At 40.0% G+C, this 59,479-nt stretch overlaps 1 protein-coding gene across 6 annotated transcripts; it reads right to left on the bottom strand.

The window, feature by feature from the left end:
- Positions 1-965: 965 nt before the first annotated feature.
- CPT1A (carnitine palmitoyltransferase 1A) lies at positions 966-55,640 on the bottom strand. 6 transcript variants are annotated; one of them, XM_063117043.1, is made up of 20 exons: positions 55,439-55,640; positions 51,192-51,391; positions 44,516-44,669; positions 43,063-43,202; positions 41,999-42,170; positions 39,570-39,671; positions 33,613-33,750; positions 31,710-31,787; positions 30,288-30,395; positions 28,423-28,510; positions 24,887-25,082; positions 21,245-21,433; positions 19,691-19,796; positions 18,045-18,161; positions 15,972-16,136; positions 14,302-14,436; positions 11,534-11,686; positions 9,861-9,965; positions 4,757-4,849; positions 966-3,048 (listed from the first exon to the last, which is right to left on the bottom strand). In XM_063117043.1, the coding sequence occupies exons 3-20, from the start codon at positions 44,654-44,656 to the stop codon at positions 2,962-2,964; spliced, it is 2,313 nt and encodes a 770-aa protein (XP_062973113.1). In that variant the 5' UTR covers positions 44,657-44,669; positions 51,192-51,391; positions 55,439-55,640; the 3' UTR covers positions 966-2,961. The 6 variants fall into 6 exon arrangements, with proteins under 6 accessions (XP_062973113.1, XP_062973112.1, XP_062973111.1 ...); XM_063117042.1 differs by lacking the exon at positions 55,439-55,640 and adding an exon at positions 52,115-52,280; XM_063117041.1 differs by lacking the exon at positions 51,192-51,391.
- Between the last annotated feature and the right edge of the window lie 3,839 nt (positions 55,641-59,479).

Genomic DNA, 59,479 nt, shown 5'->3' with positions numbered 1-59,479 from the left:
ACAAAAAGCCTGGGGAATTGAACTCTGAATAATGACACTTATCAGCTCACTGTACAAAATTTTGATATCTCCCAAAGGCAAAATATAAGGAGAAAACAGCCAATCCCATAGAATGAATACAATGTCTACTAAGGGTTTAATTTTCTAACTCACGTTTTCAGAAAGCAAACGTAACTTTCTCCACCTTTTCCACCTCCCTTATTAACAAAATGCTTGGGATTGGAGGTGTGCACCAGACAGACCGTCACACATTTTCAGTTATCTGTCAAACTGCAGTGCTGTTCTGAAGTGCTCTGTTTTATATGAGTGAATAGCAGGTAGGCACTGACATACTTAATGGAAGTGAAGCAGCATTAGGAAGCACTTTGGTGTTCTTGAGAGCCCTACTTTCAGGAAGGGATAGTTAACACACACCCTAATTCTGTGCTAGACATTAATAGGAATTGTTGACAAATTGGCAAGTATAATATTGAAAGAATCTAGCATAAACTGGTTTTTTTAGATTGAAAGTAACAGAGAGAATGAATTAGGTTCCAAATATTTGAAGCTTCAGAGGCCTTAAACTTATTCAATATGCTACTTGTAAATGCAGTTATGGAACAGAAAGCCCAAGAGAGTAAATTTTAAATAATGATGTGCTTATCAGTTTTACATTCAAATTATATTTTAAAAATGGAAAATGGGAAACATGATTTAAAATCACATAGGAAAACTGCCTCAATATCACAGAGCATCGTTTTGCATAAATACTGAAAATTAATTTCTCATTACTATTCATACATATTAGCTTTTCGTTGTTGCATGCACTCTCAACATCAATATAATATCAACACATTTCAAAAATGTGTTGAACTGCCCTGTTCTGCTATATAATCTATAATTCTTTTGAAATTAATTTTCCTTAGAATTTCTATAAAAATATGAAAAATGAAATTATGTCTATAAGCAAGTTGCACACATTAGAATAATATTAATTTCTTTATTAAGGATACTCTACATTTACTGTGCGTTTAAAGATTTACAACCAAAGAAACATTATTTACATGCAGTTGACATTCTAAGAGGATACAAACCAAATTTAGAAATTGTGTCAAATAAAAAACATGACACAGAACTCTTCAGCCTTCACATTCCCTTAAAGAATGAAACGTTGCATTGATAATGTGCCAATTAACTATGATTACATTTGAAACATCTAAAACCTGAGTCAAAGCTAAGTACTTAATAAAAAAGATTATCTAAAAATTAATAGAGATTGTTCAGTGGTCAATATAGTGTATGCACAAAGCTCCAAAAACACTGACTCTTAATTTCCTGGAGTACTTTGTCAGAATGCAGCATGACATCTAATGTTTCATTCCCCCCCATAATTTTCTTGCCCATTTACTGTAGCTGATCACATAAAACATGTTTCACCCACTCCTATAGGGGGTCTTGAACTCCAATATTCATTTACAGAACAATGCATATGATCTTTAATACCTCAAGCCAAGATGTTGAATAACAAAGAAATTGTTCACATGCTACATCCTTAGGCCAGAAAGATACTTCCCTAATTTGTTTAATAACTAATGTTCTAGTTATTAAAAACTCTGAAGTATCAGGATTATTTCGATTAAAATGTCTGAATATGCTGCATGATCTCTCTCATTGTAGCCATCTAATTTGGAGAAGTAGTTGTAATTGCTGAACTGCCTAGAATACCTTGCTGTTAAATGTTTGTAATGTTAATATTTTCAGGCTTTTTGGTGAATTTTCTGATGGTCATTAGCTCCCAGTATCCTTTTTGTTGTAATTACTGTTACACATTATCTAGTAATGTAATTCATGATTTGTCATGCCTTCTAGTTTTTGTTTTTAAAGTATCTGACTATGGTAATCCAGATAGCTCCCTGGACTTATCCAAGTGTCAGATATTATATTAAAGACCTTTGCCATTTTCTATGATTGCACATGAGATGGGAGTTAAGGCATGAGGGTGGTCAAACTGCATTGTATCAATTAGGTTGAACGTTCCTTGTATTGTGGATTGTCTAAAAGGTGTGACAGCTAACATCTTGAAGTGCAGGAAGAGGTTATGAACGGGACAATTTTCACTGACCACTTGAGGCAAAAATGACAGTTCTCTTGAATTTTTTTTTTTTTTTTTTTTGAAATACTGTAGGAATTATTCTGTCTTACAGGAAATTTCTTATGGGACCTCTTATATACCACACCATGTAGAAATGTGCATATTTTTACCTGGTTATATTATACTTAGAGAAATGATTGTGAATTCAGTAACTCTGTTTCTCAAGCTCAGCAATTCTGCTTTCCAAATTTAGCAGACAATTACGAGCTAATCTAAATGAAAAGTCTTAATTGCCATTGTTTTAGATATAGCAAATATGTTACCACTGACCTATGGCAGCACATGCTTAGTTCCAAGCAGCATTTCCCTCTTAGCGCATTTCATTATATACGCCAGATTTTTTATTTGATATTCAGCTTATTGAAATATTTTTCTTTAAAGTGAATGCCCCATGTTGTGACTTACTTTATCACTTACTGATGAAAGAAGCAACAAATAGATAAGCTGATGGTCTGCTACTGGTACATTTCAAGTCAGATTTTTCTGATGACATGAGATTGGAATAGACACATTACATCCCTTAATTTACAGAATACAAGTAGACATATTTTAAAGAAAGAGATGATCAAGTGTACATCAGATTAAGACAAGCCTAGAATAAACGTTGTCAACTTGCAGCTCTCCTACTAATACAGAGAATATCAAGTGTCATTTCTTGGGGGAGGGGGGAACCTCTCTGAACAATTGCAGTGATGGATCCAAACAGCTCACAAGAAAGCTTGTGTATACCCTTGAATGGATTGCTGCTTAGCATGCCTTGTTTTCAGTCACTGATCAGAAGAGTTCTCATGCTCCAAGACAGGGTGACTGGTCAACCTGCTGTTAGGGAATCACTTGGTAGAGTTTTTGCCAAGACCAAACAAGTTACGGATGTCACACAATGCTTGTTCAATGTTTCTCCCAAAGCGATGGGAATTCTAAACAATAAAACAAAGAGTTAGAAGTTCAAATTAAAAATTTATATGGAGCTCTCATATTGTACATAAAGGGCATTTACACTGACACAATTCCTTTTTACCCCACTGATTCCCTTCTGCAAGCCATGGGTCCCACCCCATTGCACAAGTGAAACCCACTGCTTACTCAAGGGAGATTTAGTGCTTCCCAAGGGAAGCCTCATTTCTGAAAGGAGGCAGGTCAGCACAGCTCCCTTTTGCGAGCTCCACAGACCTGCTTCATTCCAAAAATAAGTATTATCCCAATATATTCCCATATTATTTTCAATCCATCTGATGTATTTGTGTTTATTTCAATAAGATGCAAATAGATTAGAGAGTAATCCTTTTGTATTGACCATATGTTCCAAGAATATACCTTCAAACTTTCTCATACTTGTAGTCATACTTTAACTTAGTTGAAGATTTGTAATAAGATAATATATTTGATAAAGGAGATTTGCATACCCTGAAGCTTTTCTTTTAATTTGGCTACAGTGAGAGGGGTTTTGTATTCGTAAAACTCTCTTTCTATAAAACCCTTTTTGTTTCTACTTTGAATATTGCTCTTGTGAAATAGAAGCAATGGGGATATTTATGAAATTAATTTATTTTTCCATTTCTTCAAAATTTATAATGTATATAAGATGGGGTTATATACCTATTCAAATCTCCTATTTTTCTTCTTCCAAATAAAATTTGTTCACTTAATAGTGAATCTTTACTCATTGCTTCCATACCTACTCACAGCATCTCTGATGCTCCCTCTAGATACAATACCAGTTCTCAATTGATTTGCTTAGTAATATGTATGGATGCTTGGCTCTTCTCATCCCCCTTGATCTAACTGCCAGCACTACATCCTTAAATGTACCTGAGACCATCTTTTATTTCTCTATCATTACATTTATATCCCACCTTTTTGAGAGGAACCTAAGGCAGCTTACATGGTTTTCCTCCTCTGTTTTATCCTCACAAACGGTCCCAAAGTCACCCAGTGACCTTAATAGCCAAGTGGGACTAGGACCTTTCATAAAATAATTATCCTATACTTAATTTTTTTATGAGTCCAAATATAAAGCCCCATTCCAAATTGTCAAATGCTTTCTGCACATCAAGTGACAAGATTGCTCTCAGCGGCTTTCAAAGTTTGTTTTTTAACTTACTTTTGGCGCAGGATAATGCCCGTGCCATTGCGCAAATGTCCCCATGTTGTTGTTTTTTAAAAAGAACACCGAGCCAGACAATTCGCTTCCCGTTCAGACCCTGGGGGAAGATCCCAGAAGTGGAAAAGCCTGTGATCGTCCCTCCCCACCTCGGAAGGCCTGCAGGTGTAGCCATGCCCCTAGAAACTCAGTTACGGGAGAACAGTTCTGAAGTGGGGTTTTTTTTGGGGGGGGGGGAATGGACTGCAACTTGTGCAATACTCATTGTCTGCGATAAGCCTGTCTGATTTCAAATAGTGACTGCACACAGTCAGAATGTACACACATTTATTAGGATCAAAAAACCACAGTATCCATAAATGCTAGACACTTTTAAAAAGAAGCTTATACTCTATACAATCTTGCCAATTCAACTTTCTGGTATGCAGAAATAGAAAACTGTGTTCCAGGCACAACAGTGTCCCTAACAGGCTAATAGTAATTACACAGAACAAGATTGACTTTAAATTTAATAGAACACTTACAGTTTCAAGGCAAGAAAATTTGCTGGATACATGGAAACTGATGAGATCATCACCCACAATTATGTAAGACACTCCATAACCATCATCAGCAACCTGTGGAAGACACATTTAGAATGCCTCAGTTCTAGTACACATTCATATAAAACCCAAGCTGTTTATCTTTTAAAATCTACTAAGGAATGCTCCATATATTTTAAATAGTTTCCAATGAAACAGTTGTGTTCAGTCATAACATAGACTGGTTTATAATTATTGGAATGAGTCTAGGGGGGCTTCAGACTCATCCCCACTCCCTCAACCTCTGGCACAACTATGAGGCAATTGGAAGCTTTTCTTTCCATTTCCAATTAATTACAGCTTAACTTTCAAACTATAAACTGGTTAATCCTAACTATGATTTAATTTTTTAAAAAACAAGGTTTGAAGTTGGCTTGTTTTGGTAAACCATAGTTAAGAGTAACCACAGTTTGTCTGGGTTTCAGTATAACCCAACATCAGTAAAATTGATAGAAAGTATGTTTGCAGAAGCCTCTAGGTGGGGGTTTATTTTAATACTGTGCTGTATTCACTTTAATTAGAAAAGTGTTTCATATATAATGGATCAAAACTAACATTTCTTGAGTGGAAGTCCTCTTGCACCTTTCTCTTCCCCCCACTTCCACAAATCTGCTCTGAAGAGTCCCTGAACTCACAGAGCAGATTTTGAAGATATGTTGCGGCAGGAGGGGAGAATTACTCCTTTCCTTATTCTGCTGTCAGAAGCTGTTCCATTGGTGGGAAGGGTTTATAGAATACTCAGAAATTATAACCACCCACCTGTTGGATAAAGTCAGGTTGCTTACCTGTAACTGAGGTTCTTCGAGTGGTCATCTATGCAGTTACACATATGGGCTTTGCGCCTGCGCAGAGCTTGTATCAGTACTTCCAAAGCTAAAAGCAATGTCTCGGCGGGAACTATCCCCCCAGCGCCACTGCGCATGTGCCGTGGTTCCCGCCCAATTCCCCAGTTCAAATAAGAGACCAACATTGTGGCCCTCTAAGATCTGGGTAATCACCCCCAGCAAAAAAGATATCCACAGAGTGGGAATGGAGGGTGGGTTGTGTGACTGCATAGATGACCACTCGAAGAACCTCAGTTACAGGTAAGCAACCTGACTTTCTTCTTCGTGGTCTCTATGCATCACACATATGGGCGAGTAGCAAGCTTACCTACCTGGTGGTGGGTCGGTGCCTTAACGCCTCTTCCAAAGGAGCAGTCACGTCTTGGTCTTACATCAAGGTTGTAGTGCTGAACGAACGTGGACGGTGTAGACCACGTTGCTGCCTTACAAATCTCCTGTATAGGAACTCCTCTGCCAAATGCTACAGAAGTCGCTGTTCCTCTTGTCGAACGAGCCTTCACTGATTGTGAGAGTTTCAGGCCTGCTAAGGAGTAGGCTAATTCGATTGTCTGCGTTATCCAGTGCACAAGCCTCTGGGAGGAAACAGGCTGTCCTTTCCTGGGCTGCCCATAGCATACAAAGAGTTGTTGAGAGTTTCTGAACTGCTCTGTTCTGGTTTTATAGAAAGACAGAGCTCTCCTCACATCAAGCGTATGCAGAGAGGACTTGATAGGAGTCTTTGGATTTTGGAAAAATGCTGGTAGTACAATATCCTGGTTTGCATGAAATTCTGATATAACCTTAGGGCGGAAGGTGATATCAGTTCTTAGGACTACTTTGTCCTTGGCAGGATCTACACTACTGCTTTAAAGCGCTTTATAACAGTTATAAAGCGCTTTAACTGCTTTAAAGCGCTATAAAACTATTATAAAGCGCTTTAAAGCAGTAGTGTAGATCCGGCCCTTATGAAATACCAGGTACAGCGAGTCTACTCGAAGAGCTACAAGCTTGCTAGACCGTCGAGCGGATGTAATCACTATAAGGAATGCTACCTTCATAGATAGAAGCCTCAAATCCACAGTTGCAAGTGGTTCGAAAGGATGTTTTGTCAATGTGTGGAGTACCACTGAGAGGCTCCAAGCGGGGATTAAAGTTCTCCTAGGTGGTGCCATATTCCTCAGTCCTCGAAGAAATTTCCTCAGGAGAGGGTGAGAAGAAGAAGGACATCCCGTGTAAGAAGAGCGGTAAGCTGAGAGACCCGCCACATGGACCTTTATCGAGGAGAGCTAAAGTCCTTTGTTATGGAGATGAAGGAAATATTCTAATAAAGTTATAATTGAACTATTTACAGGGTCAAAGTTGTTTTCTTTTGCAAAGAGCATAAAGCGATCCCACTTATATTTGTATGACCATCTGGTGGACGGTTTTCTAGCTTCCATTAGGACGACCTGTAAGTGTTGAAAAGGCCCTCCCCGTCAAAAGGGAGATCTTCGATCTTGGTCCTAGTCTCTTGAGTGAGCCCAGCTGACTGCAACCACGCATGCCTTCTCAAGGCTACAGCTCCCATCATGGCTTTTGAATGGCAATCTGCCTGGTGTCTTGCAGAGTTCAGCTCTTGTCTAGCGATAGACATAGCTTCCACCTGAAACACCCTCGCTAACTCTCTCCTATCGTCCGGGAGATAATCACACAGTGACCCAATTTTCTCCCACAGAAATAATTGGTACCGAGCCATAGTGGCCTGGTAATTAGTGACTCGTAGCCCCAGGGAAGTGGAAGAATATATCCGGCGACCTATCAGGTCTAGCCTCCTTCCTTCCTTGTCAACTGGGGCTGAGTGTGGTCTTTGAGATTTCCCCTGCGATGACTCGACGACTATGGAGTTCAGCTTGGGGTGTTGAAATAGGAACTGAGCTCCAGTGTCCTGAGTGCGATACATGGATTCTAGTCGCCTTGAGGTCGGGGCTGTAGACAATGGTGTTTTCTATGACTGCTGAGCAGTTTGGAGGATTGTCGGGAGAAAAAGGATGGCTACCGGTGCATTGGATTCTGTGTGTAAAACATCATACACGGGGTCCTTAGGTTTTTCCACTGTCTGCTGGGTTTCTAACCCTAGTGACTGTGCCATCCTCAAAACGTGTTCAGAAAAACGCCCCATATCATTGGATGGCGATGGGGGTTCTACTGAACCGACGATACCATCTGGCGACGGTGTGGAAGGAGCTACCGAAGATTCGGATGGTGAACCCGACTGATAGTCTTCTTCTGGTGAGTTTGACATTGCTCTGCGCTCTGGTATGACAGAATGTTGCGGGGAATGTGCTTGCTCTACTGAGAAGCGAGATTCCCCCATTGGGAACTATCGGGTGCACCATCAGGTCCCTTGAATCCGAGCATGCCGGTGATGGTACCGATGGTGCTAGCATCGATGGTGGAAAACCTCTCGATACCGGCAGAGGCAGCGGTGGTAGAGGGAAGTCCTGAGGCTGCCTACGGTAACCATATTGGTATGTACCCTGAGGGTAAGGTTCATACTGCCTGAAGTATTCCCAGTCCCCTCTATCATATGCTCTCCGTGGGTCAGTATGCCAGGTAAGGTCTCTATCCCAGCCTGTATGTGGTGAATATGACCTATTGAAATGGCTGACCGAGGCCGTGCATCCGGAACGAGCAGGAGAGGCATGTGGGGGCATTAAGCACTGTGTTTGGTGTTGTGCTACATCATGCTGCCCAACCTGGTTGGTAATCTTTCCGCTCCGGACGAGGTCGAGTCTAGTATCTCTTCTTCTGAGATCGACTCTAATGGCCTCGGTACCGAAGTTGTGATCGCCTTGGTGTCTATACCGAGGGTGATCTTCTCGGTACCGGTGAGTCTAGAATCGGCGATTTTGATGCCGGCGTGCGAAAAGGAGGTGACTGGGAACGCTTACTCTTTTTCTTTTTCTTTTGCACGTCCTTAACGCTCCGTGCCTTCTTAGATATCTTTTTAGCAATAGAGATATTTACAGAACGACCCGATGTTCTCGGAGGAGCGAACTGATCAGGCTGGGAAGGAATAGCCTGAGTGGGCGGTGAGTCCCCAATGCATACTTCTTGAATAGACAGTTCGGTGTCGTCTTGAGCTGGCTCATTTGGGGAAAGAGGCTCCCTTCGTGCACGGGAAGCCGAGGGGGGCCGCCATTACTTTTTGCTTACTTTCATCCGAGCGTCTGGGGGCATCCGCCGCCTGAAGGGCTTTTTCCCAGAGGATTGCCCTTAGCCTGTCCGCTCTGTGCTTTCGCATCTGTCTTGTAAAAGACATGCAATGATGGCAGGTTTCAGTTTTATGCCCCTTGCTGAGGCAGCCGAGGCAGAGCAAGTGTCCGTCGGTGGGGGGAAGCTTTCCCCCGCAACTGACACACTTTCTAAATGGCGCTTTCACAGCCATACACCCCAGAAGCGAAGCACTTTTAGACGATCTGCTGAAAAATGAAGACGAAGATCAAAGAACGTTGCTAAATCTCTTTTAATTTAAGAAAAAAGGAGGAAGTCCCTTCATACGATGCTGCCACAATAACGGTCGATGAAGAACTGGGGAATTGGGTGGGAACCACGGCACATGCACAGTGGTGCTGGGGGGGATGGTTCCCGCCGAGACGTTGCTTTTAGCTTTGGAAGTACCGATACGAGCTCTGCGCAGGCGCAAAGCCCATATGTGTGATGCATAGAGACCACGAAGAAGAATCAGGTATTACAATCTCCATATTATAAATTGGGTAGGCAATGAGGCAAAGAGAATAGAGAGTTTCCTAAGACCTTACACTAAGTCCGTGGCTAAGGTTAGATTTAAATTGGGACTTCCCAGCTAACATCTCATTTGTATAACCACTACAGAAGTGCTTTTCCTCATAGAGATTAAAGCTTAAGGCTTACAAACACATCATGATTCTGTGACTTGCTGTGTCAGCACATGATGTCAGGGACACTGTGTGCCATGTCAGTCACAGAACATGTGGCTGCAACTGTAATGCTATTACTACACCAGACAGATATACTGTTGTTACAAGTAGATCCATGGTGCTGGGACAAATCTACACTAAGCAAGATATAGTATTTTGAAAACATTTTGAAGACTATAGGGAGTGTGTTCTGGGCCTCAACAGTTGTCACTACTGTTATAAACCATTTTAAAGCAGTAGTGTAGATCCTGCCCTGGTCTCTCTTAAAAATACCATTCAACTTACAGGTCCAAAGCCTCCACCACTGGACTCCATTCCAGGATTCTTATTCAAATCAATATGCTGTTGGGGTGTTTGACTGGTTGAAAGTCTCCAGGGTTCTGCCAAAACCTGAGAGGGTAAAAAGGTATAAGGAACAGCACACTTAGCAGTTTAAGAGCAGTGGTAAAACAGCTGCTTTGAAGCCAGAGATCACCATTTGCAATTCTAGCAAATAATCCATCTCTTCTTCTGTAAACACTTCTCATTCTCTTTGAACTATTGGGACTGCAATTTCCCAGCAAGGGAATGGAAATGTTGCTGGTGGAGCAAGTCAGCAAGCAATGCTGCTACCACTACACTTAGATGTACGCTGGGATGAATGGAGGTTGCACATCAATTTTGACTGGTAGACTGATGGCCATGTTGACGCTCAATGGTCTTTCCCAGCAGCAAAGCTGTCTGCTTTAGAATTTCACAAGTCCAACAAGAGAGAAAGCTGTTCATTACAGTTATGTTTTCATGAGATGAAGCCTGTGTACTCCAGGTAACTGCTTCAGAGAGAATGTAACTATTACTTAGCAAGCACAAAAGCTGGGAGCCAGATGGCAGGAGAAAGCTGACTCATAACAGCATACCTGGCTTGGAATTTCATCTAAAGTAGAGACTTCTTATTCAGAGAAGTTAGAAAAAAACCATTCAAATGCTACCTAGAAGAAGCCTGAAATTGCCACTTCGTAGAAGATGTTCCATGCAGCAAGGTGTGCATGTGCATGTATGTGCTTAGCCATGCAGATTAGCACCCAATACGCGATTTACATACATAGCACCAGACATTCCAGTTAGCAGCTTGCAGTTAGAGACACCGCATAGAGGGGAATGGTCCGCATAGCACACATGAATGATTTGCAACATGGAACTGCAGCTACATGGTAGCAGTTTCTGGAAGCTTCTATGTAGTGGAAGAAGGCCACTACTCAATGAACTTATGGATCTTTCTAATACTTATTCTGGGTAGAGAAATAAATGTGGGTTATGGTATTATTTTCAAGGAGACACTGTTTCATGGAAAAAAGCAACATATAACTAAAATGAATAATTATGGGTTCAGTATTGCTAATTTTGTCTATTGTTAATATAGCAATGCCACCAATTCCTTTTATATTTCCCTCTGTTCCAAAAGCGGTTTGCCATGAGGCAAGAGTGTTGCTGTTTGTGAAACAAACGTTCCAAGTCTCCTAGGGTATGCAGAATGAGTTGCATGGTACATTGGATCCAGGTTAAACTTTCTAAACACAGGTCATAACATATTCCTTCAGTTTCTACATTCATCATTTTAGTCCTATTTTTACAGTTAGAAAATCTAAGATATAACTAGGGAACAGTAGCTTCCAGATACCACTCAACACTGGATATATTTGTAATTCTTCTCTGAACAAAATTAAAATGTTTAGGAAGCTGCTTTACACCAGGTGAGACTATCTGTCCAATTGGCCCAACATTATCGGTACATTTGTATTTATATTTAATAAATTTCACCAATATACTCTGTTTTAAAGCACTGCATACTACAATTATTTTTTTAAACCCCTAGAAATATTTTCATGCTTCAAAAATTTCCAGAAATCTGCCTTTTCTATGTATCCACACCCATATAGTTTTCACATTATTTGATCAGTAAATATTATATGATTACTTACTTCCTTAAGGAAAGGAGAATCAACAGCAAGGTATTTGGACACCACATAAAGGCAGAAAAGATGACGATCAATGCCAGCGCCAGTCATGGCAAGACGATACAAATGCTGATGATTATTAGCAGCTGCTTTGAAAAGGGCACGCTTCTTTTCAAGCTGATTAAGGGGAGAAACGAGAGATTTCCATTTTTAAAACACCATTAAAGCCTAGAAAAAGACAGAGCCTGGCCCCAACCCCAAAAGCACCCCACCCCAACTTCCTCCACCTGCAGCATCCCACCATTGCAATTCTACTGTGAATACTCATTAAACACCTGAGGATGTTTGAGTAATTCTCCTGAGATGCACATGGTGGGTAGTAGGAGCTACGGGGTGGGATATCAGAGAAGGGCACTGTTATTATACATACACATATATTGGAGTAGCAGCATCCTGGTGGTAGAACTTCCTTCTAAGGTTCACGCCCTTGTTATTGGCCTTTACACAGCTGGTAGAAACTATTCTATTTCACCAAGCTTTTGCTGATTAACAGTGCTCTTCGATTTTAGAAGATTGCTCTGTTTTATTGTAACGTTATGTATTTTATCAGTTTTGTTTTTGTTTGAAATAGTGTTTTACTGTTTTCATAGCCTTATAATATATTGCCTCAAGCACTCACTGAGTAGAGGAACAACTCAGGAATATATTAAGTAAGAAAAAAATCGTTGTTCATCATTGGAAGTAGCAGTAGGCACAATACAAATGAAAACTACATTAACGTAATAAATTAATGGATCACTTCGTACAAAAGTCTTTGCATATTGGCTGCTTCACATCATGGCTACACATAAGTCGTAAAAGCGAACTTCTGCATTATAAACTTTAGATTTTGGCTGATCGAAACATGGAGAACATATACTTTTTATATAAAAAACACACAATTTATGCAAGACATTGATCCACACAAAATAGTTGAGTTATTAGAATTTTATCCTGGTGACTGCAGTAATTATGGTAAGAAAATTATAGTGAGAAAAATGTAGCAATGCATCTTTCTGTAAACACAGCTACCATGCCATTTTACTTCTTAATACTTTAAAGAGATTCACATGTGATGAGGGATGTATGAATTTTGTTAAATCTGTTCCGTCTGTGTTTGCACATTCTTTCATTTTGTTTATTCAATTACTGAATTAGAGTTTTTGTATGATGATTGTGTTCGTTTGCAAATGTGTGCACATTTGCACAACTCCCCCTTCTAAAAGTTTTTAAAAAGTCTGCAATTCTCTAGAAACCAGGCAACTCAGAAAAAGCCAGCCCACTGTTGAATTTTGCCAGTCAGATTCACAGAAATCCAATCTTCTTTGAATCCATTGTGGATTTCTCCAACATCCCTACATGTGATGTGACCTCTCTCTATGATGTCATAATCCTTATTTCATGAACTTGCAATGGTTGGCAGAATTCTAGTGCTCACACATTGGGGAAAAAGTTGCAGTAGGGAAAATGTATGGAAACAGTTTATATTTTGCACTCCTATGGCATATTGAGTAGTATATATTTTTCTCTATCTATTGTTTAGAATTACACTCTCATCAACAGAAAGCCATGACTTAACATTTCCTATGGTTATCACATGATTTAATGGACTGTACACTGCTTTAGAATTCCAAACAAAATAAAATAAAATAATTTAAATAAATAAATGCAAGATTTAAAAACTTCTTTAGTAATGAACCTGTTCAGTCAGCACGCTAAGCCATGGTGGATAAGCATTTTGAGCTAAAAATAATGGCTCAGCGTGTCGTGTGAACCATAACTTAGCATGGATAAATAACCATGGTTTAAAGACGCTCACTAACCATTTGCTGCAAAAGAGTTAGCGGCCTAACCATGGCTTAGCGTGTTTTCTAAACAAGCCCAATGAGAAGAATTTTCATAACTTATTTAATAATAGGAAACAAAAGAAGCTTACACCTTGAAAGAGCCAGTACTCAAGTACTGAGATCTTTAACATGATCTCAGTAAACAGCTGTATGTTTTTCCAATTTTTTTTCATCTAGTCTTTCATTGGTGATCACCAGATTGCGCCAAAGAGAAATCTCTTTACTCATATGCTTGGCCATATTATTATAGAAGCTTACAAATGTTTGTTTCAAAATGTTTTTCAGAATTTATTTATTTATTACATTTATATACCGCCCCGTAGCCGAAGCTCTCTGGACGGTTTACAAAAGTTAAAAACAGTAAACATTGAAAAAGTATACAAAATTTAAAACCAACAAAAACATAAATACACATGGTATCTCACAACATCCTTATCATATTTACTATGATCCATCTAGAATGGAGAAGGCATACCATTTATCTAAAAGTTAGATAAAATTGGATTTTGTGGTCTGATCCAGCATGACAGACTCTTGGTCTGTCATGCTGGATCAGACCAAGAGTCCATCTAGTCCAGCACTCTGTTCACACAGTGGCCAACCGGCCATTGGGCAGGGATGAACAAGCAGGACATGGTGCAACCCTCCGACCCATGTTCCCCAGCAACTGGTGAACACAGGCTTATTTCAGTGTTTGCAGTTGCTCTGCTTTTATGTATTTTAATTCTTCTATGGAAAAACAGTTGAAACCTTTTCTCAACATCTTATTTGAGTGTTTATCTTAACATCAGTGTAGTTATTGCTATACTGGACAGGAAAGAAGCAATATTTTTCCTAAGAAGCTGCATCCAATGATAAACACATACAATAAAAGTTAAAGCTACAATTTATTGTCACAGTACTCACACTTTCAGCTGAGTCATCCATAGCTTGCACAAATTTGCATGATTGGATAGTACATGAACGAACTGTTTCTGTTCTACCTTCTCTGAATAGGCGGGTCATAGATGCTTCATATGTTAAGCAAAATTTTCCCATGTCCTTAAACAAAAATGCAGAGGGGGATTTAGTTGCAAGCAGCAGGTTCATAGTCAAAAAAATACTGTGTGCATCTCACACATGTATTGCATTAACATAAACCAGCCTTCCCCAACCTGGTACCCTTCAGATATTTAGGACTACAATTCCCAGGTTTCTTGACCAATCGCTATATTGCCTGGGACCGCTGAATGCCCAAACATCTGAAAGGCACCAGGGAAAGACTGAGAAACATTATAATCACCACTCCCAAATGTCATAGGCCAAATTAATGACTAAGGATATATGTGTGTCCCACATATATTCCAACCAAGCTGTATAGGTGTCTGCAAGGTTGTGGGAAGGATGCATATGTAGTGTGAGAAAAAAATCATATTGCAACAATGTGGTGGGACAGATTATGTGAGTCTCTTGGACACATCCGTGTGTTGCTGTTTGGGTGCAAAGATTCAATCAGTTCCAATCTACCCTACCCATATAATGGTGATACCTTCTCTCACACACAGCTACATGAAAGCAGCTCCCATGAAGCTTAGTATGCATGTGAAGGAAGACTTGGCACCCTACACATGTTATTCAGCAGTTAAGTTCCAATTACTTCAACAGGGCTTAATTCCAAGGAAGTGTGTTTAAAAGGGCTTAATTCCAAGGAAGAGTTAGTGGTGGCTATGGATTTTGAAGAAATCTGTTTGGGAGAGGAGTTTGATGAGTTTTCCTGGGCTCAGCCACCTAGAATTCATTTCATTTCCCGCAGCAGCAACCAACTCAATCTGCAGTGAATCAGACCAGTTTGCAGATTTTCCAGGAATTTTGCACATTTTGGAAGATTCTGCAATTTGCGCAAATTGCTCAGAATTTTGTGCAAATTGCAAAATCTTTTAAAAATGCTCCAAAAATTTCCTGAAGTTCGGAGAACAGCCTGCGGGTCAGCTCATAGTTGCAAAGCAAGTTGTACACAGTGCGAACTCCATCAAGTCAAAGAAGAACCAGATTTCCCAGTGACGGACATCCCTAGTGGTGGCAGTACTTTAATGAATTCTTTCATAATTTATAATGGAATGGCACTATTTTGTTATGAAGAAAAAAATCACAGGAAATCAGTAGTTAAAGCACACACCATGGGAGAAAAGGGGCATACTAATTAATAGACAATTCATCCCCCCGCCAAACCTAACAGAAAATGTTAAGAAGAACTAAAAGGGGAGGGGGAACCTAACACTGCAGCGGACTAACAAGACTTAGTTGTGATAGACTTTTTAAAAGACCTTCGCAATGGGGAAAGGTATGGCTTGATAAAATAATGGTATATAATGTCCCTTCTGGAATCTCCTTTCCAATTCCAGATAAATGTGGAACTGCAATCCCATAGCACTGTTAAGGGCTCTAGCATGGAAGCCATCTAAGTCTGATAAAAATCACACCAAAACAGGACAGGTTAGACCAAAGAGCTCTCAGAAGTTTATTGGATTTTTAAAATTTTCTATTATCTTTTTAAAAACAAGGTATCCAAAACAGATTAAAATATTGATGGTACTTACCCGGTAGTGAGCAAGCTGCAGCGCAAGTTGCACGAATGCATCAGGACTAGTTTTTGTTTTCTTCATTAATCCTTTCCCAAATGTGTTGAAAGGAAATGAATGAAAATCCACATCCTCTGCTAGAGGCCTTGCAATGGCCAAGGATGCCTCGATCACTTCTTGGCACTAAAACAGTAGTGGTATAAGTATTAGATTACACAAGTCATAGCCAAAAATTAAAATGATGAAAATTAAGTATTTGGGCTCAGCAACGCTATCTTGCCGTAGAAGTTTATTTTTAAAAAGAAAGACACAATTACCTGAAGTTCACATAAATGGAACTTTGGTGTGTAGCTAGTAAAAATGTTAGCTCAACTCTCTTATTTATACATTCTGGGTTGTTCTGCATCACAGAACAACTGCTTCTAGTCCCTTGCCTCTCACCTTAGTCAAATTTTATCAATCATTGCTGGGTAATTATTTCAGTCAGTTTTATGAAAGATAACCCAAAATAAAAAGTTAAATGTCTTACGAAATTGTACCCCTTGGTGAATTCTGGGGTGGGGTGGGGGTAGTTATTGAGCATGTGATCAAATGTTGTCAGGCACAGTTTAATTAAGTGATATAATGACAGTAATAAGAAGTAGAGAGCCCTAGTAAATCACTGAGGGATGTTCCATGTTATGATTTTGGGACTGACAAATAGTGCAACACCAAGGTAGAGATGTGTATCCAGAATTGCTTATTCAAGTTAGACAAATTTATATACATATTCCAGTTAAGGAATTTTTAGTAGACAAGAGTAGCAAAGCAAAGCCAAGAAGAGAAGAAGAGAAGAGAAGCCAACTTAACAACATTGGAAAAGGGATTTAGGCCTACGGCAAGTTATATTATTATTATTATTATTATTATTATTATTATTATTATTATTATTATTATTATTATATTATTATTATTATTATTATTATTATTATTATTATTATTATTATTATTATAACAACCATTTATATACCACCTTATTTGCTCAGAAAGCATCAAGGTGGTACACAAAAACAAGAATATTAAAACATTAACTACATAATTTAAAAGTCTAAATTAAAGACATGCTTCTTCACACTCTAGGCTAAAACCTAGCTGACTAAACTAGGCAATTGCCCTTTCAACAAAAGGGCAAGGGTTTCCCTGAGCCACTTCTGCTTCAGGGAGGATTCTTTTGAAGAAGTCTTTGGCGAGAAGCTAGCCAAGCTGATTGCTTTTCCCCTGCTTTCAGCTCTGCCCACTTGAACCTGCAGCGGACTCTGTAATCGGTCCACTCTTAAGTCCCTTCCCCCTCTGAGGAAAGCTGAGTTCACACTGACTCTGGGTTGTTAGCATTCTCTTTGATAAAGTCTGGTGAAGATTCATTCCTGGCCCCTGAAGAGCCTGGGAGAATCTCCTCCCCGCTTCCTTTGCTGGCTGGTAAATTTCTAGTCCTGTTTCTTCTGGTTCAGAATCTGATTCCAATTGATAGCCTGGAACCACTTCCCTCACACTAGGGAGAACAGATCTGGTACTGACACCTATATCCTGACAACTGTGGGAAGATCTGTACCTCTTTAATGAGGTACAAGCTTTTACACAACCAAGTGCTATGCACTCACAGATCATGTTTTTCAAGTGCCTCATCACAGTGTGCTTTTTCTGTAGCAGAGTCATGAAAATGTACTGATCTCAGCACACCCTAGTTTAAGTACTAGCTAGACAATAAGTATTTTATTGAAAAATGAACAGATGTGCACTACAGTCAGTAGAATAAAAGTTACTGGGCTGTATCCAGCAGGTGTTCCTCTGCTGACAGAAGGCTGTTTGATCCAGTGGAGGCTTTGTTCAATGGAATGTGGAGGGTGGGGATTCCCCTCTCCTCTGCAGCCCACTTTGCCATCCCACCCCATAAATCTGCTCCAGAGAATTTGAGGGGAGGGGGTCAGAACAGCTCAAGAAGTGGCACTGGGAGGACTAATGGAAACCTCTACTACCTCCAAGAGCCTTCCTTCAGCAGAATATACCAACTAGATGCAATCCATAGTACTGATCTGGAGTTAGCTATGCACTTACTTCTTCAGAGATTTCCCACTGCAGTCTGGTAGGCATAAGAATGCCTGAAGTGGCTTCTCCTCTGCAATGTCCATCTTCTGTATAGCCCAGTTCAAGACAGTCAGATAACATGACATTCTGGTGTGGAATGGAGGAAAAAAGCTAATCACATAATTGTTACATGCACTATAAATACGCTATTGTACAACAGAAAAGAAGCAGTTTTAAACACCTGAGACTTAGAATCAGATCTAGAAGGGAAAACTGTTTCTGCAATCACTTGTTAAAATTTGTTATTTCACTGAATTTGTATTTTGATTTTTAAAATACTAATCTTGTTCCTCCAACATTTCATGTGACTAAGAGTTGGGTCAGATGCAATGGTATGCCACTCACAGAGGACATGCCCTTGGAGGTTTTGATGTATGGTTTGGGGTGGCGCAAAGATTATTGTGTGGTGCAACTTCCAGTTCCATACTCATCTTTGCCTACCTTGGGTATTATTTTTTATTTATTTAAAAGATTTATATACTTCTTACCATATTTTAAAACATCTCTACATAGTTAAAATATCTCTAAGCAGTTATTACTGGCATGACAGTGTTTTGTATCCCACTGAAGTACTGAGCCAAAAGTGAGGCTGCGGCATTTCATAGAGGTTTGGGCATACAATTTGGGTTGAGCCAAAGTGTAGTCTGGGTGCATACACGCACCCCTAGTTAATGATTTCTTATACTTAATTGGCCATTAATTGCATAGTGACAATATGCTCAACAGTACCTGATGCTGTGTCAAATCACAAAGGACATTGCACTGGGGATGTGGATAACCACGCAAAGCACTCTGATTCTTGTATCTCACCACCAGCTGGTTCTGCCTTAAGCAGGCCACTTGTTTGCATGACTGGACCAGCCTTGGGTAAGATTATATAAACTGTGATCACAAACAAATCCAAATGATTCTTGCAAGTCTTTTGCCTACTTTGCATTTCTTGGGATGTAGACCTTGTAAAAAACCCACACATACCATATTTGTTACTTATGGTAAGAATTTTTGTTCTGACACATGCGCTAAAGGGCAGAACATATTTGTCAGCCTCCTATCCGCCAGGGGCATTGCTTTCTGGAATCCGTATCAAAAATGTTAAACATGGATAAATATATGTGTTTTATACTTTTAACTCAAGTGCATATTGTTCATCTTGGTGATCTTTTAGATAAAAAGTGGATGTATAAATTTATAAAGATAAAAAATGAAGTCTAGACTTCCTGTTGTGCATTCTTAAATGTTCACTTAATTGGAAGTTATGTGCCAACAGATTCAGAAGTATTTAACCTTAATATACAAAGATGTTCTGTATAATAAATAGGAAACTCCAACTTTACTGCACTTGTTGCCAACCTTATTCACTTACATAACTGGTAATATATTATAATGGGGGTGAGGAAGCAAGTGTCAAAGGCTTAGCATTGACACTTCCAGAATTTTGCTTATTAACTGTGACTGTTTTGGAATGGACAAGTTAAAAGAGAAAAGCTACCATTTCTATTAGATGGTTTGGAGAAAAAAATAAAATAGGAAAACAATTGGATTCACCTATCCAATTCTCCCAAAAAACAAAACAAAAAACCTTCCAGTTCATATGCTAGACATACATACATACTCACCTCCCAAAGATGTCCAACAATAGGAGCATCTGCCCAAGAATGCTCAGTATTCAGGCCCATTTTACCATTCTTGAACACTATAAGAGTGAACGATTTGTCAAACCACCTATGAAAGACAAATGTTTCCATAGATATAAACAGCTTCTTATCATATATAGTAACAATGATCTCAATTCTCTTGTGTCAGTCTTTTTATGTAGCATAACCAACACCAGCATCACACAAAAGGGAGGTATCAACACACCTGAGGGATCCTTGAGGTTTGCAGAAGTTCAAAAAACCCTTGAGAAACAGAAGACTTCAGGTGGACCCCTCCACACCTCTCAAACCAGCCTACTGAGGACTCATCATGCTCAGCAGACATGGCGTGCTAAATGAACTGCCTGCTAGGCGTGGGAGTGGGCTGGGAATGGAGTGGCTGGAACCTGACCAAGGAGCACCCCGCACTGAAACATTTTTTGCAGTTCTCACTTGTTCAGCAGAAAACAGCTGAGCATTTTAAGGTTATGCTTTTGAGAATAAAAGCTTGAGGATAATACCTTATACATAAAGGCCAGGACAACCAGCTATAAATTTATAGCAGCAAATGCAAAATGAAGAGAGTAATTAAAGCATACAAGGTGGATCCTCTTATGAAATCAAATTTGTAAAACCCAACATGCACAATATTAAAGCTATCCATGGCCATGCACAACTGAAGCATGCAGCTGTATAACATGCCACAAAAATAAAAAGTGAACAAGGTTTAGTCACATAGCAAAAACTCTATTTTATCCACAGAATTAATTAGTAATTCTCTCTCCCCAGGAACAGTTTTATGAGGGGAAAGGGGCTAGCTGCTATAGAAGTCTCAACACCCTCACCAAAAACTATGATTCCTAGTAATGTCTGAGGGAAGCAATGACAGTTAAAGATGAGAAACATATTTGTAGATATATCCAGGAGCATTTTACTGAAGGTTAGAAACAGCATTCTATCAAATATTATCTATCATAACAAACAGAAGTAAGACAAATACTTGTATCCCGCCTTAACTCAGACTTACTAAAAACAAGGGATGAATTAAGTGTTTGAATGCTCCTTTGGCAACGTTTGTAACAAAATATATTAAAGGAAGTCATGTTATCCATAAACATAACACTGAGGAAAAAAGCTGTTCTGTTTGTGCCATTTTGATTCTCAGTGTAAGAGATATAAAAGTTTCCAGATACAAATTGCCATTGGGTCTGTTCAGAAGACACTTTAAACCCTGCTGGTTAAGGCTTTTGGTTAAGCAGCAGGGTTTAAGGTGTCTTGGGAGATGCATTTTGCTAAACCCTGCTCACTCACTAACCATAGTCGGACTGTCTGCAGCAGGGTTAGTGGCTCTAACCATGGTTTAAAGTATTGTATGTGACAGCATGGCTTGTGGTTAGTGCTAACCCCAGAGGACCACAGTTTTGCTAACCACAGAGCCTGAAGTGTCATCTGAACAGGCACTTTAACTACTAAAAAGGGAAGCTGGATACACATGCAAAAAGGTGAAAGAACTTTTGTTTCCCATACACAATGTACCTGTCATAGCATTTGCCATGTAGAAGTGCCTTGGAATAGGCATCCATCGATGTCACTGGATCTTCTTCCCTGTAACCCTGAGCAGTGTCATCCAAAGTCACAAAGAAAGCTGCCTTTTCAATAGCATCCAAAGACTGCTTGTTCTTTCCACGTGCAAAATACGTCTGGCGAGCTTTAGCCCAAGGAACTCTGCCATAACAACAAATAGAGGCATTATGCAAAGTCAGTGAACGCAGCTAGCCTTGCAGTCATTCCCTTAAAAGGGGGAATAATTTTAATTCGGATTTAGAGTGGTACTTAACAAAGCAAAAGTCACTACAGATCCTACATATGTTGAATCTGAAAAACGCAACTTTCGAGAGGGAACTCTCAAACTGGAAGTTTACATAAAGCCTCTCTCAAGTTCATACAGATAGACAGTGCATTGGCTTAAGCACATTTGGGCAGCCCACCAATGCCTTAGCTCTCCACCCACCCCGTTCCCCCACTGATTTCCCCCCTGGTTTACTATGATCTCTCTAACCGAAATCAATGCCCCAACACACACACATATAGGATGGGCTGATGGATGGAGAGGGGATATGGAAAATTAATGGGGGGGCAGGGAGAGACACCCCCCGTGCCCATTCAGTTTGGCATCTGGCATCACGATTATACAATGGGCGTGTCCTCTGATATGTTTCATGGCACTTTCCACCAGAGCAGGGAGATTCTGACTGAGTGAGGTATGGTGACCTGAAGTGGCACTTGTGAATGATTTGGGTTTGAAATGGGAGTTGGAGCCTCTGAAGATGTCTGGGATGCAATCTGGCCCAGGGCAGGATCTGTAGGCAGGAAATCAATAGAACGAAGGCTTGTGCTAGAGACATATGGTCTGCTGAGCAGGTTTGAAGCAGGGATGCCATAGCTTTGGAGAAAATAGGTAGAAAGAAATCATTAAATAACCTTCCACTGGGCCTGAATCAGGCCATTCCCCTTCTAACTGCTGCTGCAGCTAACAAAACAGGGGAATCTAAAAGATACTCATGCAAAATCTTTTGAGTCTTATGATGCTTCTATTTAATGGTTGAGCTGTGGGTCTGAGGAATCAGAAGCTGAATCAGCAGAAGAATGAGACCCAGCCATGGGCAAACCACTCTTCTTGGTTGTTTCAGAGTGTTTGACAGTAACTATTTTGTTTTTTCTTAGTTTGGGAGGAGGAAGTATCAGAATCAGAGGAAGAGGCTTTTTATGCCCCCTTCTATGTTCAGAAAGTTGATCCAGTTCTAGTCTAATTGCAGGTTGGATAGTTTGAAAAAAAGGCTTGATCTTGGGGAATGGGGGTGGGAGGACTTGCTTAGCAATTTGCCTTGAGGAAGAGGAGTGGACATCCGAGGGGCCTGCTGTATCCCTATTTCCTCCCCCAGAGAATGAATGTGTTGCAGGTCTGGGAAAAGAAAGTATTTCTTTGTGGGAAACGGAAGGGCAAGCTACCGTAACTTCCCAGTCTAAGGGTTCCCAGAAATACTTGTGCACCCTTGTGAAGTCTCCTGGGCTGATGTCGGGATCAGCCTCAGCTGATGCAGGAACCAAGGAGAGGACATGCAATCCTATGCCTTCCAGTTCCAGAGGAGGATCTGCTACGACCAGCCTCTGTTCGCTGCACTGCACAAGGATCAGTTATTGCAATGGCAGTGGAGTTGGTGAGGATGGGCATCGGCTATGCCTGGACACCACAGGCCCTCTGCTAGACTCCTTAGCAGTGGTGTGGTTCCAGACAACTCTGATGTGAGTTGCTGATGGTTCTTTTCCTTTTTTCAGATCTGGAGCCTGCCTTGTTTGCTGGAGCCATCTTGTGGCAGAAGAAAAGAAGAGCCAAAAGGAGGAAAAGAAAAAAGGCCCTCTTTTCTTATTTATTTCTTTTTTTAATATGAAGAGTAGAAGATAAAACAGAAAAGACAAAGACGGAAAAAAACCCTCTAAAGTTCGCTAAGGGAAAAAAACAGGAAGATATTAAAAGAATAATGAGGCCTATGTAGAGAGTTGTTGTACAGAAATTACAACAAGCTCTGTCCTAGGCAGAGGCAAGTAAAGAACTGGCAGGGAGGAGCCACAGAGGCAAGGACCTAGGCAAAAAGCATGGTCACATGTTCCTTGCCTATCCTGGGCAGTGGGAGGAGTTAACCCCTGGTGGACGTCTCCTTGCACCAAATGAGAATGATAGGGCATGTGTAGGAATGTGTGTAAGTGTGTGCATGCTGCACACATGCCCAAAGGGATGGATGAGTATGTGGATTATAAAGTGAGTGACAGGGCTCTGAATGTGCTCCCTGCCAGCATACAGCCTCAAGAGCTTACTCCCCACAAAAGGAATGCAGCCCTCGAAAAGGGGGCTAACTATACGTTTTCAGAGCCCCATGGTAGCTGCGCAGTGGCTCTGTGTCAGTTATACAAGACAGCAGCCACCTCGTAGCCACCGTGGGGTTTTCTGCAAAGCTGCGTATTCAAAAAGTTGGGCACTTCTGCCATCTGATCTTGCTTTGGTGTTGAGGAAGAGGTGTCCCCTGATTGGTTGCTGGAAGTCTGGGCAGGGGGCAGGCATTCCGAGTCAAAGGGCCGCCAGGAAGCCCGTGTTGCCTCTTGCATCAGGATTACCTGCCGCCACCCCACAGCAGCAAAAGCACTGGTTTTCCTAAAAGCAGCAGCAACCCAGCGCCATCAAGGCAGCCTCTAGAAAAGACTGCATGAGAGGTGGCACTGGGGGAAAGGCAGAATCAGCAGAAATCATTGCCCATCCCCTTTCTCCAGTGGGAAGATCTGTTGGATCCCAGTTCCCTCTGTAAATGGAAGGATCCCTGCAGTTCAGAGAGGGGCATGTCTAGACTCAATCCATTGTGTGTAGTGCACACTCTCAAGAGCTGTTCCCAAAAGGAACATAAGAAGATCCATTCCGGATCAGACCAAGGGTCTATCTAGTACATCACTCTGTTCACACAGTGGCCAACCAGCTGTCGACCAGGGACCAACAAAGCAGCACATGGTGCAACAGCACTCGCCCACCTATGTTCCCCAGCAACTGGTGCACACAGGCTTACTGACTCGGATAATGGAGGAAGCACATAACCTTCAGGGCTAGTAGCCATTGATACCCTTCGCCTCCAGGAATTTATCCAACCCCCTTTTAAATCCATCCAAATTGCTGGCCATCACTACATCATGTGGTAGTGAATTCCATAATTTAACTATGCGCTGTGTGAAGAAGAAGCACTTCCTTTTAGTTGTTCTGAATCTCCCACCAATCAGCTTAATGGGATGACCCCGGGTTCTAGTATTTTGAGAGAGGGAGAAAAATGTCTCCCTATTCACATTCTCCGCACCATGCATAATTATGTACAATGTTGCAACAACCTCAATGGTGATATCTCACAATGCTATATATAGCTAAAGAGAGGAATAATCATAGAGATGTCAGTCCATCTTACAATCAACCTAGAAGAGTATAAGTACCAAAGTACTTGAAGACTATATGTAACAAACTATACAGAATATTTCTATTAGCATTAACAGGGTCAGCAAGAGATTAGGCAAATGTAGAAACAAAAAGAGTTTGGAAACTGAAAGTATGCTCATACGTTTTGCAGTGGTTTTAAAAAAATTATATACCTGTCTCCTGCCGTAAGAGCAGCTAACTTCTCTTCACCGGGTTGGGGCTCTGATTTGGCATCTAGAATCCACTGCATCTGCTGTTCGATCTCCCGGGGTTTCAGCTGTCTGCCATCATAGTACAGCCATACTTTGTAATAGCATCCCTTATGGAACACAACAATGTGTTTGCTGTCTTTTAAATGCTGGATAGTGTCTAGAATTGCAATCCAAAGTTTGGAAATGAGCAATAATTTCTGTAATGTCAAAATTTAAATCTATGGAGTGCTCAGCTCCAAACTGCATCTACTATTCAATCATGCCAAATCCATTTGCCTAAACTTAATTGGTTTATGTAGACTTATAACTATAACGTATTCATTCATACATATTGTTCTTCATGCAGAAGCAGCTCAATGTTTAAAAAAAACCCTGTGCTGAACGAAGTTGCCCCTTTAGTAGCCCACGGATAATCTCAGTTCTGTAATCTATCATTATAAGCAACTTCATTTTACAAACCATATGCTATCCAGCCAGATCTAAATTTGGAGTCTCAGTAGTTCAAAGGGATAGGGGGAAATGTTGCAGTTCAGCCAAACACATGAGACTGAGCTGAGCAGAAGTTGTGAAAGTTTTCATGTGAACTCAGTACATGCATATACTTCTATTTTAAATCTCATGCTTTCCCCTGTTAACTGTAATGAGAAACATTAAAATATTCACTGGCTGAGAGGTGTAATAGTCCTCTCTTGGGACTGTATCACTCTTTTTTAAACGGGAAGTAATTTATTTAGAAGTTACCCCATGTATGCCTTACACAAAAACATAAACACCTCAGTAAGAATGTGGTTTTCAAGTTTTCTCTGAGACAGCAAGTTTTGACATAAGGCATCATTTATGTTCAAACATAAATGTTTGAGGTAAAATAACTCATATAGTAGCTTAATAATTTAAGTACAATCACATTCAAGCTATAGAAACAAGGCAGATAGCAAATCTTTCACCAAGATGCAGAACACTAACCTATGCGCTACCTATCACACAGAAAAAGCAGTGCTTTCATAAATGCATTGATTTTGAAATAAAGCCAGCAATTTGCAATTTAAGTGTCAAAGTTTGATCATTATTTCTCATTACCAAAAGAGTAACATGCTAAACAAAACTTGAGACATGAAAAAGGGAATTTTATTGAGGACATTAGTAGTGATTTTTAGCTAATTGAGATATTTTAAAAAATTAATTCACTGATTAAAATTAGGGGAAAAAAGTTGGGCAAACTGTTGAAGATTTAATCCAATTAATATTTATATTATATTGTGAAGTATTACATGACATTTTTGCAGTGTCCTGTTCAAGGAAGTATTATGAACCATTTGAGTTTGTTTCTAAATGCATGAGGTCCCAGGCTGCATTTCCTCACTAAATTCTATTTATCTATTATTATATTTATATCCCACTTTTCCTCCCTCTTGCAAGGAATCCAAGGCGGCTTACATTTCCTCTTCATTTTATCCTCACAACAAACATTCGGTTAGGCTAAGAGTCAATGACTGGCTCAAAGTCAACCAGTGAGCTTCATGGCCAAGAAGGGGCTAGAATCCACATTTCCTGACTCCCAAATCCAATACTCTAACCACTACACCACACTAGTGTCAAATTATTTGATACCAGGCACACAATAAAAGTTTCATTTTCTTTCCCAAAAGGGAAAGAACATTAGGAAATTAATTAGACAGAACCTACCCTGATTCCATGATGTTACTTTTTTCTACCTCGGTTCACTTTAAAATATATAAGATGTGCAGATATTTAAAAAGATCTCTGCAGGAAGTAAAGCTGAGCCCTCCTGTGTGTATGTATGTGTGTGTGTGTGTGTGTGTGTGTGTGTGTGTGTGTGTGTGTATATATATGCAAACTGAGGGGTGGAAAAAGAGAGACTGGGTTCATCTTCTTCCCACTGCACTATGGCTCAGCTACAAGTTCTGGCCATATGCAAGGCAAAAGAAAAAGGAAAGGATTAGCTGACATAAAAGCAGAATATTCAAATGGTTCTGAGCCAATTCCATCAACATTTTACTGTTCCAAGTTTATCCATTTACTCTACCAGTAAATTCAAAACACTAGGGAGCAGAACTAGCCTCTCTGCATAAAGTATTATTTTCAAATTCTTTATTACTGGATTAATACAGTTTTATCAACAGAAAAATCTGTTCACACAACTACCCCTCACCTCACCAGACAACTGCATCCTAAACATGTTTCTTCCAGCTTCCCTAAGACTAGATGGGCTGGTACTGGATCGTTTTCACCACCTTTCACAAACTGCGACATGCATCCAAAAGGCCTTATCTATGAGAACAACTACACTTTAAAATGAGCTTCCATCAGAAGCTCTAGGCACTTCTCTCATTGTTTTGGTACCTAGCTAAAATCTGTCTCTTTAGGAAGGTTTTCAATTATGCTTGAGGGTTGTTTTGATTGGCCTACTATTTTTGGACCAGTTCCCCCCCCCCAAAAAATGTGGGTTTTACTATCTTTAGATTTTTAATGTTTTCATTTTTATTGTATTGTATGATGTATACTACTTTGAATGCAGCTTTGGCAGCAGAGAAGTGGTATAGGACTGTGACAAAACCAAACCAAATAAATGCATAATTATTTAACACCTGCCCTGGAACACACACACACACTCACACACACTCTCTCTCTCTCACACACACAGAGTTTCTGGGAAGCAGCAGCAAGTAGGAACAGATGCTTAGTCCCAACACTCACCATTCTTTACAACTTGCACCAATCCACTTAGTGAATTGCCAAAAACTAAAATGGTTCATAATCTTTAAGAACTGGATTTTATAGTACAATATAATAAAATGACAGTGATTTCTCTGCTAGAAAAATCACACAGCCTTACCAAATATGCAAATGTTATAGGCTGAAGCAATCTGTTACATACACAGAAGATTAGAATGCAAATAGGGGGCCAAATACATTGACAGGACTAAAACTGTACCTGTCTCTATGCCCGGAATACGACTAGTGTTGAACATACGTTCATACTGAGAAGAGCACATTGGGATGGCATTGTAAATCATAAGCTGAAAGGAAAAGAGGAAAGTCAAAAAACCCCACGCACAAAGATTTCAAAACAATGAGGTTGTATGGAATGTGAGAACTTCCATGAAGATCAAAGAGGTAATGGAAACCAAGAGGACCCAAAGGAATGGAAACAAAAATCGTATGATCACCAGAAAAGGAAAAATCTATACTGGGTAGAAAACCGTTTCCCAAGATCAGGTGTTTTTTTAAAAAAGAAAAGGAAGAGGCAAAATGTGTCAAAATACAAGTTGAAGTGTTTCATTTTTAAACAGCAAGATATTTTAAATATGTTTGGGGATTTTCTGTGGCTACCATATTTTTAAAGTGTACAATTCACTCCATTTTCCTACACACACTGTGAATATGATCATTTGCTATATATTCAAGAGGAAATTGTGGCAGTATTTCACACTCTCTGGATTCTTTGAGGATCCTTGTCTTTAGCTGGTTCTTCTTACCTGTTTCCTCTCCTGGAATACGGGAGGTATTAAACATCCTCTCCCATTGAGCTGAGCAGAGTGGAACAGTGGATCCCATCAGAAGAATCTATGAGCGTTACAATTGTGTTTTACAGATATAGTTAGCACATGAAGAGAAAAACACACGTGGGGATTAGAGAGATTGTCAGAAAATTTGGAGATTCCTAGGGCCACTTCACACTAGCAGAAATTTCCTATGCAGAAGTCCCTTCCATGAGAGGAAATTCAACAAAACTTGTATATGGGTCACCACCTGTCATTATTGCTTCTGTGCAATAATGCTGCACGTACAGTATGTACATATATACAATGTAACTTCTTTACAGGGGATTTTGTCTCATGTGAAGCAGCTTTCAGAATGCTAACTTCTAATCCCCCCCCTCCTTATTCCCCCCTCACCACTCCTGGACCTCTTTCTGGTCTATCTATTGCAAAGTCTACAGCAATTACCTCCTGCACTGTTTAAAAGAACTGGGTTTTTTAGGAGGCACATGGCTGCATGGAATGGGGGAATTGAAGAAAATCACTTCTCCATTTTCCCCTAGCGGGAAGCCTCCACTACATCCCGGTTCCTTCCGTAAATAAAGCCCTTCCATTCATGTAATCACAAGTTGGGATGCTACCCTTTGCCTATGCATTATATCATTCCAGAGAATGAAATACATACATGGACACAGGTCTTCCTCACATGAAACATTTCACATACAGGTCAAAGACCTGCTTAGCCTTCATTATACTCTCTTAACATATTTCTGGTATGTAGTAGTACTATCTCTTTTGGGTGTACGGAATATGACTAGAGAAAAGAAGAGTATCAAGACAAGAAATCTAATCAAATTCAGATCATCCCCAAGTATGCATCCTGAAGTTTAAAAGAATGGCATAACTGGGCTTCCTTTCATTTGAGAGGAAGAGAAACCAGGGCCAAGAAGCAAGTGTAAAAATGAGTTTTTATCCAAGTTGTCAAGGAGTAATAAGCATTTGGAGGAAACAGTCAGTTTATGTGGAAAGGTTGATTTGGATCTGACACCACATGAGAACTATTTCATGAAAATTGCACTCAGTTCAGGTAGCGAATGGAAATTGAATTGTACACTTATTTCTGTAAAGCAGCTAACGATGATACTTACGTAAGTCTACATTCTCTGATTTGTTTGTATTAAGGGTGATGTGTTTTGTCTTTATTCCACATCTATATATCTAGTAGTTATTCCAAGTACCAGGCTTTCCCACTACCCGTTTGAGAGGAAGTCAGGATACCTGCCTAAAGCAGTAAGCATAGCACAACCTTCATGTACAATTCCACCTCTAAAGCTTCATAGAAATATGTCTAATAAGCTTCCAATGTTCAGTATCCTTGAAAACTGGTGTATGCACATGGCAAAGGTTCAACACAGGTTACATAAAGGTGCAGCATGGTTTGCAGAAAACATCAGCACCGAATGAACTAACCACAGTCCTTTCCAAACATGCTCACCCACAAAGTATTCAAGGTGTTCAATAAGGATAGGAACTATACTGGCATCATCTGGGCAGGATTAGCAGCCATATCGAGTCTGAGGTAGAAAACAGCAGGGTCCTGTACAAGTGGGCTTGAGGAGTGGCCCTGCTGGCTTGCCTTGAAGACAGTTTTCATTTGTATCAATTTGGTCCCCAGCAATTAACAACCGTATGTTTTGTTTTATGAAAAGCACTTTTGTATCTTGCACACATTTACATTTGACATAGGCAGCCTTATTCCTACCCTCAGTTACTATTTAAAAGGTAAGAAGTCTTGCTGTATAGAGCAAGACTTGTTACATACAAGATCCAAATGCGTAATTATTTCAGGAAAATTGACGTACTGGCTGGATTTGCTGTCTGTCCAGTTTTCTTCTATACAGCAGGATGGCATGGATAGCATTGCCAGCTCTAGCTGCCTGCACAGTGGTGGGAGTAAAATACAAAAAGTCCTAAAGGAAGAAAAGAAAAGACAGGTATGGATGTTAGTCTTGATCATGAGGACAATAGGATTTTTCTACCATGAATGCACAGGATCCCAGTTCTGGCTGTTGAAAAGTCGGGATGTGTGAGAAATTCTCTCTGTTGATGTTTTCTTTCTTTGGGGTCTGTTTTGTTGTTGTTTTTTACAGATTTATCCAATTCGCAAGTGCCATATCAATACACAATTTGCAATAAAAACAAGTTTATGTTTCTAAGCTTGAAAATAAAATGTGTTTGACAACATGCACATTTGAAAAAAGAGCAAAGGAAAATACGCTCATTTCCAAAATATGTAGATTTTAGTCCTTGGGCTCATACATCCAAAAATGCACATGTTTAAAAATATGCACAAAACATGTATGTTACGGAAAATGTATATGAATTTCTGCATGGATTTTTTTATAAAATTGGAAGCTTGTGCAGAAATAGGATGGAACAAGCTAAACAAATAGGACAGAACAAGTTTAAAAAACCATCAATCTCAGTGGGACTGAGACTGACAGATCCATTTATCCTTCAGTGAAAGGAAAGTTTCCCATGTGCATTGTTTTACTTTATATAGTGCACAATGCAAAAGCACCAGCTATACTCATGGTTCAACTTTGTGAGATCATGTCCAGAAGCTACTATCACATGCCTTTTACATGTACTTAAACCTACCGATGTCTGTTGAACTAAGCATGCTCAGCTGAGTGTGGGCTGCAGTCCAGTATGGCTTTCACAGAAATCCCTTCAGCAAACAACCATTCTCCTCATTCATCAAAATAATTTATTCTCTCCAATAGCAAACTTTGGGACTCTATGCACACAGGGGATAGTGAAACTGGGCCACCCATAGACAATGTGGATGTTTCTGAACCCTTGGGGGACTCCTCAGCTATACAGAAAAGTGTTACGTTATGGGGAAAAGGAAACAAAAGAACATCCAAAGTACTTCTGACGAAGCTTTACGTGCACAAAGTACTCACATGGGGGTGGGGGGAACCATTACATATGGTTAAAAAACCAACAGTGATGAAAATATGAAAGAAGGGAGCATTTTTCATTTTTATCATTACACTCAGAACCAAATGAGATGTGACACAGGAAATCCATGACCGGGATCTCCTAAATTCTTACATGTCAATTAGCAGCCCCATACAGCTGTCCTGAAGACTGGGGAAACGGTGCTGGGAAGGGGTGTGTTTCTTTCCCACCCCACCTCCCTGGCTTTTTTTTTGGCAGATTCTGAGAGGCTCTATGGGAACTATGCCAACTCTCATAAAATTTCACCATTTACTCACCATTGCAAAGTAATTACTGTTAACCATGATAGGTCCACGCCCTCGAAGGTAAATGTATTCTTCCCACCAATCACTAACCTACAAAAACAAACAGGATCAAATTAATTAATCTGTGAAATTCATCAGGACCAACAGAAATGCACACCTGGATACACTACATACTTTGTTTTTAAAAATGAAAGCAAAATAAAACCTCAATGTTTTATTCAGAGGTTTACATATTTTCTTTGGCCTTGCCAGGCAAGCCAAAAATTATAGTAATCTCGTTCTTCCCTGTTCCCCCCCTGGCTTGGGAGAGACAAGCAACTTCACACAACAGCACCTGAGGCACACACACACACCGGCCTGTTTCTCTTTCTTATGGAAAGACAGGCAGGAAGTGTGCTGTGTTGGCTGATTCTTGGCAGTTGTCAGAACACCGCTGCTGAACAGTGGCCAAGGAAGCTCAGGAGCAGGGAAATGTGGCCATGGTGGGGATTTTGTGGTTTGGTTCTGCAAGGGTTAACAAAAACCTTCCAACCTCCATCCCAACTTCGGAGCTGGGGGTGGGGGATGAGTGTGCAGCTGCAAGGATGATCCCTACTCATCTCTCTGTAGTGTTAAAGTTGGGAGAAAGGCTGGCTACTTGTTACTCTGATGGACATATCTGATTGTTTCAGTTTCTAAAACTTGCAAACATTTCAAAGCACAAGTTCATTCCATGATATTTCTGCATCTGTTTGCATTTTCTTTTCTCATGCATATTTTTGTAAACATTTCTTCACCCATTTTTGTATGCATTTCTCATTATGAATACCTTGGAAGAAAAACAGACAAAAATACATTTTTCTTATTGTATGCATTTTTGATTCAAGAACAAAAGAGTAAAACTCAGAGAAGTGTGAAACCTGAAGGATAACTGTGTTTTGCTTCAGTCAGTTCATATTAAAATGAGAGCCAGATTAATTTCTTCTCTCATCCCTAGTTATAATAAGTAGGAGATGGATGAGAGAAACAGGTTAGCAAACAGGATGCCATGGCAACACTTTCTAAATGTGTACCTTCTGAAAAGTTTTAAAGAACGTTAAGATCTTACAAGGCATTTGAGAGTTGGTAGAAATGAAACCACCATCAGAATTCATTGAATTGTCCAACTAACCTACCCCCACTATCAAGCAGCTTCTTGATTTCTGATGCTTGGTGCAGTTGTCTAAAGCAAATACATGGATCAGATTAACCAGGGAAACATCTATGAATCATAGTAGCATTGTATAATGCCAGATGCATCAATCTGGTCTCCAGCAATTAACAACCTCATTATTATTTTTAATGATATCTTGCACACATTTACATTTCAGAGTAGGTGGCCATATAAATCATGCACCTCCCAAACTATGAAACTATATTTGAGTTGGATGCAAGTTCAAACAGGCAGTTTTGTCCAGAGCAACAAAGGACGAAAAATTGAGAATCAGGAACTCTCAGCATTTGCATATGTCCCACAAGTCTGTTGCCTATTTTCTCTGGCCAGAAGAAGGAGGTTGACTTACTAGTTTGGTTCATTAATATTCAAACTAGTAATTTACTAAGCCTCAATTTTGGCAGCAGGAACAGAGCTCGTGGTACTTGCACAAGAATTGTCAGTCACTGTTGCTGCTAGAACACTTGCTGAATATGGTAGGGTTAGTTAAAAGTTCACTCCTTCCATGGGCAACCCAAGTCTTAGCTATCACCAATTTCTACAGTCAACACAAGAATGAGAATTCCTAGAAATAATGTAATATGAAATGATAAGCATCTTTTGCTTTTGCAGAGTAACTTTTTTTTTAAGCAAAGGAGCATTTGGAAAATTTAAATACAGGGATGAAGATTTGAGAAACTTAGACTATACGGTTTCATGAACACATTCAGTTCATCTACTTACATAGTTTGTAGCCCACCAGGATTTCAGCTTCAAATACCACTGTAGCTTTGGTCCCAGATTAACTGCAAAATCTTTGCCAAGGCCTTCCATTCTTTTAAACTCTTCATCGTTCATAAGTGGATGAACTGATTCCAAATACTGGAATTCAAAAGAAAAGATAGCTTCAGTGCAGTAGGGTCTATCAAACCCACCTCGTTTCAACCCTCATATAGATAAAGACAATATTCCAATAGTACATTACAACATGGTGTGATGAACAGGAAAGGCCCTAGCAAATTATTATTATTATTATTATTATTATTATTATTATTATTATTATTATTATTACTATTATTATTATTATTATTATTCCACCTTTTGCCCAATACTGGGCCTCACGGTGGCCTTACAAAATTTAAAACATATACATTTTAAATCTAGGAAATGAAATGAACAAAATTTTTAAAAAATACACTATTAAAACATTAAACATTTAAAATACATGACAATTTTACAAATCTTTAACATAGATGGAGGACCAGATTATTCTCCAAAGGCCTGCCGGAACAAACAAGTTTTTGCCTGCTTCTGAAAGCACATCAAGGAGGGAGCCAGTCTAGCTTCCCTGGGAAGAGAGTTCCAAAGCACTGGAGCAGCCACCGAGAAGGCCCTCTCCCATGTTCCCACCAAGCACGCCTGTGAAGATGGTGGGACTGAAAGAAGGGTTTCTCCAGAAGATCTCAAAGCACAAGGGCAGGCTCATAAGGGAGAATACCGTCTTTCAGATAACCTGGACCCGAGCCATATAGGGCTTTATAGGTCATAACTAGCACTTTGAATTGTGCCCGGAAACAGACTGGAAGCCAGTGGAGCTGTTTTAACAGGGGAGTTGTGTGCTCCCTGTAACCAGCCACAGTCAACAATCTGGCTGCAGCTCTTTGAACCAGCTGGACTTTCTGAACACTCTTCAAAGGCAGCCCCACGTAGAGTGCATTACAGTAATCTAATCAGGATGTAACTAAGGCATGTGTCACTGTGGACAGGTCCGACGTCTCTAGGAACGGGCGCAGCTGGTACACTAGCTTTAACTGTGCAAATGCACTCCTGGCCACCGCCAAAACCTGGGCATCCAGGCTCAGGGCTGAATCCAGAAGTACACCCAAGCTGCGGACCTGCGTCTTCAGGGGGAGTGTAACCCCATCCAGCACAAGCTGAATCCCTATCCCCTGATCTGCCTTTTGACTGACCAGGAACATCTCTGTCTTATCTGGATTAAGCTTCAATTTGTTCACCCTCATCCAATCCATTACTGCCAACAGACACCAGTTTAGCACAGAAACCACTTCCTTGGAATTGGGTGGAAAGGAGTCGTAGAGTTGGGTGACATCAGCATACTGGTGGAATCGCACCCCACAACTCCAGATAACATCTCCTAATGGTTTCGTGTATATGTTAAATAGCATGGGAGACAAAACAGAGCCCTGAGGGACTCCACAGACCAATGGCTAAGGAGACTAACAGGAGTCCCCCAGTACCACCTTCTGGGTCCGCCCATCCAGGAAGGAATGGAGCCACTGTAAAACAGTGCCTACAAGTCCCATCCCAGCAAGGTGGCCCATGGTCGATGGTATCGAACGCTGCTGAGAGGTCTAGCAGAACCAGGAGGGACACACACACCCTGTCCAGTTCCCAGCAAAGGTCATCCACCAAAGCTGTTTCTGTCCCATAACCAGGCCTGAAGCGAGATTGAAATGGATCTAGATAATCCATCTCATTCAGGAATCCCTGGAGTTGGGAGGCCACCACACGCTCCAATACCTTGCCCCCAAATGGGATATATACAGTATGTTTCTGTTGCAAGCCATCACTGTGCTATAGAGAGCTAACAGTCAAAGGCATGCTTCCTGTGGAAGATGGTGCAACTTCAAGTTTGAACTCCTGACAGTAAGGACTAGAAAAGGGAATTGGTAGCATCCAACCCATGGGAATATAGAAGGTCACCAAAACAGAACACACAAGGATAACCTGTAGCATACTTCAGAAGGGCAGTAGAATACTGGGAAGCAAGAAAAGACAGCCTGCAGTACTGGAGACAGCCTGAGACATAGCTCAGTAAAGACAATAGCAATGAGGTGAGGACAAGTTTCCCTGTAAGAAGACCAGTGAGCAGAGAGGCCTCCAAAAGATGTCAAACTATCTGTTGCACTTCTTTACTGGAAGATATTCCCTCATTTCTGATGTTCAAGTGGGAGAGCCCACGCTTATGTAACTAAAACGGCATCACTGTCACCCAAGTGGGTGGTATTATCAGGCTTGGCCGGGCCCTGAGATTTGCAGATATACAAAAAAGATAGTAAAAACCAAAGGAAGCACTTCCCTGCCTACAAAAGATTAACCCACAATTGTGTGTGTGTGTATGTGTGTTGTATGTGTGTGTACACCTTATGCCTGACTCACCCAGGTCTACTGCCATTCAAAGAATCAACCATCAAAACATTGGAAACAGTGATTGAGCAGAAGGCTCCCAAAGCCATTGCACAAGTGCTTGGCTGAGTGTGTTGGGGGAAGGAAAAAAGAGGGACATGGGGGTGCGAGAGGTGAACAAAGAAAGTAACACAGGATGGAGAGGGCTAGAGCAGATGATGCTTGGGGGATGGGAGGAGGAGAGATGACAGAAGCAGCAAAGAGAATGGGGTGTGAGGGAAGAGATGAACACAAGATGTGGTAAGAGATGATCAATCAGTAAAGATGGGGTAGGAACATGGGTAGAGAGAGGGGGAAATTGCAAACAACAGTGCTGAGAAAAGGGGAAAAGGAGAGGTGAGAGATGGGAGAAAAAGTAGGAAGGGAAGAGGAATGACATATGGGGGAAAGGAAGCGAGAGAAAGAGAAATGTGAGGATGTGTGGGGTGCTAAAATCATCAATTAATCCACACATTATCCTCATTTCTAACATATTAAATCATAACATTTTAAAACATGAATATGGCTACTTTCAGACAACACAATAACCAACAGTGGTTTAAGTAATCAACTGTTCGTTATTATGTTGTCTGTCGGGCAAAAACCATCCCACGGTCGACTATTTCTTCAAAATAACCAATGGAGAAAAATGACGCTCTGCAGTGTACTAGTCGCACAACCATTGGTTAGTGTGTTGTCTGTCAGGCTCTGGGGACTGTTTCGCCCTGTTGAGTTGACTATTTCAGCTGCCTACAGAAGAGCAACCAAAGCAGTGGCTGCTGCTCTAGTCCAGCCACAGAACTTTTAATGGCTGATGGGATAACAGTGGGATAACAGTGGGGTGGAAGGATGGTGGGGGATGTGTGAATCAAACACACAGTTGACTAACAGTTGACTAACAGTCAACAGTTGACTAATAGTCAACTCAATGCTGGGGTTTATCCACTCTACGGTTGATTATAATCATGTCATGTGGAAAGTACCCCCTTGATAATCAACCCTGGAGTTGACTATTAACCCACCACTGATTATTGTGTTGTCCAAACGCAGCCTAAGTGTTCATATATAATTAATGATACTGTCGAAACAATGATCAACCCTCTAGTTATCCAGAAATGTGTCCAATTTCTGACTTAGTTCTTTCACATACACATTTTTTTTTACATAATAGCCAAATCCCCCATATTGCCTGACCTTTCAAAATACTATTTCCATTTGTCTCCAATATTTGGCATAAACAATTCTTGCAGCAGTAACCATACATGAGTTCAACTCTCTGGCCTTGTTCAGACATATATCCCTAGCTTGCTAATTTATTAATCAAGAATTTGAAAATGAGCATGTGGCCTCAACCCCACCTCCTCTGTTTTGCCTAAACCTCAGTTCCCCATTGCATCCAAAACAGAAAACTATGGCTAGTTTGATACTGAAGTTATTAAGCAATGTCTTAAATCTTTGCTTATACTGTGGTTTAAGATCCTGAATAACTAACATAGTCAGGAAGGCATCTTGGACTGTACACCAACAGGAGAAGTACAGGTGGTGCCACTGTCCAGGAGTGCAGTTTATCAGCTTAGGCTGGTATACCACCTATGGCCCTATCTGAAGGATGGACCTTGCCTCAGTTATCCATGTACTAGTGACATATAGCTCATTACAGTAATCTAACCTGGGCATGGGGCTGCCCTTGCAGATGGTTCAGAAACTTCAGCTGGTGCAGAATGCAGCCACCTGAGCGTTGGTAGGGGGTGAAGTGATTTGATCATGTGATGTCTATATTTCACTGGTTGCACTGTTTACAATTGAAAGTACTAGTTTTGACCTTAAACCCTTCAGCGGTTTGGGATCAAATTACTTGAAAAACCACTTTCGGTGGCCTCACACCTCTGGAATAAGTTGCCATCAGGGATCCACCATGCTCCAACATTGCAGGCTTTTAATAAGGCCTTGAAAACCTATTATGTTACTCTGGCCTTCTCCTAATATGATTGTTTTAGTTGCTGTTTTTATTGTTGGTTTTGTTGTTGCTATTTTTATTGTATTCCTACTGTTTTTATTGTTCTTAATATCATAACGGTTTTATATGTTTCATTGCTGTACATTGGCTTGGGAGGGCTTCTGCCTTGAAAGATGGCCAAGCAATATTTTAAATAAAACAAATTAACCAACGTTAAATCATAGTTCTCCATTTTGAACACAAATGGGAATTATTGGATTATAGCTCAGGAATTTCTGTCCATTAACCATGCTGACTTGGGCTGTTGGGATTTGAAGTCCAAAACATCTGCAAGGCACTACAATGGGGAAGATTGGTTTAAACCAACTAGGATTACTGAATAGGATTAATCCAACTAGGATTACTGAATAGGATTAATCCAGATTTTATCTGGATTACCACACCAATGAAGGGAGAAGCAAGTCTTCAGTCCCAATGCTCATTTCCAGCTTGCTAAACTTTGTTCTAAACCGGAACTCTATTTTTATCTAGTAATGCATCATAAGTCTGTCATAATAGTAGTAAATCATATCCCAATATTTTTCCATAATCATATTTTCTCATGACATTAATACATAGACAAGTCCACTGCAAATGGTAAAACAAGACATTTCTCCACTTCAGGGAGATGTCCAGAAATTCGGGTTATAAGTAAAAACAAATAACTATAATTTAGGGTATAACATACCGTCAACACATTATTTTACAGTAACTCTCTCTAACATATATGACGGATGTATGACAACACTTTAAAAAGAGTTGTATTGGTATGTTATGCCCTTCAGCCTGAGAATGTAAGCCTATGCGGCAGGGTCTTGCTATTTACTGTTTTACTCTGTACAGCACCATGTACATTGATGGTGCTATATAAATAAATAATAATAATAATAATAATAATAATAATAATTGTGCAATTTTTACATACTGAAAGGTGCATTCATATTATAACAAGATTTCACAGAACTTTGAAAGAATATGGTATCTCCTGCTTTCATTTTATTTCTTTTTTAAAAGATTTTTTTTAAAAAAATTTTTTTTTGCTATAAATAATAATCCTCTTCCTTAAACATTTAAACACAGCTATCATGTACCATATAACATCTAAACACAGCTATCATGTACCTTTTCCTTAAACATCTAAACACAGAGATCACGTACCATACCATATATTAGTGTTTTGCATAATAACTTTATCAGTACAAAGTCTAGTGAGGAAAATAATCTCAAGACTCTAAGACACTTGAAGATTACACAATGCAGGCAGAAGATAAAAATGTGGGAATTTAAAGATTTTGAATATTCTGCCTTTAGGAGTATAAATACAAGATAAAATCAGGGTGTGCCATGTTGACTATTCCTGATGTCACTGTAAGTGAATGCAAATACCTTAATGTGGAACTGAGTTATCAGATATGTTAAATTTTACAGATTCAAATTTTTAGACAAAGCAAATCAAGGACAACATTTCATCTGGATTTAAATTTGAGGGGAGGGGGAGTTTCAAAAAACATTAACACACCCTATTTATTGTATCTTTAACAGCTGGAACAGGAAGACGTGGCAGAGATGTCTGAAAACTGTACAGCATTGGCTTGCGACCTGAGAAAAGCTTCACCAGAGTCTGAAAATGAAAAAGAAGAAATAAAGTTTTGCAGAATGTAGAACAGCAGTCTAAAGTCTGTTTCACAAATGTGCACTTAAGCCTTTGGACTTCCTTTATACAAGAAGATAGTCAAAGTGCAGGTTCAGAAATGGATCTGTTGCTGCTGTTAACTTATTGCTTTTAAAGTTGGAACAGCTATCCCACTGCAAAGTCCAGTTTCTCAGTTTGGCCTTCAGATCTTAATCTTGATTCCTGACTGCAACCAGGCTTTATGTACATCTAAGGTTTGGCTGCATTCAAGCCTTACTGAACTTCTCTCACCTTCTGTAATCTCCTTGCTAGCAGGGACCTCTCTAATTATGTCATTTATGTTCTGGCACAGTACTTTTTAATCATCTCTTTCTTCACTGCAACGTTCTTGGTAGCACAACTGTTAAAGGACATGGAAAAGGGCAAACGTATGCGAAACAGCCACAGCACTCAAGTCTTCCATGTATCAGGACAGGACAACTAATTTAACTGCAAGGGAAAGACCATCTCCATTTGAAACCGAACAATTTTAAGGAATCTTAAATAGCTTCCTATCTGTTCAGAAGACGTTTTGCACCTTGCAGTTTCAGCATGGGTGAATTTAAACTATTGGTTGTTTGACCTTTCAGTGATCAGGTCTTCTCATACACACAATATACGCAAGTACAAGTATCTGAAGCTACTAGTTCATGGCACTTGCATCAACACTGAGCATAATCCTAGCTCAGGGAGAGTTCTACCAACCCGTGGAGGCTGGTGGCTCCACTGTCAGTGGGGCGTTGAATCTGCTCCAGGTTTCAAGTCAGAACTCTAAAGGTTCCGGCTGGTTCTGACTGCACAACTTGGATAGCTCCTTTAGATTCTCATTGAAACTTGGAGAGGATTCACCTCCCCGCTGACATTGGAGCCGTCAGCCTCCATGCTATCAGCTTGCCTTGCCTATTTGTAGATATCAATGTCCTCACTATGATAAGCATTGACTAAGCATCCCCCCACCCCAAATGCTGGAATTCTCTCTAACATGACATGGCATAGTCTTGCCTGAAAGCACAGCTGCCCACAAAATTGATTAAATTCTATTTTCTAAACTTCTGCTGAACACAGCAGTTCTTATACCAAGGAGATAAATAATGTCACAATAACATATTTCTCAAGGTTGTTTAAGCAAGGAAACAACAAAGAAATGAGAAAAACTTAGTTACAAAATTATTGAGAAAGGAGGCTTAGAAAAAACTAGAATGGTCAACACTGTTTAGTGAGAGAGAATGCTACAACCTAGCAAGTAAGCCAGTAATGTTAAAGTCTCTCAAATTTCTGGAATTTCATAAAGAAGCAGTATTAGCAGTATTTCTCAACGCACTTGCCATTTCAGTTATGATGATGAATATTTTCCTGACTGTATCCAGGAGTAAAATTCCAAAAGCAAAACATATTAGTCATTGCTGTTCACACTGCCCAAGCTTAGCATTATAAGAAAAACAGATTTATAAGTATTGAATTCGTAGGGCATGCCAAAAATCCAGCCAATGAAAATGCTAAGCCATTGTCGACAGAATGCTCTGGACCTTACCCTTCAGACAGAGCCTGTTTTCAAATGAGAAAGCTCTTGGAATCATAACTGAAGAAAACTATCAGACATTTCACTTGCAACTGATTTCTATTTCCCACAGAAGCTGAATTCCTTCTATAGTCAACTAATACATATAAAAGACAGAGTAATCACAAGAGACTGTTGCACATAAGATTTCTGTTTATTTATAATATTTATTAGTCCTCCTATAGCTAATATATCTCACGGCAACATACAAGACAAAAACTGAGGATTTAAGTAAGCTGGGGCTGCTTAGCAAGAAAGTATATGCGCTCCCAGCAGCTCCTCACCGCCAAAGCACATTCAAAAGGCTTCCTGTTCATCTTTCTTCTACTTTTTTTTTCCATTCTGAAGTTCCTAATGCCTTTAACCCTTTATCAAATCTGGTGTTCCAGCATTTAGAGCAACTAGTCAATATACTGTAGTCCAAAACAGCTTTGTTGGAAAGAATTATAGCATTGAGCATTTAGCTATTCAAATATTGCAATCAAGTGTGGCCAAGTTTCACCCAACTGGAGGGGAATTCTATCAGTTCACAGAAAATAACCAAAGTGAAATGCTGAAGGAACGGCCAGGACCACTCAATGGCATTTTTACGTTTCCACTAAATATTAAGAAGGAAAATAAAGAAAAACACTGGAGCAACAATCCTAAAGTTACTAACAACAAATGTAATCAGGAAAGAGTTACATCAACTCTGTATTCAAATATAGAAATATCTTACCATCCATAGCTTGGTTCCCGTAGAAAGTTTGCCATGTTCAGAAAACATCCACCCATGGTAGGAAAGCAGCATCTTCAGCGTATAGCGCATTGAGTAAATGAGGGCTACCCAGAGCCCTGTCCCAAAGAGAACCCCACTGACAACATTCTGCGTTTGGTTGGACATATAGCCACTATTTTAAAAAATAAAGGGAAAGCATCTATCACTTAAAGATTTCTGGGAAAGGGTAAAATAGTATGTATCTGTTATAAAGGTTAGGAAAAATTAGGAAGACTTGGAATGTTTGAACATACTTTACCATCTAAGTTTATATGTTTTATTTTACATTTATGATCTTTGTGGGGTAAGGTATGCAATATTTTGTATGTTTGTGTATATATACATATATACACAATGGTACCTATGGCATCAGTGGCCAGAACACTGCCCTGGAAACAGCCTGTTGCAACATATTTTAACCCACCTGCATGAAGTCTCTCAGATTTACAACTAAACAAATAAAGGACACTGACATGTTTGTCTGAAAGAAAAACATTTGGATCTACAGACTCAGAAGTCTTAGTCTATACGGCCTTAACCTAGAAGGGAATTCAAAACCTTTATATCACTTACACCTTTGTAATGTTTCTGTTAGGAATTTTCATTTCTCAGCATTCCAGACTGCCAGCCTTGGTATCTATTTAACTTCTGATTAAGGTGGAAGCTGAAACATTTAGCTCTAAATATATTTTGAAATTACTCTGATGTCTATCTATCTATGTGTCTGTCATTTATCTATCTATCTATACATGTGTGTATATAGATAGATAAAAACCTCCCTCACATCCACTTATCCAATAACACTGGCTGAGCGACTGCTGCAAGGTTAGTGGATGGAGGCTACTGAGGAGATGCAATAGGCTCAGGGTCAGATTCTAATCAAACTGGCTAAGAATAAGCCATGTTATTTCCATCATCATCATCATCTTATTCTAAGCCAATCTGAGAAGGAGCAATGTTTCATCCATCACTACCACTTGCCAGAAAAATCTAACCAATGAGAAAAGAGAGCACAGCTTACTTACGTTGTATCAAGGGTCTGGTTGATTTTAGATATCAATCCCAATGAAAGATCTATTTTGGCATACATTGTTGACATAACTCCTACAACAACGATAAGCCAACTGGATGGACTAGCAGGATAGACGCCCGTGATTATGCCATTCTGAAAAGACAAGAAACCTATACTCAATTCTTCGGATTCTGAAGCTACCATTTCACATTTATCAGAGTATTGCATTAAAAACAGTCCCCCGCATACAGGAAGACATGACCCTATGAATGCAGATTGACTCACTACATTAGCCTTCTTGACAGATCACCATTATACATTATTAGCAGGAAAAAAATGTGTGAATGAGCATATGTGGGGACAGATGGACATTATTGCACTGCTGGAAAGCTAGTGGTCTTTGTACTTTCAGAAAACTGCTTGGGGAGCTGAAGAGGCATTAGGATGGCCATAGATGTGCTTTCACAACTTCATCTAGCCATTTGGGGTGGGTGTTGAACAGACCTCCTGCAGATCTTATCCACACAGCCTAAAAGGGCTATACTGGAACTGTCAAAGCACATCTGTAGGCCAAAGGAACAGCTCCTCAGAATCTCCAGGTTATGAAGACACTTTAAAAACATTAGTTACTGGACGATGAAAGCAAAAGGGCAGCAAGGGCAGCTGTAGCTTAGTCATACAGCATAAGGTTTCAGGTGGAAAATACAATTAATGGGCTATGAGAAACAGTGGGTGGGGACAACGAAGTTTGTCAGGTACTGTGTGAGTGTGAAGAAAAAGAGGGAAGAATGTGGGGAATCTTTAAAAAACATGTTGTAACTTTGCCATTACATCTGTAATCTCACCTTTCTTCCATGGAGCTCAAAGTGGCATACCTGAGTTTTCGCCTCTTTCATCCATACAAATACTCAGTGAAATAAGTTGGTCAGACAGAGATTGCTCAAGGCTATGCAGTGAGCTTAATATCTAAGGAGGGATTTGAATCCTGGCCTCCTCTTGGTCTACTGCATCACACTAGACTGTTTGTTAGAGCCTACTGGTCTAGGCAGCATGCAGTCCAGGTGAGGAAGTACAGCAAGAAAATGCAGATTTATCAAGTTTCAATAAATTTGAGGGAAGAACTACAAATTATTTTGATCAGCTAGCATTTCTAAAAGACATAGTTGCTGATAAACAGTAACACATGAGTGGAAACACATTTTCAGGGAAGAACTAGCAGGGAGAAAAGGGCTGTTGAACATTTCCCCTGCTCACTGATTCTTCCCCAGCAGTGCTTATTTTGGGAAGGAGAAAAAAAAGCCAGGATAGATTGGGGGGGGGATAGGGGGCAGGATTGGCAGGTGGAAGAAGAGTTAAGCACCACCCCACCAACATTAGTGCTGCACAGTAAATGTGGGGGTTCACAATCTCTTGTTTGTTGAACGTTGGGTAGCTCTGTCTGGATTCAGATCTGCAGTACAAGTTACCTTGAATCTGATAAATTTCTTCTTCCAAGAGTAGAGACCAGACAAATAGATCTGCCTGAGAGCTTCATGGCTCATGCGCAGATCAATTCCATCTGGGGTTACGGTAAACTGAAACGCAACTGCTTGATGGGCTTCTGCCATTGTTAGAATTTATCTGTGAAATGAAAGAATTTTAAAATTGTGTATTACTAGCTACTTTCTTTGCATGAGTTAATTAATCAGAAACAGCAAACAGAATACCTAGTGCAAAGTCGTGCAAGTGAACTATTCACTACCTTGTCACATACTGCACAAGTGCTACTCAATTATTTCTATTACTCAAGACCACATCAGATATATGCCTCATCAAGCCTGAGGAGCAAAGTCCACTGTAACATCTACAACAGCATACTTTTGAACAAAGGTAATAGTTAACAAGAATTCGGTGCTTTGAAGCAATCACGTTATCTCATTAAGATCTAGATTGGATCCCCCTCCCTCCCCCAACTGTGGAGAAATTGTAGAAATTCAGAGTTCTACATTCAAGCCAGTCATTACTTGCAGTGAAAGAAAAAATATCAGGATTGTCCAGAAACCCACTCTAAAGCAGCAGAACATGAACATAGTCTGAAGAAAGATTTAATGTTAGGAGACTTCTGGATAGATGGCTCCTAGCACTATGCACAATTACATTGTGCAGCTACTCCATCTTTTGCTCCTTAATGGATTTTCTTCTGTTCAGAAAAAGAGAAAGAACAAAATATAGAAAGGTAACAAATGGAAGATGATGTCATCTGGGCTCCTTGTAAAACCCCACAATAAAAGTATCATCTGGAAGTACCTTAGTAATTTCCGAAGCTTTTAAATCACTACTGCTATAGATTTAGTAGCTTACTGATCCAAGTTAGCAAGTACTTAGGTCATCCACCCCCCACCTTAAACATGCAGTATCTTTAGAGTAACTTCTATGTTCTGGTTCTCTACCCAACAGCAGTACCCCTCCAATCCATTCAAACAGTAAGCACATTTTCCTTTCTACAATGCCACAGCCCGCTTTCCTTCCTAATGTTCATACATCAGAACTTGCCTTATTAGTCTATAGTATTAAAATATGCCTACTTTTAACATTTAAGATAATATCTAAACAAATCAACAGTAGTAAAAATCATATTACAGCAGTACTTTTCCACCTGCACTGGCTGCCAGTCTCTTTCCTAGCCCAATTATTGCTGGCATTAACCTTTAATGCTCTAAATGTCTTGGGGCCAGGTTTCCTGAAGGATTGCCTCCTCCCACATATACATACCCAGACCTCAAGTTCATCTTTTCCAAGTCCCACCTTCAAATAAGGTGGGACAGGAAAGAGGGTCTTTTCAGTGGTGGCACCCCAGCTCTTGAATGTGCTCCCCGAAATTCACCTGGTGCCTATGTTATGGTATTTTTCATGCCAAGTAAAGACCCTTTCATTTTCCCAGCCATTTTAATTTCCTCATGCTTTTTAGTTCTGCTGTATTAATGTTTTGCTGAACATGGTTTTATTTATTTTAATTGACAATGTGATTTTTGACATTGTTTTAATTTTTCCGTTTTAATTTTTATGGTTTTCTGTTTTATTGTTAACTGCCATCAGTTATTGGATGGGATGGGATTAATAACTGTGATAGCAGGCTCTTCCATGTGACTTATTTTACTAAAACAGTGTACACATTACCGCAAATTCCACATCACTGAAGTAAAACACCTCTCTGTCAGTGCTTAAACTTCTTCACTGGCTTCCAGTCTTTTCCCCCATTTCAACCCCCAAATTTTGAGTCAAAAGTTCTCATACACTCGAGAACTTTAGAGGTGGAATACTCTCTACAGGGAAGCTCAGCTGGTGTTTACCCTGATGTTCTTTTGGTACCAAATGAAGACTTTTATTTCCCCCTGCTTTTAACTTGTGATAGCAGAACAAAAACAGCTGTTAAAACAATTCTGTTTACTATTTTATTATTTTGAGGTTGTTTTCAAAGCCATTTAATTTTTATCTGAAATACATTTTGCCATGTTTTTAAATAAAAAAATAACTGTGCTTTAAAAACAAACAAAAAACAATGTGATGCCAAAACATCCAATTGAATAAATGTACATGCAGCACTTAATTAAACATAGATACATACATACAGGCAGACAGCATACTTAAGGCATGGGCAGGGCTGATGACTGAATGAACACTGAAATTGCCTTTAGGTAAATCTTCCATACCAGGAAGACGTTAGGGTTGTGCCTCAGGGCTAAAGCACCTGCTTTGCATGCAAGAGGCACCAGGTACAATCCTTGGTGTCTCCAGGTAGGGCTGGAAAAAATCCTGCCTGAAACCCTGGAAAATCGCCACCAGTCAGCATCAACAGTACCTGGCTAGATGGACCCATGGTCTGACTCAGTATATGTTCCTAAATTCAGCTCCTCTAACAGGAGGGGAAAAACATGACATTTTAATTATACATTTGTGTGCTGCCTAAACATAGTGACTTGCCAAAATTCCCTAACTGAGTTCATGAGCAACATGAAATTTGATTGAAGACTCTCCTAGCAACCAGCATATCCTCTTTACCAGAATACTATGGCCTGATGTTTTAACATATTTGTGCAAATCAATTTGATCTCAATGTTGCTCTGCAGTATCAGACACAGCCAGATTAACAGGTGGGAGAAGAGATGGTAGACATGGAAAGAATGTTAGAGTATTGCAGGGAAGCTTCAAGTCATAAGAAGGAAGATATAAATACACACTGAATGATAGTGAGGAAGATAACTTTGTCATATTTGTTAAGAGTGCTAAAAATGCATGTCTAATGGCTCTGAGCAAATGAAAAATAAGGTAAATTGTGGACAGTTTTCCCTCTCATAATACTGTATATACAATACTTAAAAACACTTCGCAATGCTATGTAATATACAAGTCAAATGGAAGCCTCCATTTCTACATCAGATCCCTTAGAGTTCTGAGGTCACAACTCAACCATTATCATTTTGTAATATTTGTAGAATTCTTAGGATGACCGTTTTTTTCCTTCTCTAGTTAAGGAGAGGCACAGCTTAGCGGTAGAGTTTAGGGATGAACAAAGTTTAATTTCACGCAGGTTCTCATTTTTTCCCAAATGCGCACTTTTCATGTGCACTTTTTAAAAACGTTTTTCAAAATTTGCATTTTTCGTGCACATTTATCTGCATACTGCACCACAAACTTTAGAAAGGTATGGATTTCAATGGCAAAGTGTTCTGGTTCATGTTTAGGTTTGGGAAGTATAGATTTGATAGATTCACACTGAAACATGAATCAAGCAAATTTCTCAACCATCCTTAAGAACTCATGGCCTCACGTGCGAGAAGTCTTCCTAGGTTCATTCCCTGGGACTTCCAGTTAAAAGGCTCAAGGAGCAGGTAACTGGGGGGGGGGGAACTCTGGCAGTAGCTTTCCAGGACATTGGGCAATCAGAGTTAGGGATAGATGAATGTCAATTTGGGTTTTTTTGGTCTCTCAGTTTTCATTTCATTTTTTTCATTCATTTATTATATTTCTATACCTCCCCATAGCCACAGTTCTCTGGGCAGTTCACAATTTTTTTCCAGTCTTAACATTGGTTTGTGCCAAACTTTGAAAAATTTTAAAAAGTTTTTACAAAAAAATCATATGCATATTTGTGTACATATCTCCTAATACATGAATTTTAAACACAATTTTGCATTAAATATACTTTCCTAATGTAAGCAATTTTCCTAATGCTTTTTAATATTATTTCTACTAGCATATAATTTTGTGTGTGTACTTCCTTAATATATGCATCCTTTATACCTTTTGATTGGCAAACTCTATTGCAAAATTCGCAGAAATGCAAATTTCAAGGATAATTGAATTCTGATTCGTTGATTGGTTTTAACGTGAAATTATGTAACTTCACATTAAAATCCACCCCCCCACCCCCCAAAAATGCTTCCCCATCTCCAGAGTAGACTAGATGTACAAATAGTTTGACCTGGTATAAAATAGTTTCTTATGTTCCTGGTGGCTGATTTGACTCCCATTTCTAAGTTTTTCAGCAACAACTTAGGGAAGAGATTTAGGAATGCTTGAGTGAAAATTAGAATTACAATGACAGTCTTCATAAAGCAGCTTGGAATTTGAAACACTGAAATTGAAAATGACTTTCTCCACCCAATCCCAAACTAAATTTTAAAACTGAATGCTTCTCCGCTTCAACCATATAAATTCTCAAAGAAAATATTCACTAGCCCCCTATGATATTCTTTGACACCCATGGACAAATAAAAAGAGATGCCACATGCAACTATGATGCAGTCGAAGAAATATTTGCCTACAACACAAGACACTTAGGCCTTAGCTAGACCGAGGTCATCCCTGTTCATGTAAATGACATACAAGATATCCCGGGAGCAGGCAGGGATGACCCCAGGATAAACCTTAGGTCTAGCTAAGGCCTCAAAAATGAGATTCAGTTCCTTTAGTTAAGAGTTCATAACAGTGATAAGGAGAACATCAGTATCACTTGTAATATGTGTTTCTCAGAGAAAGGAACTGCAACTAATGAACTGAGATTCAATATTATGAGCAGATAGCTGGGTATTACAAACACACACGACCAAACTATTATGCCTCTTTTAAGATCATACTCTTGCTTTCTACAAAGGTTTAGTAGTGCTGCAGAGTCTTTCCCCGCCTCCACATTTCTGAAGCAGTCATGTGGTTGTTCAGAAAAGTAGGTAAAAGGGCATGGCATTACAGAGCATGCGTCCCAGTTTAGAAATGCAGATCTCTCTATTGCAAGGAATGCAAAAGCTACCTTAAATTACTCAAGCAAACAGGAAATACTGATTTAGGTTGCTGGCATACGATCTGGCAAAGCATGTGTGTGCAGACCTTGCTAAGGAACAGTAGAGTGAATGGTATACAGCCAAAAACGAAGCTTGTGACAATCTCTTCACCGAGCAATATCTCCATAGTTTTCCATGTTGCCTATACTAGTAATATTCATCCTATTTGGGGGGGGGATCCTTAGTACTCATACCAATATATTATAAAGGGGGGGGTTATATACAACATGTTCTTAGGAGGAATAGATTTAAATAATGGAATAGTTACATCAGGTGATCAATTGTGCTGCAGTATTAACTAAAAGCACAACTTGTTTTTTTCTTAGTGTCCTATAACTTTGGATCCAAGCAGCAACCTAGTCTATTATTTTACTGCATTGTAACTAAACACAGCATGCCCCAAACCAAAAACAAGTCCACTCAGCAATAACAAATAGAACAGGCTGATATTGGAAAGAAAAGCAAAACATCCCTGTTAATCAATGAAAAAATCTTTGTGGCATTTCTCCTACCAAGAACAAAGGTTGTCTTTTAACCCAGCATGCCCCTGACAAATAAACCGTATGCTGATGAATAGCTTACCCTTCTGAAGCCAACCCTTCACCTTTAGTACAGGAGATATATAACATGTCATACCCTTAGACCTAGAAAAACTTCTGGAACTTCCCTATTAGACTATGGGGTAAAGGCCATTATTGCACTATTTCATTCTATTACCTGGGACCTACTTTCTCCCTGTGGATTTAGGAATTCAACAGCCACACTAACCTTGAGCTAGGAGATGTGGGGAAAGCACTCTCACAGTGTTACTTGGGGGCCAAGAGGGACTCAAATGATAGGAACAGATCTTTAATGCATTCAGATAAGGCAAACACCATTGCGCAAAGTGCAGAGTAGATGCATGCACCAAATCATCCTTGTTTTTAGAATTTGTTTAGAGTTGTAATTTTTTAAATAGAGCCCCATGTTCTGGTTCCATACTGCACACAGCACAATTTCCCTCATTTCCCCCATTTATCAGGTACTGTACTGTGTAATAACCATCCGCATATCCAGTGAAATAAAATTTCTATAGGAAGGACATAAAACTTTCCCTTTTGCCAATCATTCAGCATGAATACAGTTCCTTACAGTTTTATATCTACACACGCATACACATACTCCATTTAACTCTATGCGTAGCAGAAGGGGAGCAAACAAAAGAGCTTTTACAATATTTTTTAAAAGATAGCAGCTTTCGTTTAGTGACATTGTAGTAACTTTATGTTGCTTCTGTATATTTTAATAATTAAATAACCACCCAGAGAGCTTCGGCTATGAGACGGTGTATACATGTAATAATAATGATGATAATAATAATAATAATAATAATAATAATAATAATAATAATGATGATGTTTTAAATCAGCATGAAGTAACTGCCAGTTTGGTTTTTCTTGTTTTTAAAAAAGGAGTGGAGGGATAAAGCTCAACACAATATTAATATCCTGATATCCTGGGCTGGCGAATCTGGATGAAATTTACCAAAATTGTCTTCATACTTTCACCTCACTTGTTAAGGCTGTAATCTTGAACAAAGTAAAGTGTAAAGCAAATTGGTTAAAAGGAAAATAAAAAGAACTGGATAGGATTAAAGAGAGATGAGAATTGATGCCGAGTGTGAAAATATTGATCAAGCACGATGAGGTGGAAATTCTAATAAATGGGGGGTCTAGTTCAAAAGATAACTGAAGAGGAATCAGGAGGAGGGAAAGAGCACAGCTGTAGATAGGTACAACTATATAAAGCAAAACCAAGAATAAAAAGGGTGCAGAAATATACCAACCTGAAAAGGCTTGCACAAGATAAAGAAAGTAAGAGTTGACAGATGTTAGAGATTTATCTTTGGCTTGGAACACCAGAGATCCTGAACATACTTTTCTGGAACCGCATTAGGTGCCAATGCCAGAGAATCAAGTCCAACTTTTCAACAAATCTATGCAGAGCCTGCAAATCACATCATTAGGCAATGGGAAAACAGAAACCCTAGGTGGCAGGAAAAAACAAAAACAAAAATCAACACAGCTTGCCGGCAGGACACAAGATATCTTTTTTAAAAAAATGCAGTATACACAGTAGAAATTTAAATTACATTTCAAAGCAGGTTTCCTCAAACTCATCCTTTGTAAATACATCACTTACAAATATTCCAGTTAAGAATGCAGAGAGAACTTTGAATTCACACACATTTTATGCATGTACTTAATTCTTTGGAGACCACTGTAAATATTTCTCATGGCTGACAAAGACAAAGAAATAAGATAGCAGAAAGAATGATAGACCTGAGTTAAGACACATCACTTTGATCGCTTAACATTTTTTCTCAATTCTTAGTTTACATAATTCTAAAATAACTGAAAAACAGGAGCAGTTATTCCCTCTACTGAGGTAGAATCACTTTATTAAAGATTGAACTACATTCCCTTGGTACTCAACAGGATTACTATGGCAAAGGAGACAAACCCTATTCTGAAGGATGGCAGGTAGACCGATTAATTTGTTCAGAGGGAAGCAAATCTAACAAGGAACAGAAAGATGTCTAGAACTAAACTTTACGGCCAAATACTGGAATATTTATATAAAGTGGCTACTTTGGAGTAGCAAAATAACTGACTTCCGTGAGATATTTCCCCAAAACCTTTGAGCTGACAATGAAGACAACTACAGTGTAAAACTGCCACTTCTGCTTTCATGCAGCTGAATATTTACCAGAAATGATAGTTCAAGCAGGAAGACGGATGCTACTATTTCCGTTTGCAGCAAGGCAAGAACACATGCTTGACTTACAAGTTCCAGAAATAGTAGCTTCTTCTGCCTTTTTTCAGTCCCTCCTCTCATCTCCACCCTCAATATTAGTAGGACCTCATGACTTAGTTTTACAGAGCCATGCTGTATGTCATCCGAAAGGCACTTCTGGAAAGCAGCGTTCCGCCTTGAAACCCCGCCCTTCCTCCACAGCAGGGAAAGATCACATGACAGACTAAGAAAAGTGGGTAAAAGGTTACGCTGATGCACACCACAGCACTAGACTACAAAAGCTCAGTGTGTCTTTCACACTCTAGTACTACAGCACCCTGTTCAGCGTCCCACATTACTCATCAAACCTAAAACACCACTAACATCCCAAGAAAACTAGAAGTCACTTATGAACAATTGCATTGAAAAAGGCAAAAAAGGAAATTAAAAACTACAGTTCAGTGTTTTAGACACAAGCCAACACAGCTGCAAATTTGATCCTCAGGTGTTTGAAAGTGTAACATTGATAAAGAAATATTATTTTCTTCTCCAAATTACAATGTAAATAGCATGAGACAAATACTGGAAACCCCACTGCATTTAATAAATAATGTGCAAACACTGAGAAAAATTGCAAGGTTACAGGCACTTTCTCTCACACATTTTTTACCCTTTGGAATAAGCATGGGGAAGAGGCCATGTAGTAGTTCCTCTCATGCCTCTATTAGCCCAGTTTTTCCAGGGCTGATGCTAGCGTTTGGGGAGGAGATGCCATGTGATGTATTTTTGGACAACTATATCACACTTACTTAGCAATTCATTTTGTGGTGCTGTTTATGTGTAACCAACGCAACCATTACACTTTAGTTTGCCTACTTTAGAGATTATTCCTAAATTCCAAATTACATAACTCCATGTCTAGCAAAGAATTCTGACACATATTGAAGATACTTTCCATTTAAGGTTTAAATGAAGAGGATTCTGCTCAGTTTACAACCCCACCCAGCTATTCCTGTAATACCAGAACTGCCACATGGTTAATGGCAATTTACTCTAAATGCATGAACATCATGGTGTAGTATGAAGTTTTAATGAAGATCTTTAGAAGTCACTCACAAGAGCCAACATAGCCTTCTGTCACCAACAGCCAACTTACATGATCACATTTTGTCATGGGTAATTCATACTTCTACATACTAAAACAAAACCTTTCCTAATCCCAGGTTTTGCATAATGCCATTTATTTCCTCAATATCAAATGTTGATCTACAAGTTCCTGCAAGGCTCAGGCAATCTGCACAGCTGCATGTCCTTGAATTTCTGCCTAAACAGATTATAGGGATAGATTTACCTATACACAATGCCCAGAGATTACATATTATTTACCCTTATCTCACTATGCATCCCACATTTTCATTGCTCACAACTGATCTGAAATCAAGAGGTACAGTTTCACAAGAAATGCAACCAGTTAATTTCTTTCACTATTTGCATGAGATAAAAACTTGCCCTTCCTCAACAAGAGATATGCTAGTGAATAATTTACTTTTGTATCTTAAATACAGAGGAATTGTACCTGAGGAAGATTATATTTGCATATTCTAAGAACTAATTAACTGATCAACAGATTAACACACCTTTTTTACTTTCTTCAACCAATTAAGTTTAAATAAATTTGTATTTCTCCGAAACCACAAAGTTCATGCCTTATGGATTTATCTTACATGTGTTGTGTTTTGTTTACTATGTAATATACCATAAGCCATAGTCAGGAGACGACAACCACCATAAATATGGGAATTTGGAATAGCAAACAGTTATTATTTTAACAGTGCAGTAACACATAAGACCCCAAATAGCTTTTCTAAAATGAGAAGGAAAATCACATTGGTATTGACAAGGAAATCTGTCAGCATTATGGACAATCCAGATTTTTTAAAAATATACCATTGATTTCAATTTCTCATTGCCTGATTTAGTGACCTGTGTTGTTTTTATTGCGGGAAGGAAAACCCACAATAGTTTCATTCAAATTCAAATAATCAGCTCCCAACAGATACAAACCGGAAAGAAAAGTCACTTTTTAACAGTACAATACTATACATGTGTACTCCGAGGTTCCAGTATGTCCAATTATGTGTGAGGATTGCAGTCTAAAGGCACAATCCTTTGCATGTTTAGATAGAAAAAAAGTCCTACAACTCCCAGCATTCCCCAGCCACCATGGCTGGCTGAGGAATGCTGGGAGTTGTAGGAGCTTTTTCTGTCTAAACATGCATAGTATTGTAAGTTTCTGTTTCAAAAAATGGCGGGGGAGGGAAAGCGAAAAGAGGGAGCAAGCAAGTCTGAGCAATTCAAGCCGCGGAGGCCCTTTGCATTCTGTTTCACGCATGTACAGGGGTGGGGTTGTGATCTACGACTCTTAAAAGCTTTACTTTGTTTATCAATTAAATCTTGCAGCCTCTCTCTCCGAGAATAAGACATTGCAACTGGCTAAAGTGGCGACGGGTAGATAGCATTTCTCCTATCTCATGACAAAGTTCAGTAAAATGCAGTTGTAAATTGTTTATCCTTACTGGAGCACTTTCTAGTTGTTGTTATTGTTTTTTTTTAAAAAAAATGCTGGAAGCAATAACAAAAAGAGTAAGACGGAAGAGAAACTTACACAGTTGGCCCATGACCAAAAACTGCCTGGAAAATAAAATAAAAAAGGGTGGGGAGGAGAAAAACCCAAACACTGATGGCAGTGAATCAGCTGGGCAGAGTCAAGAGTTCCTGTGAAGTAATCGCGTCGGGCTTTCATTCATGCCTCTCCTTTTGAAGCTCGTGCAAAAACGAGAAAGGAAAAATGGAGGGGGACGGGGGAAGAATCCCCTCTTGAGATGCCCCCTCTTCTACACCCAAGAGTTGCGTTTTCATGCTTTTGGAGCTACGTGAACTGAAGTTCACCACCACCACCACCACCACCACCTAAAGCCTCCTTCCCCCATGCAGAGCCGGGGAGAAGCGAATGTGGAAGGAGCTGACACAGGAAGAGGCTCGCGCACGCTGTCTCCTAGACAGTCCCTGACACAGAGAGCCAAGCGCACTCTTGGCACCTGCCCCTGCCGCGCGCCCCCAACCCGGGCAATTGCTGCATCCCCTCGTGCAATGTTCCTTGCAGCCCATGCCAAGCACTCCAGAAATGGTAAAAAAAAAACCTTGCATGGGAGCCCTGCAGGCACACAACCTCCCTTCCGAGGACCGGGCTTTGGAAAGACATTAACAGAGGCGGGAGGGCGAGAGAGCGTCACTTACGGCTGTCCGGCGAAGAGAAAGAAGAAAAAGGGGGCGAGGGGAGGCCGCCGCCTCTCAGGCGAATGTGAAGGGGCGAGAGAAAGAAAGCGAGTGCGATGGCAGCCCGCGCCCAGTGCAGCTCCGCGATACCGGCTGTGTCCGGATTGGCCGACCTGCCAGCACCAGGGGCGGAAACACGAGAGGCGGCGGCTGGAGTAAAGGGACTTGCCGCTCGGGGTGGGCGGAGATGGGATTGCGGGCGCAAAGTGCGGAGAAGGAGGAGGAGGCGAGCGAGGACGAACCGGGGGCGGGGGCGCGGCAGGGGCACGCTGTGGGAAGGCTCAAGGCAAATGGGTGGAGCTGGAAGGAGGTTGGAGGAAGCGAGCGGGCGCTGCCACCAATCCGACCACCTTGCCTGCTCTGTGTTGTGCTGTCAGAGCCTAACTGAGTAAGAAGCGGCGCTTGTCCCTTTGCTGCTTTTTTTCCATTATTATTAGCCCGGCGTAGGCTTAGCAGAAGAAAGAGGGCTGCTTTGTGGGGCGTGGGTAGAGGCGGATGGGTTCCCATAGGCCGCTCACTGGCCCCAGTTCTGTAGGGAGCATTGCAGCCCCATTCTCTCTTCCAGCGAAGCGCTGCAGCGGTGGAGGAAACGACCCACCCGTAGACTTTCCTCTCCTCCATCTGCACATCTATTTGAAAAGCCCAGGAAACTTCCCCGGGATCATGTCCGGGGCAGCAGCGGCGGGAGGAGCAATGTGAAAGGGGAGCTGTATGGGTGAAAGTGTGGTTTAAGTTCATTACTATCCTGTGAACTCTGTGGGTACAATCCAACAAATGTTAGTTGTATGACTGAGCCCCATCAGTGGGCCTGCTTCTTTTCGTTCGAGGTCTCCCATTGCTTTCAAAAGGTCTTAATAGTGACTAATTTTCACCCGATAGTTCACTTCCGTTAATGGTAGTGTACCCAGCATCCTGCTGTACACACTACCAAATGTTGGGTGTACATGTTTTGAACTTACATAATTCCTTCAGAAATATATTATTATAATAAACATAGAACGACTTTTGTCATACATTCAGTCCTTTCAAGGTTTGTTATATTTTATCTAATCTTGACACCTACTGTGAGCTCCACATCCTGTCTCCTTATTGCAGTTCTTGGATTTTGATAAGAGTCATTAATCTACAATGAACTGTGACTTCAATAGTCCCACGTGCACCATGTTCCCAGTAATGGAATTCTTTGAACTAATTTAATTGCCCATGTTATAAGAAGCAATTCAGTTTAACAAAAATAGATATTTCACCCTGGAGGACTTTACATTTCAGGTGTTTCCAAATAATGAAGTCAACTTCATTCATTCTTAGGAGCTTGGATTTTTATCTTGTTCTACTGGTAAAAATAATAATTTCCAGCATATTAAACAGGATTTTCTTCAAGTTGTCCCTTCCAGTCTTGCAACAGGCAATTACAGTTAAGTTTTAGGATGTTACTATAGCAACATACCTTCTAATAACCTGTTTGGAAAGCAGATTGGTATTAACCGAACTGTGACACTTGCTCAGAAATGTAGGTCAAAGGTAACGGAATTGTCCCACGTATTTGTGCAGCTACTTACGTTAATAGGTTTTTCTAGAGATCTGTCAATATGCAGAAACTGCCCCATGCTCTTTAATGAGGTTACAGGCTAATGCACAACGTTACAATTACGCCAAATGGACAAAAGAATTAAAAGTTTAAATGACAACATGTGAGTTATATAAATAGTAAAATGTTGGCATTGGCAACTATCACATGTCACCCAGGGTCACTTATCTCACTTATATCATAAAGCTTTGTCTGACATATGGTTAGATGATATTCTAAGCTTAAAGGGCCTTGTATTTGTATAGGCCGTGGGCCATAATTGTGTTTTATCAGTGCCTCGCTGGGTTTTATTTCTTAGTACTATGTGGCCTAGATGTTGTTTGGTTACTAACCTTTGATTACAAACATTCTGGTTCCTTGAACAGTTCAGGCTTAGTCAAATTCAGTGGATGAAATAGTCAAGGCTTTCTGTTTTCCCCTATGGTTGGTGCCGACATATGCTTGGGTTTTAGTGTGGAATGAAGGAGCTAAACAGGAAAATGGGTGTGTGACAGCAATCCCTGTGTGGCTGGCAAGATGCTGAGCTGTGACCTTGCCGTCATTATCCCTGCCTTTACCCTCTGCACCACCCCACAGGTGCCAAACCCTGCACTCACAAGGGAAGAAGCTTGGGGAGTCTCCCGCACAACTCAACAATACAGTGCATTGGTTCAATGGAATGAGATCACCCACTTCTCCCCAGCTAATGTGAGGATAAAGCCAGAGTTGATGGAATGGGAGAAGATTCCCTGAAGTGAAATGTTGATGCCCTGGCCTTTAATAACTAGTACACCCCTTCTCTGAGGGGAAATGCTGGCTGGAGGAGAGCAAAGAGCTCCTCCAAGGGACCTCAAAGATAGAAAAAGGTGTTGTCTGAGCTTTCTCTGCCATGTCAATGAAGACTAAAACAACAACCAGAAAAAAGGGAGAGAATTGGAGACCTTGAGCAGGCCCAGCAAATGTTGCAGAGCATTCAACATTTCCTACTCTTGCTCCACAGCATAGTAGGAAATTTTAAATGGTGTCTCCCTGACTAACCACTGTTGCTATCAATCTCTGGTAAGCCTGCACCTGAGAGAGCCCCACTGATATAGGAGGGGACCCACCAGATGACTCTTTGCTGTGGGTCCCCTTAACCCTGGAGCTGGCACAGTTCCTTACTTCTTACTTTTTGTTTGTTTGTTCCCTTATTGCTTGCATTCTGCCCAGCAGGATATTTATTTATTTAGTTTATTTATTACATTTATATACTGCCCCATAGCCAAAGCTCTCTGGGCAGTTTACAAAGGTTAAAAACAGTGAACATTAAAAACAAATATACAAAAATTTAAAACCATCAAAAGCATAAAAACAATATCCATTTAAAACAACTATACGGGTCATGTATTTATTACATTTCTATACCGTCCAATAGCCAAAGCTCTCCGAGTGGTTCCTAACAATTAAAACTACAAAATACAGCAAAAAATAAAATATAAAATGTAAAAGTTTAAAACTACAGTATAAAAAAGTAGAAGCAAAATAAAACCTAGCACCAGTGCAAAGATTTAAAATACAAAAACAAATTTAAAACAGCAGAACTAAAAGAGTAAATACTATTGTTCACCTCCTGGTTCCTTCCTCTCGTCATGGTCCAAATCCAGCCACCTTGGAAAACTCCACAGCAGCCCCTGCTGAGTTGCCACATTGCTCTGCCTGCTTTGCTTAACAGAACCTGCTGTGGTGGTGATGGGCAGCTACAAAAGAAGCACGCACATGCACTCTACAGTTCCTGTCATACAACTGCATGTAGAATGATGAACCTGACCTCAGCAACTGCCCTCCTTAGTGCACATATAGGCTATATACTTCAAGTATATGCAGTAAATGAAACTACTGCTGCTTACATTTTCTCCTTTTTTTTTTAGCCACCTACTAGACATTGTAGATTTTATACTCTGTCTCTCTTGGCGCTTCCAGATGAAGCTTTTATCACACCATCACCTTACTTTGTTCATGAAATTTTGCACAATGCCTTCCAATGGGAAGCACTAGGAACCCTCCGTGTAGAAGCACTCTCCCTCCCTCTTTCTTTCTTTCTCTTGGCAAAAGCAGAGGGGAGGAAGCTATTTTTTTTCAGTGTCATGACAATCCTCAATGCTGTTGTGCAGTGATTTTTCTTTTACGTTCCCACGCGTCAAGGGGCAGCCACATGTTAGTCAGGCTGGTAATTAGTATAAAAATGGAATTGTTAGAAAATATCCCAGTGTAGCAAAATAAATTTCTACCTGAAAACTTATTACTATTCTTTTAAAGCTCTCTCAAACAGTGTGTGTGTGTGTTTCTAGCAGTAGGCTATAGGACACTGTCCTGTCTATGTAATATTCACAGGGTGCTTCCAGATGAGGCTTTTATCGTGCATTCGCTCTGCCTCATCAGGGAATGCTGACCACATC

This window comes from Elgaria multicarinata, chromosome 2, assembly GCF_023053635.1.
Source record: "Elgaria multicarinata webbii isolate HBS135686 ecotype San Diego chromosome 2, rElgMul1.1.pri, whole genome shotgun sequence".
Lineage (NCBI taxonomy): Eukaryota > Metazoa > Chordata > Lepidosauria > Squamata > Anguidae > Elgaria > Elgaria multicarinata.
The sequence above is the reverse complement of the archived record's forward strand: the minus strand, read 5'-3'. Positions and strand labels throughout refer to the sequence as shown.

Coding starts and splice junctions, on each gene's coding strand:
- CPT1A (XM_063117043.1), bottom strand. CDS start 44,656: ATGGCAGAAGCCCATCAAGCAGTTGCGTTTCAGTTTACCGTAACCCCA. Junction 21,434..24,886: donor GCTCTTACGGCAGGAGACAG/GTATATAATTTT, acceptor TTGTTATGGCAG/AGTTCCTTGGGCTAAAGCTC. Junction 11,687..14,301: donor TGGATGACTCAGCTGAAAGT/GTGAGTACTGTG, acceptor CCCCTTAATCAG/CTTGAAAAGAAGCGTGCCCT.